The 72,089-nt window shown below is 32.7% G+C and overlaps 3 protein-coding genes and 1 pseudogene across 4 annotated transcripts; 3 read left to right on the top strand and 1 right to left on the bottom strand.

Annotated features, from left to right (window-relative positions):
* The first annotated feature begins 20,008 nt into the window (after positions 1-20,008).
* On the top strand, positions 20,009-21,507 carry LOC142533232 (AP2/ERF and B3 domain-containing transcription factor RAV1-like). The gene has a single exon (XM_075639923.1). It carries the CDS (start codon positions 20,123-20,125, stop codon positions 21,212-21,214), a length of 1,092 nt encoding a protein of 363 aa, XP_075496038.1. The 5' UTR covers positions 20,009-20,122; the 3' UTR covers positions 21,215-21,507.
* Positions 21,508-29,856: 8,349 nt separating this feature from the next.
* Positions 29,857-31,291, top strand: LOC142532395 (uncharacterized; annotated as a pseudogene).
* A 16,851-nt stretch (positions 31,292-48,142) lies between these two features.
* Positions 48,143-50,396, top strand: LOC142532941 (transcription factor HHO3-like). Its single transcript, XM_075639493.1, has 5 exons — positions 48,143-48,532; positions 48,637-48,929; positions 49,032-49,335; positions 49,424-49,500; positions 49,986-50,396. Exons 1-5 carry the CDS (start codon positions 48,430-48,432, stop codon positions 50,268-50,270), a joined length of 1,062 nt encoding a protein of 353 aa, XP_075495608.1. The 5' UTR covers positions 48,143-48,429; the 3' UTR covers positions 50,271-50,396.
* Positions 50,397-61,369: 10,973 nt separating this feature from the next.
* On the bottom strand, positions 61,370-64,544 carry LOC142533050 (uncharacterized). 2 transcript variants are annotated; one of them, XM_075639645.1, is made up of 7 exons: positions 64,285-64,543; positions 64,135-64,245; positions 63,276-63,443; positions 62,769-63,027; positions 62,346-62,506; positions 62,086-62,235; positions 61,370-61,945 (listed from the first exon to the last, which is right to left on the bottom strand). In XM_075639645.1, exons 2-7 carry the CDS (start codon positions 64,177-64,179, stop codon positions 61,598-61,600), a joined length of 1,131 nt encoding a protein of 376 aa, XP_075495760.1. In that variant the 5' UTR covers positions 64,180-64,245; positions 64,285-64,543; the 3' UTR covers positions 61,370-61,597. The 2 variants fall into 2 exon arrangements, with proteins under 2 accessions (XP_075495760.1, XP_075495761.1); XM_075639646.1 differs by having other exon boundaries at positions 63,276-63,418; positions 64,135-64,544.
* Positions 64,545-72,089: the final 7,545 nt, after the last annotated feature.

Here is a 72,089-nt window from a genome sequence, read left to right as displayed (position 1 = left end):
TTGGCACATCGACACTCCCAGACGAATTGTTTTGTGCTATCAACATGAACTCATTGAGGAGCCGACGCAGATCGAAGAATTTTCTATTCTTGATTTGATCATATGGCTTCTTCTTGATGTATACCAATCTGAAGTAGATATTTAAAGTATCAATCACTCGTTTATTAGAAAATTACAATTTTATTTATGTATTTTTTGTCTCTTTATAATTTTAGTCATCTATATAGTTAAATCTTATTTTTAGTCATTTATATTTGTTTTTATTGCAATTTCGATCATTTCTCTGACGTGGTGCTGATGTAAAATCGATATGGCGTTGAACAGAAACTAACATATGTAGAGAAAAAAAGATTAAAATTGTGAAAATTGAAAGATATGAAACTAAGACTCAATTTTGGTAATATAGATAATCAAAATTACAAAGAAACAGATACACAAGATGAAAATTGAAATTTTTCGATCGTTTATAGATATAGTGTAAAAAGGTATACAGGAGTCTCTCTGACCATGTATTCTTAATCGTTTCTCTTGAAATTTTCTCTCTTTATTTAACTAAACATCTGTATTTTACGATTACAAGCTAAAATGAAGATTCACTATGTGCATCACAAAACCAAAGCGATTGTCCATCACATTATTTGTCTATATATGTTGCTACATTATTTCTCTAGCTATTCCGTCGTTAATCTTGTTAATTTAGCAGCCCATAAATCTGAGACGGATAAACCATGGAAACTCGCAATCGCCATTTTTTATTTTTGATGTGGTGAAGACTATAATTTTAGTTAAAATTGTCTCCAGCTTAAACTAATATATATGATCATTTTATTAGAAAACAATATAAGTTTCCGTATAAATTAATAAAATTGTATGTGCTCCTTATGTGAAGACCAGAAATTTTTTTAATCCAGATACAAAGAAATTAAAAGACATTATACCAGTAATTATCACACATTATATGTCATTTACAAGTCATAAATTCAAAAATAAAGAGGAAAGAAGGATGTTTCATTAATATAAATGCTAAGAGTTGTGACATCTAAATAAAATGAATCATAATTAGACCTTTCAGCTTACCTCTTTGGAGACTATAAATAATGGCTTGAGCTTAAAGAAAATCAAACGACATTATCAAGCACAAAAGACTCCAAATTTTTTAGCCATAGCAGCGGCAATAAGGGGAAATTTTGTTTCGATTTTTCAATGTTTTAATTTCAAGCCGAATTTATGTCCAAACATCATTCAAATTCAAACGAAGTTCTAACCATTTTCGTGTCAATCCTTTTACACGTTTTTCTTATTCAAGAATGAAGGGAAATATTTATTCCTAATTTTAATTGATATATCTTATTGATTTAAATTATTTCCCTAATATTATGTTTCCTTGTTGGTTTAATTGAGTTTCATATTTAATACGATTTTGACTTTCTTAGATAATGAGATAATCATTTAAATATATTCGAAAATATGTTATTTGTGATAATGAATTGATGAGATATGGTAGTAGTGTTTAAAAAGAGTTTATTCCTAATAAAACTCTTATCTTTCCTTGTGAAATATGTTTCCTTATGGAATAAAACTCTACATCTATAAATAAGAGACCAAGACATCATTGAGCACTTCTTCCTCTCGGTCAATATTCACTCACGTGTGCACATTCAGAATTTCAGAGAAAACATTATTCAAGAGACGTGCTGTGTGTAGAAGAGTGGTGCTAAGGTGTTGCCGTGAATGTTGAGAACATCTGCGGACAACATCTGTGATGAAGTTGGCCGAAGACTGTTTCTCGTGGATCTCCTTTTAGCAACACGTTTTGCTATCTGGTTTTAGTTTTATTCTGGTTATTTGTTTTAGAAAGCGTTTGTTTTCTCAACTTGTTGAGGAAATTGATTTTAGTGCGAATCACTAGTGATTGGTTTTTGTAAATGGTTAAGTTTTCTAGTGATTAATTTTTGCTCTGAGGCACCGCACAAGTATTTATAATTGTGCAAATTTAATCTCGTCCATCTATTTATTTAAAGTCAATTTGTGTTACAAAATATAATTTTCCGCTGCATGTTGTCCGAGGTGTTGTAACATCTGGCACAACACCTAATTCTGGCAAAACACAAATTTACTATTTTACATCTTATTCTGATATTTTTATTGCTGTTTTTATATTTACTAGTATCTGTCGAACAAATAAGTTCTTACAAGTGGTATCAGAGCCAACTCTTGATATACTAAGTGCTGATTCTGGTTTGTGTTTTTGTTTGACAGGAAAGAAAACTATTCAAATGGATCTATCACTCACGAACATCGCACTTCGACCACCAGCTCCTAAATCTCATGTCCAACAACAGTTTTGACCAAGGAATGAAGAAAAACGCTGGTTGCAAGTAAAACCTTTAGGTGTTGCCACTCCTGGCCGCAACATCTGCGAAAAATCAGTTTGCTTAAAATCTACAGCTTCTGGAAATTCGAGTGTAGATGATGAATTGGAAGCTGATGATGAAGAAATTACTCTTGAAAGCGTACAGAAACTGTATGAAGAGCTGTTTGAGGATCGGACCAAAAGAAACAAGCTTAACTCAACTCTTATGAAGGAGAACACAGATCTAAAAGCTGTGGTTGCCAAACTTGAAGTAATTTTGAGCAAAAAGGACTTAGAACTTGGCAAGGCCAATGATGAGCTTCGAACAGCAACTGAGACTTTATCCAAGTTTAATTCAAGCACATCCAAGCTTGATTCCATACTTTTGATGGGAAGAGATGACAAGAAAGGCTTAGGCTTCAAAGGCAGTGTGTTTGAAATTGGTGAATGTTCCATATCAACGATCTTTGTGAAAGGGAAAGCTGATGCATCCATAAAGCCACAACCCATACCATCAATCAAAAGTTCTCCACCAAAAAGACAACTTGTTGCACTCGCTGCAAAGAAAAGAAAACGCAGGTATGTATGTCACTACAGTTTTAAACCTGGACATATCATGCCCTACTGTTTTAAACTCAAGGATGACTGCTTGAATCGAAAGTCGAGCCGGATGTTGTCCAACATTTCCCGCAACACCTCCAACCATCGACCTACAGTAAGACAAATTTGGGTACCAAAGGTAAAAAACTCACTGTAATGTTGTTTATACTCCTTTAAAAACTAACATTGCAGGTCATTGGTACTTTGATAGTGGAAGCTCTCGCCATATGACAGGATTACGAGAATATCTCACTGATTATGTTGATAAAAAAGGTGGTAGAGTAACCTATGGAAGGGGAGCTAAAGGAAAGATTGTTGGAAAGAGAACATTAAATGTTGAAGGACTACTAAAGCTCCACAATGTGCTTTATGTTAAAGGATTAAATTCGAATTTGATAAGCATAAGCCAACTGTGTGATGATAATTTGCATGTCGAGTTTGATAAACATACGTGTGAAGTGTTTGATGAAACTAACTTGTGCATTATGACATGTACAAGGTCTTCGGACAATTTGCTACCAAATAGGTGAAGAATTTTCATGCAAACATGCAGAAGTCACATCACATGTTGCCCCACTTTGGGACAACACATTGCCTCGAATTGCTACACATGGATCTTATGGGTCCTGTGGAAGTGGAAAGTTTTGGAGATAAGAAGTATTCCTTTGTTTGTGTTGATGATTTCTCATGGTTTTCATGGATAAGTTTCATTAGGGAGAAATCAGACACTTTCAATGTGTTTAAAAAATTGGTCACAAGGATTACAAACTTTCATAATTTGAAGGTGAGAAGGATAAGGACTGACCATGATTTGAAAAAAAAAAAACAGCTGAAGATGATGTGGAAGACCTACTGGAAATTCCAATCATACTGAAAAATACAGATGTTGCTCCAGATGTTGCAACACCTAGCACAACACTTGACACTGAAGTCACCGAAGTTGAGGACGAAATGAATAACGATGAAGACGTAGTAGATGATGGACAGAATATTCCAAGTAAAATTTAGAAAAATCATTCATCATCTCAAATAATTAGAAGTATGCATGAAGGTGTCCAAACTCGAAAGAAAGAAAAAGTGGATTACCGAAAGATGGCTGGACTTATTTGCATGAGCTCCTTATACTCACAGATTAAGTGAATATCTACTGGAAATTGGCTTCAAACGAGGTGAGATAGACAAAACTCTTTTTATTCAGAAATCTAAAGGTGAGATTCTTATTTGTCAAGTCTATGTTGATGATATAATCTTTGGTTCCTCATCTCAAAAGCATGCTGAAAAGTGACTTGAGTAGATTGGAAAAATTTATAAACATGCTCTGTATCAGAAGAAAAGATTGGAAAAAGCTACCTAAAAGAGTCCAATGAAAACTGTACTTTTAGTGTGGGAGCTACCTCTTCTGAATTCAATACAAAGAATCAAAATAGAAGAATTGGAAAAAGCTACCTAGAGGAGTCCAAAAGAAGACCGTTCTTCTAGTGTGGGAGCTACCTCTTCTATGATCTGAAAATGGTTAAGTCCCTAAGTGTGAGGAAAAATCAAAAACAATTTTTAGGAATTGGAAGTGTTGCCGAAGATATTGCCAACATTTGTGACAACATCTCATCTGTAAACATATCTCATACTTGTTTCATGTTCTTAATTTTGTTACATTCTGTTATTAGACATAAATAGATCATGCATAAACATATCATCGTGAATATTGTTGTGCCAAATGGACATGAGTATTTCAACAAAATAAAATCCGGTGAAAATCCAGACTTTGCGACAATCTCAAATTTATGTGAGCATTGATGTCCAGTGGGGCTAAAGGTTGATTTGGAGTTATTTCTGGATATTTTGAACAGTTTTTTTTGTATCAAATTGTCTCAGTAAATATCTTAAAAGGTGTTAAGCTCCTAAACAATGTCGTTATTTTCTTACCGTTGAAGAAATTCTGTGGAGTGAATCATTTTTACCGTTTGGGTTCATTTGATTGTTTGATTTTGTTACCGTTGCACTGATCATTCATACTTATCTCATATATTTACACCGCCTAATTCATCATTATCTGCGTAATTATCTCTCAAATTTCCGTACCATCTTCTCACAATTTCTCTCTGCAAAACTTTTCCCCCAAATTGTCGATTCTTCTCTTTGCTTGAAACTTATCTCGTGAAAATTGCAGGAAAGGGCTTTGATCCCCACGATATCCGAAGCGAAATGGGCCATACAGAGGATGTTTCCTCACCTCCCGCAACATCTGCTGCAACACCTTCTGTCCAGAACTTGCAGATCATTCCTGCTGCTCTAATGCCCGAGCCACTGGAAGTTATTGATCCCGGTGAACCTGGGAATGCTTTTGATGTTGATAATCCACCAATCATCCAGGTGTTCGATCCTCCGCGCCAGCAAGTTTGTTGGTCCAAAAGACAGGCAGGGTATAACCCTGATTTGACCACCTCAAAGCGATTCCGTCGAAAGGGTGAGGGAACGAGCCGACCTTCATTTGCTGACCCTGAGCACACCTCAGGTGATGACTCTGCTGATGGAGACTATGAATTTGTGGCCCGTACGAAGAGAATTTCTTCTTCCTCAGCCAGCAGTGATTCCTCCGGTGACTCCACTACTTCTGCTATGGACGCACCGCCTCCTCCTCCACCAATTTCCTCACCACCTCGTGGTGAGAAAATTACGTTGGCCCAATTTATGGCCAACCTCAAAAGCCAACAAGCTGCTCGACCATCTGGCCCAAATGTTTCTGAAGACTCCAATGCCTCTGCTAATACCGTACCGGTTGATGCTCCTACTCCTATGGGTGTTGCTTCAGATGACGAGACCTCCTCGGACAACTTCAACCTCAATGATTACGATTTGTCCAGCAGTTTCAACAACATGTTTTATACCGAGGAGGCGTTGTCAAACTGGTCTCTTTACGCAAACCGGGCTCTTATTGAGGAACGAAATGCTGATATGGAAGCCTTCTCTCGCAACAATCTAATCGAGTTCCTCCAATCCCGTGGACTGTTATCTACTGTCTCCTCTGCGCTTCCCTATTGTCGTAAGGTGGTTCTTGAATTCTACGTGAACCTTTCATCCAGTGTCAGAGATGCACGATCGCATAAATTTGGACGAGTTTTTGTACGGAACAGGGTGTACAACTTTGAGCCACAAATCATCGATGATTATTATGGCACACCTTTTATTGTTGAAGGTCCTCCACCGGACCTTAATGATGTGATTTCCACCCTGACTGGTGGACTGATTCGCCAGTTCCCTGCTCATCCCGACAAGGTCTCGGCTGCCAATCTTACGTATTTCTACTCCGTCCTTCAAAAGATCGTCATTCACAACTGGACACCAACCATCAACACCACGGTGGTCACTAAGTCTCAGGCACTTACTCTTTTTACCATTAGCACCTCCAGCTTGAACTTTGGGCGTCTGATATTTTATACCATCATGCAATATGCACATGGCGGCATAAAGTCATCCAAGCTCCCATTTCCATCTCTCATTTATGGGATTTTGGAGTCATAAGGGTTCATTCAAGACATCACCGAACACTCCACACATGGCGGTGAGTTACTGAAGATTGTCCCTGCTCTCTTCAAGGGAAATAGAAAGATTGACCTTCCCTGAATCAACTCTACCACAGCACCTCCAACCTCTGAGCCTCCTCCAAGTTCACCATCTCATCGACCAACAGATGGTTATGTCAAGATTCCCGTTGCTGGAGTTCAAGCTCACCTTGATCATGCTCTTAAAAAGATCTCCCAGGCTAAGGTAGACTTGGCATATTATGAGAATCTGGCTGCTGACCTCAGGCTCATCTTGGAGGTAGGTAACTTTCCCGGACAAAAAGGGGGAGATGATCAAACAATTGCTGGTCCATCTGAAACCAAGGATTATGACAGTGAAGAGGATGACAGTGATGATGAAGAAGAGGATGAGGATGATTGAATGTGTTTAGTTCTGTTTCCAGTTCTTGAAGTGTTTAGTTATTTTTATCTGTGTTTTTTTTCTCTGTGTGTTTAGGTCCTTTTTAATGTGTTACTGAGTTCCTGATGGAAATAACAAAATGTTTGTGCAGGTGTTGTTCCGAATGTTGCCAACATTTCTAACAACATTTTTGATGTCTTTAGTGTGTTCAGGGGAAGAGGAATGCTTTAAATCAGGGGGAGCTGATTTAAACTAAAACTGAGAGAAATGCTTTAACTCAGGGGGAGTTGATTCAAACTAAAAAGGGATAAATGTGTTTGATCTCATTTTGTCCAAGAAAGGCAAAAAAGGGAAGATTGAAGGGAAATATTTATTCCTAATTTTAATTGATATATCTTATTGATTTAAATTATTTCCCTAATATTATGTTTCCTTGTTGATTTAATTGAGTTTCATATTTAATACGATTTTGCCTTTCTTAGATAATGAGATAATCATTTAAATATATTCGGAGATATGTTATTTGTGATAATGAATTGATGAGATGTGGTAGTAGTGTTTAAAAAGAGTTTATTCCTCATAAAACTCTTATCTTTCCTTGTGAAATATGTTTCCTTATGGAATAAAACTCTACATCTATAAATAAGAGACCAAGACATCATTGAGCCCTTCTTCCTCTCGGTCAATATTCACTCACGTGTGCACGTTCAGAATTTCAGAGAAAACCTTATTCAAGAGACGTGCTGTGTGTAGAAGAGTGGTGAAAAGGTGTTGTCGTGAATGTTGAGAACATCTACGGACAACATCTGTGAAGAAGTTGGCCGAAGACTGTTTCTCGTGGATCTCCTTTTAGCAACACGTTTTGCTTTCTTGTTTTAGTTTTATTCTGGTTATTTGTTTTAGAAAGCATTTGTTTTCTCAACTTGTTGAGGAAATTGATTTTAGTGAGAATCACTAGTGATTGGTTTTTGTAAATGGTTAAGTTTTCTAGTGATTAATTTTTGCCCTGAGGCACTTGTGCAAATTTAATCTCGTCCATCTATTTATTTAAAGTCAATTTGTGTTACAAAATATAACTTTCCGCTGCATGTTGTCCGAGATGTTGTAACATCTGGCACAACACCTAATTCTGACAAAACACAAATTTACTATTTTACATCTTATTCTGATATTTTTATTGTTTTTTTTATATTTACTAGTATATGTCGAACAAATAAGTTCTTACAAAGAACAACCAAGTAAGTTGACTTTTTGTTTTAACTCGAAGTATACGTTTTAAAACTGACTAGCATAAATGTGAAACATTTTTGGATTATTTCGGAGTTATAAAGATATTGTTTTCTATTATTAAATAAATAGAATAAATAGACTGATTTTAAAATTCTGTACTTTTAGGACTTCTTGTTTTACAATTATATGATAATGAGACAACGCCAGACATGACACCTTATGCGAATATGTTCTATAATTTTATTTTCCATATTATATTATAATTATAAATATATATATATATATACCGTATACATGAAAATGGTATATCTCAATCTCATCGCATGACCAATTTGTTGATGTATAATTTATTTAAATTGGAGTAAACTTTTCCACCAAGTTGGCCTCTATGTTGCATGCAAAGTTGAGCCACACATGATCATGAGCCGATAAATTTTATGGTACCAACTTGCAAAAAAATCACAAAAGCTTTTAAAATTCAATGAATTAATAAAATCAATTAATATGCCAACCCGTGAAGAGAAAAAGTAGCCCATATAGTACACCAAAGCCGATAGTCGACCTTCCCATACCTTCATAAAGTCTCCTTTACTCTACTGATCACCATTAATTAACCCAAAACATACATTAATTTTGACTCACATTATTTGAGAGAGATTTGAAATTATTTAACTTTTCCACGTGGATTAGTAACTTCCACAAATATGAATTTACTTGTAAACATAATTTAATCTTGGTATAAATATTAATTATTTCCACTCGTTCATCTCATCCTCGCATTACACATCATTTATTATTTGAAAGGGGATTGTTGATCATAAGCGTACATGAAATTAATATATTGTGTGTATCAGAAGTTAGTGTTGTATTTTAATGTTGTCAACACGAGCACACAAACATGCAGCGTTGTGTGTATGTTATTAATACGAGCACACAACAAATAAAATATTCCTTTCATTATCTTTTCTCGTTGCCTAAAATTATTGTTAAATATATCGACAAAGCATAGAATGGATTGAGACTGACATGAAATTAAGATATATGCAAAATAACACACACACAATACACAAACACACACACGTATACGTGTGTGTGTGTGTGTGCATGCATGCAAGTTGCAAAAAGTCGATGTTGACTTCGTAACCCTAAGTTCATGCGTGCCATGTCGGCAACATATATAGCCAACTTTCTTCTACGTACTATATAGTTCATTATTTAATTTGTACGTTAATGAATATCAGGTTTGGACCATTAAATTAAATGTTTGGAAAAGTCTTTGCTTTAGAATCGGTCCATCCCCATTATTTATGGAACATATTTTTTGCATTCTACAGAACAAAATTAAGTCTCCGTGCTTTATCTATAATATTTATTTTAATGTATAAGTTGATTTTTCTTCCTTCCTTTCTTTTATTTGAAAATCAAAAAAATTTAACAATTGAATAATAATAGTCAGAATTTTTTTTTTGAAGTGACTTTTTATGGGAAACAGATTACACGAATAAGGAACGTGTGGCGCGTATATGTTTGAAATTTCAAAGTATTTGTTAATATTATTTTTAAGCATCAAATCGGGAGACAAATAGACTAAAGGAAGGGTTAGGAATATCTGACACGACTTCTCAACCAGTAGGAAGAGTTATGTGGCTCACAGGCAAACCGTGCATATGCATATAAATATAAATAATATTATATAGGCTATGAATGAGTCAACAAAATCAACTTGGATTTACACTCTCTCCCCACTTGCTCACCCTAGTGGCCTCAAGTAAATTCCATGATTTTGAATTGTTTCTTTGACAGATTGATTTATCTTGAAATTCATTATGTCTCAAAACTTGATCGAAGAACAATGATTTTTTTTTTTTTTTGGGCTATTTACTATCAAGAATATTTAGGCTAAAAATTTATATTAACTGATGTACTTGTGTTAAAATTTCAGATGAAAAATTTTAATATATCATTCTTGAGAAATACTATTATGGGTAATTTGCTTGGATTAAAATGAGCTGCTACTTAGGTATTTAAATAATTGGTGGTACGGTTTTATTAATTGGAACACGCTTTTGTTTACTATATCAAATGTTTTGAATTTTTGTCATAAATTGTGAGGAAATTTTGAAAAGCACCAAAAAGTTATTATTGGTGGGAGGTCATTCATGAATAAAGATTTTTCTATTGGAGGCAGCTGAATTAAATAAATTGTTACAACATTTGTCTTGCACATGAAGAGTTGAAGTTAAATGAAAATACACGACTTTTTCCAGACCAAGAAAGTCTTGAATCAATAATTGATGTAAAAAAATTTGACAAATTCTTCAATTATTATTAGCCATGAAATATATTTTCCTTAGATTTTGTGTTGGAAATTTGAGCTTAATGAATGAATTAAACAAAGAAGAATAGGAAACTAAAAAAAACGATTGAGGAAAAAATCGATGCTACAAAAGCTGTAAGTGAATTTCCGAAACGTACAACAGGAGACACGGTAGGGCACTAGAGCTGGCTGGAATTTCCAAGTACCAGGCGTCACGTCTCGAGACCGAAAGGTAAATGACATCCGATATTGTTTAATAGCAATAAGTCTCATAGCAAAAAGATAGCCAAAACAATTTTATTTTATTTATGTGAGAGATTGTTGGAAATTTGAGCTTAATGAATGAATTGCATAAAAGAATAGAAAAATCGAAACAAAAAAACGATGGAGAAAAAAATCGGTGCTCCAAACTCTGTCTGGAAGTGCCCATTTAGCAAGGGTGGCGCTCGGGTGCACTAGAGCCTCAAGAGCTACCTGGATTTTCCAAGCGGTGGGTGCCACACAGTGGTGACCTAATTTAGCCGTCTTGGGCCATCTCCAACCCATAAATCTATTTTGGTTCATCTCCAACCCATTTACTTCAATATATTCCTAAAATATTCCATTTGTTTACTATTTATTTATAAATTTAACAATATAATTATAATTAATGTTAATATTAGTTATTAAATATATAATTTTTAAATTTAGTGATATAATTATAATTACATTTTATAATTATTGATGATTTAGTTTGTTTATCCTTTATCATAATTACATATTCTCGGATCCGATTTTTCAAATTATTGATGATTTAGTTTGTTTATCCTTTATTATATTTGCATTTAAATTATCTGAATTCGAATTTGTATTTTTATTTTAACTATGTACTTGAATGTTTAAATATTATTCAATAAATTTGTGTGTTAGATGTTTAATTATAAAATTATTTAAAAATATATTTATAAATTTATATAATTAAATATTTAATTTTTATTATTAAATATCTAATTATTAAAATAATAAAAAAAATATTATTTAAATATCTCTAATTATTAAATTAATATAATAATATCATATTATTAGATAAATAATATTTATAATTCTTAAATATTTATAATTAAAAAAACAAAAAAAATGAAAAAAAAAAAAAGAAATTTCCTGCGCCAATTTGACAGAGGGAACCGGAGGTGCGCTTTCCCATTGGAGCATCTCCCAGGGTTGGAGATGCCCTTAGCACACAAAATTCTGCCTTGAAAATCCAGGCACTGCTGGCGTAGCACTGTTTCATGAACAAGTGATTGGTTTTTTCGAGTTTTCTAAGACCATTTCATTCAAATGATATCTTTTGATGTTTCCTTCAAATCTTTTGCACAAGACACACTCATATGATTGAAACAACATGTCTCTTCATTTTAACAACATTAAATATAGAAAGCCAAACATCTTTTACATGTACTTATCATATTTCCGAAGGCATCTGCATTCATCTTGTGTTTGTACTCATTATTTCTTCTTTAAGCGAGTTTGTTACATTATTTTATTGTCGAACTTGTGATATGTAGTGTTAAGTTGCTGCTGTAACAAGTTAGAAGTCGTTGTATCTTGAGAGACAATTGCATATCCCGTGAGCACCTTGTGTAGGACAAATTTGTCTTAAAGACAAAAATTCTCTCTTGCCTCGACTTCGAATTTTTTAACATAATTTTCGAGCCTTGGTATGTTCAGGTTGTAGATCTCATGAAGGTATCCTGGATAAATCCTACTAACATTTCGAACATTAAAAAACTTGACAAATTCTTCAATTATTAGCCAAGAAACCATGGCTCAAAATTCGTCAAAAAAGTTACATTTCCACGTCGAAATGTGACAGATTTCGCATCAAAATTATACAAGTGAAATGTATTCATGAACAACATATGATGGGAAAGCCTTTTACTTAATTCCGATATATTTTCGGGTTCAAGTCCAATCAAAATTCGATAGTCTTTTAGTTAGGGTTAATTTATTTTCCACCAACGACAAATCTATATATTTCTATATATTTAAGAATAAAATATAATGTGCAATATGGAAAAAAATATTTAAAGAATAATGTTTTCTATAACCTTTTGTAATCTTATTTGTTAAAAAAAGACCGAAATGTTAGTAACATGTCGATTTACTACAATAATAAATTATTGAGAAATAAACTATACTAATTGTCACGCCCCGAGACGGTGGTTGGTTGACACCGGCGTTGCTCTCAAATTCACATTCGAAAACAACAAGCCTCAGAAGTACAGAATTCAGAAACCAGTCTTTTATTCATAATACTGAATATTCAATGTCTGATACAACTCAATTAATAATGTTTTACAGCGGAAATGTAAACCAGAAATACAATGTCTGAACAGATGCAGCAGATATAAAATATAAATCAGAACTGAAAACAACGATCTTCATCACCAGCCCCAAAATTGAATCTGCTCTTCTTCTTCTAACTTTTCTTCATCGTTCTTATCTGAGATGAGTTTGATGGGTGAGTGATATGGTTGTCACTCAGTAAGTAGGGGCGGGAATAACTCCCAGTTTTCGAAATCATTTTCAACAGAAACAGTAATACAATAATATACAGAAACTCATCTTTTCAGAACAGAAATCAGAATTCAGAAATCACAGGTTTCCGAACAGAAATCAGAATTAGTAAGCACTGAGCACGTTAGTGAATTTCATGGCTAAACTGATATCAGTGCCCTATATGTTCTCTCCTCTAAGAGGTGAGACCAGAATCAGAATCAGAATTCAGAAATGTTCAGAATATATATTCCTATCATTAGTTCACTAGGGAGTTTCAGTGCTTCAAAATCATATATCAGAAATCAAACATACAAAAACTGAACTTTAAAACAGAATTATCAAACGGATTTCAAGATATTTATACATAAGCCCACTTACAGTAATTTGCTTGAATTTCGGTTGAAGTCTACTGAAATTCTGGTTGCTCTTCCTACTGGATTCTACTGCTCGAAAATAAGTACTCCTTTAACTCGAAAATTCAAGTGATAGTCTCAAGATTTGTGTAACCCAATTCAGAGGTTTGAAAGTGTTATTTATAGGCCAAATTCTGACTGTTAGCCTCCCAATTAATGATCATAATTTGCCATTAACAGCCTTTATTCCATGTTAATGCTTCAGTTACAAGTCTAAGCTGAATCAGTAACTGTCTGTTGCTTTCTCGCTCTTCTGCTGCTGGATTCTGTCTGCTGGAAAATACATGTCTGCTGGAAAAATAACAGTTTCTGAAATATGAGTTGCTGCTGGAATTTCAGGTTCTCACACTAATATCGTGAATAAACACTAACTAATTGAATAATTTAAAGTGATATAAAATATAAATTAATTTAATATCATGGTTTGACCCGTTAGGCAGGGTTTTATTTTTGTTGATATAAGAAAATCAAGCAATAGTCGAAGATTTTCTCATACTTACGTTAATTTCTTTTTTCCTGAAAGATATAAATTAAAATATAAATGAGATTAATTTACATGCTTCGATTGCGTTGAATTGGAATGAGTAAATAAGTTGGGAGAAAAATTAATATCATTTATGTAAGACCGAACGTTTGCCGCTTTACTAAATAGGGACAATTATTGCACACAACAATCTCGATCCCTCCCAATAATTACACTCATTGCGATCAATGGGAATCGAACCCGTGACCTTGGCTCTGATACAAATTGTAGAACCGACTTGCCGCTTTACCAAAAGCTATAGCTAATAGTAATGGTGCAACCCAAATATTTTAAACTGCACAGCAGCTCAAGCACCACGATTCGATCGCTCGATCAAGCAGGAACAATTATTGCACCCAACAATTTACCAAATTAAAGCAAAACTAGAGATAAAACCATAATTATTCTATTAAATTTATTATTATTTTGAGAAATTTCATTAATTATTTTGTATAATTTCTTAATATTTAAAATATATATGTTCATTGGTCGCTCTCTTAATTTGGCCATCTTAAAACATTTATTATATTGATATATAATATAAAGAGTAGGTGTTTTGTGAGACGGTGTTACGAATCTTTATCTGTGAGACGGGTCAACTCTACCGATATTCACATTAAAAAGTAATACTATTAGCATAAAAAGTAATATTTTTCATGGATGACCCAAATTAGAGATATGTCTCACAAAATACGACCCATGAGACCGTCGCACACAAATTTTTATCAAATATAAATCATAAACGGTGTATATTCGAATTCTAAGACACTAACCACTAAAAGGATATATTTATACTAAAATACTATTTTAAAAAATAATTAGTATTGTATTCAATGAAATTCTTTGAAAAAAATAGCCGAATATTGCGTGATATCTTTTGCAATCTTCAGACGTGCAAATATAAATAAAATATATTTTATTTTTCACGTAACAATAAAGTCGCATATTAGGCGGTCACAAAATTGAGGTGGCATTCCCATCTCGAAGTCAAAAGGAGAGAAATAAACAAACACTAGGGAGAGTTTGGAAAGTGCGCTTTTAGTGGCCACCTTTTGAAATATCATTCAATCCCGCATTCATACTCGACGCACCAGCCTGCCTGATCACTTGGGATTTGAATTGATATTAATACATGTGATTCGTGTGCATGTGTAAATATCGTACATATGATTTGATTATCATGTGAAATATCATACTCGTATTCCTCGATCGCATAACTAATAATTCGGGATTTTATTTGTGAACAAATTTGAAATTTTGATGTGAAATAATATATATATCGGGTGCATTTCAAATCAATATCAAATTAATAAAGTGACGTATAAATTCATCATAACAATCAAATATATTTAAAATCTAGAATAGGTCATTTGTGAGACGGTCTCACAAATATTTATATGTGAGACGGGTCAACCATACCGATATTCACAATAAAAAATAATATTTTTCATGGATGACCTAAATAAGATATCAGTCTCACAAAATACGACCCGTGAGACTGTTTCACACTAGTTTTTACCTAAAATCTAATGCATCATAAGAAGATTTCAACTTGGTTTTTTTAAAGAGTATGTATCTTGTGATACGGTCTCACGAATCTTTGTCTGTGAGACATGTCAACCATATCGATATTTACAATAAAAAGTAATAATCTAGCATAAAAAGTAATAATTTTTCATGGATGACCCAAATAAGATATTCGTCTCACAAAATACGACTCGTGAGACGGTTTCACACAAGTTTTTGTATTTTTTTAATCATTCTAGTGTTCGTTCGTTAATTTTCAAAGGATTCAAAATACTTAAATCACTTCTCAAATGAAATTCTTTAATTATATATAAGTTAGAATATTGCATGCTTGATCTTTAAATGCACAAAAATCTTTCAGTTCAATATTATAGATGACATAGATAAGATCAAATATGATGAAGCAAAATTTTATCCAAAAGAACAAATTTTTCCTACCAAAATATCTAATATTTGTTTTTCCTTCCCACTCTCGTACTATATGGGAATCCGAGAATTTTCTATTTTTGTTAGAAAATCTTATAATAAAATACCTTACTGTGAATAATAAAATTAAAAGTTTTTGCTATAATTAAAAATAAAATATATCCAATATTTGGTTTAGATTAATCAAACAAAAGAAACTCCTATTCGAGATAAACAAGCAATCTTAGAAGATAACTTAAAATAATGGCATTTCTATTATTATAATATATTATGTTGCATTATAATAAAATTAATACACGGACAGCCGTTATGACACATCACTCCAATTTGTTGCTGGTCAATATAAAAACGTGTTGTCCAATAATAGAGGATAATTGTACGAGAATGACACGATTTAATTTAGATTATCTTTCATTATATGATTATTATTATTATTTGTGAGAAGTGTCACGATTCTTTATATATAAAACAGGTCAATCCTACCGATATTCACAATAAAAAATAATATTTTTTCATGGATTATCCAAGTGAGAGCGTCTCACACAAGTTTTTCCCTATTTACGATATCATTTATGTAAACACTTGTTTCATAAAGGATATAAATAATATTTTAAAGTAATTTTTTAATACCAAACATATTTTTTTTTCATAATAAAAAATTAAATATATGTACAAAAAATCTAAAAACCTTATTAAAAGTCGAAAAAAAATTATATTTTATATTAATTTGTCAAAGAGTACTAATAAAAAAAAATAAACTGAACATGTATATTATTAAGTGCGAGATCTTTAGTTGTATATCTTATTATATATATATTATTAAGTGTGAGATCTTTAGAGTAACTATATTAGAAGACACAAAAATATTTAATTTCATAATTACCTTTCTTACCCTACTAAAAACCTCATCAAGTCACTACATATTTTACATAAAAAAAATATAAACAAAACTTTCCTTTTAAATCGAACAACTTTTCTAAATTGAAATTAATTTTGTGTTAATTGTTTAATATTATTTGATCCAATTAAAAATAATAATAACATATGTAATACGTGTGTATCTTTTACTAATATATATATCATCGTGTATAATATCATGTGATCACAAACGTGTTCTCAGCTTTAAGTGGTATAATGAGACAACTCATATAAATAATAATGCACCCGCATAAATCAGTACAATTTTTTTCATATATTATTTTTTATAAAATTCAAATATAAATGAAATGTTTTTTAAATCATATTATAATGAAGATTTTGAAGAAACCAAGTTCGAATTATCATTTTTTTCTCTTAATTTTTTTATCAAGTTAAAAAAATCTTTCTGTCAAGGAAAAACTTGAGACAACGAGAGTGTGTAGTTAAAAAAAAACGTAAATTTGATTCAAATAACAATTCTCGATTTTTCATCGTTAAATAAAATTTATTATCTATATATAAGTAAAACCATATAATAGTTGCTGTAAAAAAAAACCATATAATAATTAATTGAAATTGGAATGACTAATTAAAGCTTCGATGCGGGGTCCTAAGATGAGGGGATAGGACTGTCCGTACAGAATCCCCGTAATCTTGCCCCTTTCATGTTAACTCACTATTGTTTTTATGAGAAAGGATAGAAATAGTCTCACGAATATTTATAATGTAAATCGAATTAAATTATATATGTAGTTAAAATTGGTAGTTTTGATATAAATAATAATAATTTTTATGAGTTAGATAGTTGAAGACTGTCTCAGAAAGTTTATCTGATTAGGGATGGCAATTTCCTCCGAACCCGTTGGAGGATCCGATATCCGACCCGAATAGAAGAGGATATGAAGGCATTTTTAGACCCGATTAAATAATTGGGTAATCGGATATGAGGATTTTCGGGTTTGGGTATGGAGGCGGGTTTGATATAATCCGACCCACACCCGACCCGAATACCCGTTTAAATTAATATATATAAATATATATATAGATATATATGTATGTATATATGTATATATATACTAATTATATTTATTTATATTAAAGATTCATCTTCTCAAATCCAAGTAAATCGATACTTTTTCTTTTATCTTCTCTTTCACTTTCACTTTTACGTTTCAAGGTTTTACCACTCTTTTATTTTGCATTAAATTTCTCATCTTCTCCACTGGTAAGTTTTTTCCATGTTTGACTTCAAAAATTGAAAAATATTTTATTTCTTGATTATGGTTCATTGTATTCCTTTTTTGTTTGCATATTTCCCAATTCATTTTAGGGTTTTTCTAACCAATTAATTTTGGGAGTTTGGAATGTACGTGACTTTGTTTTTTTATTGGTTTTGGTTTTGGTTTTTTTTTTTTTTTTAACTTGGGTTATTTTTAATGTTTTGTTATTTTTTCTACAAAGTTTATTTTGCAAATTTTTATCATTAATAATTTTTCTTATTTTTCATTTAAATAATTTTTTAAATATTCATAACTTCATTGAAACAATTTAAATTTGAAAAAATTCAATTGTATATGATAATAGGATATTTGGGTAGGGTATGTGTATCCGATAATCCGATGGGTATGGGGATGAGGATGAAATTCAATACCCGATGGGTACGGGGATGTATATGGGGATGAATTTAATAAATAGGTATGGGGATGGATGTATGAAATCAGACCCATACCCTACCCATTGCCATCCCTATATCTGATAGACTATTTTCCAAATATAATATATATATATATATATATATATATATATATATATATTAAATTGAACCTGGCCAGTAAGACAAAATAAATATGGAGAATACCAATCAAATCATGCCAGCTTGAAATAAAATATCATGGGCCTAAATTCTTAATATATAATCATAACATCCTATACTATTTTTTGTTATTCTCTTATTTATTTACTATTGTTATTATTCATTTATTTGTATCCATCCACGGTCCACCCCCAGTTAAAAATAGATCCAATATTATTATTTGTTATTCTCTCTTATTTATTTATTATTGTTATTGTTTTTATTCATGTATATGTATCCATCCACCCCAGGTTAAAAATGGCCCATATGTATCATCCTCGCTATAACTTTAAATACTAATTAGTGTCACTTACCCAAAAAAAAAGAATTATTTAATTTTTCTTCTTTTAAATTCTCTTATTTTGCTCATGATATTTCATCAAAATATCCACTATTATCATATATTTCTTCCATTCGTAATTCCACGTAATTAATTTTCAATCATTCTTAGTTAATGATCATGCAACCCAACAATCCCTCCTAATTCACCTGGTCTTTCATCAAAAACAAAGTAATCCAACACTATTTTAGTTATTTTCAGCGTCAGCGTAACGAGTTGGTGTAGGAATTGCACTCTAACTAAGTTTTGTATTTGACGTAGAATTATCTTGAAGTTAGTGTTATACCAAGAAGTGCGATATGTTAGAGATGGTATAATTATCAATACTAATGATTCGTGCATACATGTATAAACTTGTAGCAATGCATTTCGAAACCTAAGACTGATATTGTCTCAAATCTCGGTTTCGGATAAACTTAAGTCATCGACGTATTTGTAACTATAATAATAGAATTATATAAAAGCAAAACACGCTAGAAGCTAGTGATCAGTAGGAGCAGCAGATTTCATGGGGGGATGAACTTGCTTAAACAAAAGGTCCACACAGCTCATGTGAATCCACAATCAACTTGCTATATATATATATATATATAAATTCAACATCTTTATACGCTACCCCACAACATACGCATACACATGTTAGTATATAAATTCAACATCTTTATACGCTACCCCACAACATACGCATACACATCTTGTATTAACTATTATTGTATATAATATGATTATTATTCACCTCCATACCATAAATAAATTTTTATAAAATCTAAAAATATAATAATAAATGTGGATTATCACCCCATCAACCCATGCCATCCTATAGCTTGCTAATGAATTTCAGGATCCCCGAATCTTCCAAGTTCCTTCCTTGGGTTGACTCACCTCACCCATATCTTATTTCATATCTTCAAATTATACTATAGTATAAAATTTTCGAGATTAATTAATATGCATGACATATAATATGAAACTACTTTATAATAATATCTTATTTTATATATATATATATATATATATATATACGAATTTGCCTACCTTCTATTTCTATATATTCACACCTCTTCCCAACAAAAACATAATTCACTTGTCTTTCTTTTTATCTTTCTGCCCAAAAGCGTAGTTTATCTCAATTTCCCTTACCATTTTTTTTCTACAAAACATAAAATGGATGGAAGCTCTCTTGATGATCAAAGCATAACAAGTGACACCGCGTCAACCACGCCGCCGATACCGCCCTCCTCCGCCTCACCGGAGACTTTGACCAAGTCTCCCGCGTCTCTCTGCCGCGTTGGCAGCGGATCTAGCGTTGTTATCGACCCTGAAAACGGCATCGAAGCGGAGTCGAGGAAGCTGCCTTCATCAAGATTCAAAGGCGTTGTCCCTCAACCTAATGGAAGGTGGGGTGCGCAAATCTACGAGAAGCATCAGAGGGTTTGGTTAGGTACTTTCAATGAAGAGGAAGAGGCTGCCAGAGCTTACGACACGGCGGCGCAGAGGTTCCGCGGCCGTGATGCTGTAACGAATTTCAAGCCATTTTCGGAGAGTGAAGAAGACGAGGTGGAAACAGCTTTCTTGAACTCTCATTCGAAAGCTGAGATTGTGGACATGCTCAGAAAACACACGTACAATGATGAACTGGAACAAGGCCGGAAAATCTACATAGGCGGGAAGAGGGCCGTGACCAATGGGATCTTCAGCTTCACCTGCGGCGGCGGGAGGGTGGCTAAGTCCCGCGACCAGCTGTTCGAAAAGGCAGTGACACCTAGCGACGTGGGTAAACTCAACAGGCTTGTTATACCTAAACAGCACGCCGAAAAACACTTCCCTTTACAAAGCAACAACAATTCAAAAGGAGTTCTGTTGAATTTCGAAGACATGGGAGGCAAAGTGTGGAGGTTCCGCTATTCCTACTGGAATAGCAGCCAAAGCTACGTGTTGACCAAGGGCTGGAGCAGATTTGTTAAGGAGAAGAATCTCCGGGCCGGTGACATTGTTAGCTTTCAACGATCCACAGGCCCCGATAAGCAGCTTTATATAGATTGGTCATCTCGAAGGAACACATTAAATCCAGAAGTCGACGAAGCATCAGGCCGGGATCTGCCAGTTCAGAATATCAGGTTGTTTGGAGTGAACATATTTGAAACACCAAGTAAGAATCATGCTGCAGCTGCAGCCATTGATTATAGAAGGATTACAGAAATGGAAATTGTCGGGTTACAATGTAGGAAGAAACAAAAGGTTATTGATGCTTTGTAACAATTAATTGTTTAGTTTTTAATTAGTTGATTGAGTGTGTACTTTTTGGGTTGCACTTTTTGGTTCTTTTAATTTAATTCATTGGGAGAGAAGGGTGGAAATGGTGGAGCAGCTAGATGGCATCGTTGCAAGTTGCAGAAAAGTTCCAGTTGTCAAGACGAAATGGAAAGCTACTTAGGGCTCAAGATAATTTAGGTGTAGAATTTTCCAACACAAGAAATTGTCATATTTTCCTTTCAAAGTTTTTACAGTGGTATATATGATGATTATATTATAACTTTTTCTTTGAGAAATATTTTTTATCTACTGATACAATATACACTACAACAAAAATAGCTTTTCGCAGCGCGCAAATTCGCTTTCCGCGGCACACATTGCACGCTGCGAAGTTCCAAACTGTTGAAAGTTCAAGATTATCCGCAGCGTATATGTGCACGCTGTTAATACTATTATCAACGGCGTGCATATGTACGCCGTTAATACTACTATCCGCAGCGTGCAATGTACGCCGTTAATAGGGAAAAAACATCTAAATATTAGCGACGATTTTTGACAAAACCGTCGCTAATTGGCGTCGGTTTAGGCCATCTCCAATCCACTGCACTACATTCTGCCCTACATTGGTGTTACACTAAAATCATCTCCAACCACATTGCACTACATTTTACACTACAATAGAATATTCCAAGAATATTCTTTTTTTTCAATATTAATATTTCTGTTTTATGTTAATTATTTATAATTTGATAATATAATGATAATTAAATATTAAAATTTATATATTTAAATATTTTAATTTATATATTAAAATTTGAATTAATTTATATACTAAAATTTGAAAAAATTGCAGGAGACAAAATCCATCCAACCAAGAAATCGAAGACGCGTGCTACTTATCTAAACACATCACAATCTGATACTCCACTAGAAGAATCGCCTCAATCAGGTTCACCTTTGTTCTCTACATTTCCTATAAATTTGAGTGATGACAATATCGGTGACAGTTCTGAAAGACCAATTGGAGTGAAAAAAACCAAATCAAAAAAGAAAAGAGATGAAGACATATCTCAAATTCAACGTACAATGGAAGAACAACATCGCGAGTTATTGAATGTTTTGAAACAAGGAACTGCCGAAAGACAACAAAACTACGATCTTCAAAAGATTAGACTTGAACAAGAAGAAAGAAAAATGGATGAAAGAATTTTATACAAAGATTGAGCAAAATTACTGATCCAACTCTGCGTGAGTACACTAAAGCTCAGCAACAAAAAATATTGCAAAAAAGACTTGAAAATGAACGTCGAGAAATTGACAACTTCGGATCTTATTTTGGAGATATTGGAGGATCGGGGTTTGGTTTACCGCATTACTAAAAATCTTTTTTTGACGTAATTTTTTTTATGTTTCGTAATTTTATGGTTTGTTGGTTGTCGTAGTTTGTTTATTGTTTCGTAATTTTTGTTGTTTTTTGTTTATAATTTGTACCATTTTAACGCATTATTAATTTAATCTGTGTTTTTTTTATTTTTTATTTTTACACTTAATTAATTTCTAATCAGAATATTAAAAATTTTATAATTAAAATTTCAAAAAAATATTAATTAATTAAATATTAAACATTTATATTAAATTAATCAAATTAAAAACTAAAAAAAATAAAAAAAAATTGTGGCGCAGCACATGTGGAGCAACTTGTAGAGCTGCTCCAATCCAGCGCCACTTTTGGTGCTGGATTGGAGTGAAAAATCATGTCACCACAATGGTGTGGCACCAATCTGGTGCCATGATTGGAGATGGTCTTAAACCAAATACATCCGTCGCTAAACTAGAGACGGTGTATAAATTAACGACGTTGTTTAAACTTAGCGACGGTTCCAAACTCGTCGCTACATGTCGCGACAGTTTAAAAACCGTCGCTAAAGTTTGCATAAAAATAAAAAAAATTTATTTTTATAATTTAATAAATTTTAAAAAAACTACAATACAACTACGATAAATTGACCGATGATTTTAACTAACAATTTAAAAATTAACCAAAAATTGAAACAAAAAAATTATCTAAATAAAAATTAAAATCGTATAAGAAAGAAAAAATTTAAGTGTTAGTGAAGTTGTGTGGAAGAAAGTGGAACGAAAATCGGATATTTATAGACAATTTGCGACGGTTCTCTGTCAAACCGTCGCTATTTGCGACGGTTTGGGTATAATCGTCGCTGATTTAATGCTCTTAGCGACGGGTTTTATTAAACCGTCGCGTTTTTCTTAAACGGTCGCCGATTTAAATCGGCGACGGTTTATCGTATACCGTCCTTAAATGTTGGGACAGTTTTATAAACCGTCGCAAATTTTAAATTAGCGACGATTTATTTAAAACCGTCGCTAATTTAAACATTTGCAACCTTTTTCCGCAGGAATGCATGGTGTATTAACAGCGCACATTATTGCACGCTGCGGAAAGTAATATTAATTACTTTCCGCAGCGTGCTTTTCATGCACGCTGTGAATACATAGGGTATTAACAACGCACATTATTGCACACTGCGGATAGTATATAATATTACTTTCCGCAGCGTGCTTTTAATGCGCGCCATTAACGTATATGTTATTAACGGCGCGCATAAAAAGCACGCTGCGGAAAGTATATAATATTTACAGCACACATAAATACACGCTGCGGATATTACTTTCCGCAGCGTGCTTTAAATGCACGCCGTTAAAAGTACTATTCGCAGCGTGCTTTTAATGCACGCTGTTGATGATGTGCTGCGGAAAACCATTTTTCTTGTAGTGATATGACTAAATATTGGTCAGTTAACAAATAATTCCTTGGGTACTTGCTATTCTTTGTTTTCTTAGGAGAAAAAGACTTAATCAATAGATAAATCTAAAGAAGTTACATCCATCAACCACGATGGGGTACTTGCTATTCTTATCCAGTGTCTGATGTAACATTTAATTTCTACGCTATTTTTTGTTACGATAATTTCGGGGGTTTTATTGGTGTGGCAGTTTTTTAAATATGTTGAATTCGACATGATAATGCCGAGTTTTATTGGTGTGACGATTTCTTTAAATATGTTGAATTCGACATGTGACAATCAATGGTTAATTTTGAGTTGACATATATTAGAAAGACTTGTATCAAGTACATCTAATATTTGGATACAAGTTATCCAATCTATGCAATTTCTGAATGCCTATGCTTAATATATGACTTTCCTTCAAGTTTCTATATTTTTCAGAAAACAAATTACATTAATTTATTAGCTTAATTCAATTTTGTCCCATTATTAGAGGGCTTACGTTTCCTAGCGCAGGTTTTCTTGAATTAAATACAAATGAGAATCCCAATGGATGTATATTTATATTTTCTAATTTGAATTAACACGATGTTTCATGCTCATGAAGTACACTATTTTAATATCAGCCAACTACTTGCAATATAATGTCAAAATAATTTATATAAATGAATCACATGAATTTAAAATAATGCAAATAGAGTCAAAGATATATATATATATATATATATATATATGAATTATCCCCTCAATTTGACTAAGCTATACTCCATGTACAATTTTTCTCATGGGATAGGGTTGACCCCATCGTAAGATGTCGAATTGTGTTGCATTTATCATTTAGATTGCATGCATTTTGTATTATTTTAGCTTAATTCATGTTTTATTGTGTTCAAGCGTTTAGTTGGTGAAAATGCATGTGAGTCGTGCATAAATTGAAAATTAGAGGAAAAAAGTTGAAAGCCATCCGCCCGGGCGCAAATTCATGTCCGCCCGGGTGCCTCCAAGGCGTGAGAGAAGGAGTTTTTGCGAAGGTCATCCGCCCAGGCGAAAACTTAGGTCCGCCCGGGCGCGTCAGAGAGGAAGTGAAAAAAAATCTGCGAAAGACATCCGCCCGGGCACGCCTGTATTTTTGGAAAAATTTTTGGACGATTCCTTTCCTTAGTTTCTGGATATAGGCAATATGGTGGGGATTGGGACGTTTTTGGAAGAATATTCAGACTTGATTGGAGAGCCGCCACGAAGCTTGGAGAGGAATTCGCGCTTGGATTGCAGATTCGACAATTTTCCGGGCATCGTCTTTGCATTTTCGTCAAATCTAATATTTCTAATTTAGTTTTTATCTTTTAAACATTGTTGCGTTTATTTCTAATATGAATTCGAGTAGCAAAACTAAAACATTTGTTGGGATTTAAGGGGATACTACCCCGAACTCTGATTTAGTTAATTTAATATTTCGATTTGTGATTTATTCTTGATTTTACAATTGTTTTATCGTGTTGTTAGAGCGTAGCTAACTTTAACAATGTTTTTATATTGTGAGTGAGTTCGAGAGAATAACTTGTGATAGGAACGAGTAGTATAATCCGTGGATCTACAATTTACATAGATATATGAAATTGGATACGCGCCGATAGTTATAGTCCTAAGGGTCGAAAACTAGGGGATTTCATACACCGACATGAAATTTGCTCTTGATAAATAATTAAATACATTTAATTACTTCATTGAGTAGAATTAGTTTGGCATAGCTCGAGAGAGTGTGTTCAATTGAATAGAAAATCATGTCGGAAGCATACAATCACTATCGAGCGAATTAATTAATTAACGAGGGGTAGGTGAACCGAAATTTCCAACAAATTCATTTCTTATCGAATTTTAATCAATCATTTTAGATATTATTTTTCATTATTTAATTATTGAATCTTTTTATTTTCATGTTTATTCGAGCATAGTAGTACTAAAACAACCAATCAAATTTCGTTGCTAACGATTGAATAACTGAAAATAATAATTGTCAAATACAGTCTCCAGTGGAACGATACTCGTACTCACGTACATTATACTATTACTTGACATCGTGCACTTGCGATTAATTTTGAGCATACAAAATCATTTTTTTTATTAAAGATTCCACAGTGCAAGTTTTGCTCGATCAATCCCACCGGAAACTTATGGGATCCATCGATATTAATATTTCGAGTATACCACACATCTATTCTAATCACTTCATCAAAAGTTAGAGGTGTGAACGATTCAAATTACTCGTAAATAGCTCGATCAAAACTCGAGTTGAGTTCGCGCTCGAGCTCGATCGAGTTCTACTAAACACAATTTAAACATAAAATTATGCTATAAAGATTTTAGAGTTTTTAGAGCACGAGCTCAACTTGTCTCATGTGTACCCTGTCCAAGACTATTCACAATCATTAAAATATTCAAGACATATTTATATAGACTTGTTTATTTGATAAAATTTATAGATGAATATAAATCGAGAAATAAATTAAGCTAAGAAATGAAAATCAAGAAAAATATTTTGATGATGATCTGATCAGAACTTTTAGCAAGTATATGTATATTGTTTTGAACTTCGATTTATATTATATATTTCGAAGAATACTATTTAGTAGTGAATTTATAAATTTAAAACAAAAGACACAAATATTGTTCTCTCTGTTTAATTATAGAAAAATGTCTTTTTTTTTTTTTTTTTGAAAGATAGAAAAATGTCTTCTTTCATATATGTTCATGAAAGGCATTTTAGGCGATTCATTTGCAGTGGCCAACAATTATCTAACAGTCGTTGTCTTAGGGTCCGTTTACATGGATAGATGAGATCGAATTTCATTAAAAAAAAAACCGTGTAATTATTAAAATGTTTGAGATAAATGTGTGAATAGTAATAATTAAATGGTAATAATAATTTTACCATTTTAATAATTAATGAAATTAAATAAAAATATTATTAATAAAACAGTAAAGTATTTTTGAAAAATAAAATAGAATCGAAATTATAAAAATGAAAGCGTCGACAAACGCGTGGCTTAATTTATGCCATGCAAATAATAAATATAAAATTATGTAAATGGATTTTCAAGGACAAGTACATTTTAGTGCATTTTCTTGGCAATTATCCACCACCTTAATTCACTTATTTTGTAGCCACGTCGATTTAATCCAATTATAATATGTCACTGCTGCCGTCATGCAGACCTTAATTAGCCTGATATATAGGCCTTTTTAGGAAATGATTAATAAATTCCACTAACATATTTTTATTTGATTCAGTAATTAAAAAAAAAAAATTGTGTGTGCACCCTATCAAAAAAAAAAAAACATTTTTACATTCTTTCGATCAACATTTTTGTTTACGATGAAAATCGATACAAAATATTGAAAAATGATATTAATATATAATTACAAATTATTTCAGATATGATATTAATAAATGATTTTTGAATACTCGAATATATATAATAAGTATTGATATTAATGAACCATGTCTTTTCTCCGATGAAAATCTGTATAAAATATTAAAAATGTGATACTAATATATTATATTTGAGTACTAAATGTTTCAGATCTAATATTATTATACGGTTTTTGAGTGTAAAAAATATATCACAATTATTGTTGTTTTTTCTCTGATGAAAATCGATACAAAAAAACATTGAAAATGTGGTATTGATATATGATATTTGAGTATCATCTCTTTCGTATATGATATTAATATATGATATTTGAGTACACAACCAAGTATAGGAAGTGTTAATGTTAACATAGTTGTTCCAATTTTATACTCAAAATCTTATCTTCTGAATCAGATCTAAAAAAATTGGTTATCATATATTAATATCATTTTTTTAATGTTTTGTATCGAGTTTCATTGGTGAAAAGATATATGGTGCCACATAATCCATAAAATTTTGTGTGCGAATTAGAGAGTGCAAAAAATAAAAAAAAAATCTCTAAAGAGACTGAACATACAGTTTGAATTTAAGGATTTAAAAGCAAGTCTCTGGGCTTTTTTCTCTTTTATTTATTTGTTTATTTTCTTCCAATATTTCAAAGTAATCTATCGATAGGGGCTTCGCAGCTGCAGTACGATTTTCATAATCCTTTTTTTTATTGGAGAAATAATTAAAATGTGACCAACATAATTAATAGGTGGGAACAGAGATGTTGATTTAATAATAATAATAATTTATGTTTAATAAACCTTTCAAACTATGCATTGTGCCAATTTTTTTAGGACATGTATATCCGATGGTCATATATTTACTTTTTTGCTGCACAAGAATAAATAAAGGGAATCATATGTTTGCAACTTGATTCATGTGAATATGACTAAGTTCTAATGGGGTTGTTTTGTGATGGATTTTTCTTAGTGTTTTTTTTTACACATCGAACACCCTTTTCTCTTCCTAAAAAAGGCAAAATTTGTGTGAGACGGTGTCACGGGTCGTATTTTGTGAGATAATCTCTTATTTGGGTCATCCATGAAAAAGTATTACTTTTTATGCAAAGAGTTATTTTTTATTGTGAATATCAGTAGGGTTGACCAGTCTCGGAGATAAAAATTCGTGAGGCCGTCTCACAAAAGACCTACTCAAAAAAAAGAGAGTAGATTTCTTATGAATTATAAAATGATTTCACAAATTTATATTAGTGAGATTACGAATCAATATGAGCAACATGTATATTGAAAAAATAATGTTTTTAATATAAAACCTAATATATTTCTATTAGTTGGGTTGAGTTGGATATTTGTTTAACAAAATTAACGAGTGAGACGGTCTCATACAAATATTTACGACTTCTCTTTATGAACATCTCTCCCAAAAATATTTTTCACTTGAGTGGTTACAATAACCTTGTCAAATTTACTAATCAATCTTCAAATATATGTGTATAAACTACCGAGATACCAAATGAATGTAAAGGTTTGCATGGATCAAGAGTATGTAAATTATTAATTAAGAATTATGTATATTGAAATATTTTTTTTTGACGAATATTTAGATTACAGTAACGATATAATTATATTTTACATCGTAATTAATATTGATAGAAATTTAAATTTTCAGTTTTTACATTTTGAAATGTTTGATTACTCAATTGTTATTACTTATAATCTTCCTTATAAAGTTCACGTCGTCTAAATCTATCTATATGATTAATTAAAATTAAACATATAAAATAACTAATTTTTGGTATATTCTAAAATTATCTTTTTTATTTCCAAAAAGCTAAATCGCCGTATAGTTTATCTTTGTCGTTTCAACTTCAAAAAAATTGTAACTTTTATTTTAAAAATAAGAAAAACTGACTACCTTATCGATTTTTCTACGGCCGACACACCTCCCACAAAACCATGAGTTGGGGTTAAATTCCTTGCGATTTTTGAAGAAAATAATAAAATGTTCTTTCAGCTACAGCAATATATAGCACATAATTACGACTTCTCTGTAACAAAAAAGCTAGTTTTCTCCTGTCCAAGTTCAAGTTTTAATTTTTAACATGATATCATAGCTTATGTTTCATTGTGTTGGATTGTCCGTATAATTGGATCACTCGTTTTGTTTTTGTTTTAAGACATTTGTAAATTTCACGTTCTAAAGTTAGCTGTCTCACGTCGAACACCTTACAATTAGGTATATGGATTTGAGCAATTCTAAACTAATTTTAAGATATCCAATCTTAACAGTTTGAAATAGGTCTCATGAATCCTTGCTGTTGGTCTAGCCATGTTTTTTCTGTTCCGCAGTGTCACAAGATGTCGCTATGATGCTGCTTGTAGAACATCTGTACCGAATTCTTCATATTATGTTTTTTTGAGGGACGGTTTTCATTTGGGCAACTCATTTTTTCTTTGTTTGTCGATACCCCTTTTCTACAACTCCAGATTTTAGTAGATTTGATGGACTGTTCGATAGAGGAACGATAAAGAAAATTGTGAGTGAAGGGAGATGGGATGATTGTAGGTCAGTTGGATTCTTTGAGTCGGCTTTAGCTCCCAATTGGGTGTCGAAAATCTTGGTTGAACTGAAGCAAGATCCTTTATTAGCTTTGAAATGGTTTAAGTGGGCTCAATCACAAAATGGGTTTTTGCATACGGTGGGGAATTACTACGTAGCTGCTCCCATTTTGTTCTGTTCGAGAATGTACCATAGTGCCCACGATATTCTTATACAATTGGTTAGGGTGAAGAAACTTGGTGAAAATGGTATCAAACAATCTACTTGCAGTAGTATATTGGATGTTTATTTAGTGTACTTGTTGAGTTGGGATTGCTAGAGGAAGCTAGGGAGTGTTTCTTGAGGATGAGAAAGTTAAAGCGAGGTCTTGTAATATTCTTTTGCATAAGTGTTCAAAGGTGACAGATTGAGTTTTGGTGAAGAAGTTTTTTGCTGATAATGGTTGGGGCTGGAATAGCACAATCCTTCTATACCTATAACATAGTTATCGGTTATTTTTGTAAAGAAGGGAACTTGCTAGCTGCCAAAAGCTTGTTTGACAAAAATGAAGGTCATGGATATTTTTCCTGATGTTGTCACTTACAACTCTTACATATAAGCTCATGGAAAACTCGGCGAGCCGGATCATATGATTAGTTTTTCCGAGGTGATGAAAGAAGCAGGTTGTAATCCTGACATAATTACATATAATACACTGATTCATTGTTTTTGTAAATTTGAGAACGTGCCTCTGGCGTGCAACTACCTTAAGGAGATGAAGGAAATATTTCTCAAACCTAATGTTATAACATATAGCACATTCATAGATTCTTTTTGTAAGGAAGGAATGTTGTTGGAACATGCAATAAAATTTTTTGTAGACATGAGACAAGTTGATCTCACACCTAATGAATAATACCTATACTTCTTTAATTGATGCTAATTTTAAAGTGGGAAATATTGACAATGCATTGAAGGTTGTAAAAGAGATGTTAGAAGCCACTGTCAAGTTAAATACTGTCACCTATACAGCATTGGTTGATGGCCTGTGTGAAGAAGGGAGGTTAAAAGAAGCTGAACAAGTATTTGGAGCAATGCTAGAAAATGAGGTGGTACCTAACGAGAGAATCTATACAGCTTTTATTCATGGGTATCTAAAAGCAAACAGGATGGATGACGCAAATGGAGCATTGTGGGAAAAATGAAAGAGAACAATATCCTAGCTGATTTTATTACAGTATGGAACTCTAATCTGGGGACTTTGCAACCAGGCCAGGTTTGACGATGTGAATGTCTGTTGGATCATACTTAAGTGAGAATTTAAGTATCCAATATTTTTTTTTTTGTGGCAGTAAAGATGGAGGGATTGACTTAAATGTTTTACATAAAATTCAAGCAGGATAATGTTTGGTTTTGAAACTGTAAAATAAAATTATTAAATATTTAGATTTTTCATTACAATAGAGCAGTAATCAAAGAGATTTATAATTTTTTGGCAATCTTAGAATGGACTCCTTCCAATTAAATTAGTAGTACAAAAATTACTCATAATATTCACATCAGTGTAAAGTACATAGTTCAAGTAAAAAAAAAATTTAACTAATCAAGAAATTTCAATAATAAGGTGATACATAATTTGTTATAATCCAAGTAAACTATCAAAATCAGTCAAAACTTTGGAGGAGGAAAAAAAATCATTGATAAAGAATAATTATAATAAACTGTAACATAAATTATCAAACAAGAAAACAAAAGCACATTTTTTTTTGAATAAAAAAGCACAAATATTTTATTTCTACACAAACCAGCAAATATCAATAAATAATATTTTTAAAAAAAACATCATACCCGGCGATTATAATATGTTATTGTGCGATTATGTATTGGAATTTTGGAATTGTGAACTGTAATTGCGAGGAGTTAAAACGATTGTTCTTTTTCTTTTGACAAATGTCTAGCGGTGATTTTGATTTGCAAATTTTACAATTTGGATTATTGGGCTTTTTTTTTTTTTTACCCATTTTCATTAAAAAAAAATCTGTTATATTAGAGTTGGCCTAAGAAAAACTGATGGGTTATGCATATATAAAGGGATAGACCAACAAAAAAAATAGTGAGCTACAACCCACCTTTGCGCCTAATACCGTTAGATTTCATTTTAATTTTTTGAATTTTTTTCTAAAAATACCCTCCCACCCCCTTCATTTTTTTCATATAATTATCTCTCAACTCTTATTCTCAATTCTTTCTTAATTTTCAAAATATCAAATCTTGATTGTTGATTTATTGTCGGTTGTTCATTTATTATCATAATTACTTTAATTTTATATTTATACAAATATCTTGATCTAGTTGTAGGGGTGGTAGGGGAAAGGGAAGAGCAACATGCCTGAGTTCGATGATCGTAATTTTCCTTCGTTCAATGTCGACAGCTGTGGTATTGATTTTTCTGGTGATGAACAACATTAGAGTAATAGGTTCAAGCCGATGTTGTCGCTCAACAAACACATTATCATCATAGTCAAGAAGGAGTCACGCCCTGATACCGGAGTTAGTCGACACCGACGTTGTTCAACAATCACATAATCGCCAAACAACAAGTTATGTAGTACAATATAAACCAAAACTATTTTAATTCATGAATACAATCAAATAGAATCGTTTTTACAACGTAAACTCTGAAAATGATAAAAATCCACGGAAACGTTTACAATTTGAATTAAAAACTCAAAAGAACATACACTTATCAAACTTCTTTATGCGTCCACGGCTAGCCCCAAAACTAGTGTATGATTCTTCTTTTTCTATTTTTTCTTCTGATTTATCTGGGAAATGTAGAGTAAAGGATGAATGATATGGTCGTCACTCAGTAAGCAGAGGCCGTTCGAGCACATACATAACAAATACACATGAAGTTCGAAAACCACATAACATATCATGCATAACATGATTCTCATAACATGTCATCATCATAACCATAAGTATAATTTTGGCCAAGGGACTGAGATTCCTTTACTTTCCATGATTTACTGATATCACTCCCTAATTTTCTCTTCTAAGGGGATGAGGCCGTATGAAGGTTACAATTCCACCGTATAAGAGTCATAAACATATCATGCATATTGGGAGTCTCACTCATATTCAGTTGAATCCTCACAGTGCAAAAACATAAAACATACGATAATCGTATCAGGAAGGGGTAGAAGAAGAATTGCACTCGACCGTAATTTTCGAAAAATGAAATAATTCATAAATGAAATTTTATTTTTAAAACATGTCCACTTACTTTAGACCTGGAAAAAAACGTGAAAAATTCGAAAACCATAGAAAAATCATACAACCAGCACTTCAAAAATGCAACAACACATCGACTGAAAAATCAGCCGTCTTGCAAAATCCTTTGCGCCTTATTAAATCGCTGGACCGGGCTTAAACTTTCACAGTACGTTCAAAAGTACAACAAATAAACTATGAATGGTGAAGATCGGGTTGAGGGTCGTTTTAACCTGTTTATGGACGAAAACCCGTAGGTATGCTGTTCCCGCGTAGAATCTGAGCAGTTTTCTTGCGAAAGCTTAAAACGAAAAACTAACTGTTGGATTTAGCGTAATTTTGGATATGTTTTTCAAAACATATGGAGATATATTCTGAACGGTGGAGATCGTATTATGAGCACCCAAGAAAGATAAATAATTTCCGAACTTGAACAAAATTTTGATGAGTGTTGCAGAATTTTGGAGAGAAATTTCGAAAATTTGGAGAGGAAAACTCGAAAATTTGAGTTTAATATGAGTTGTAAACTTTGAATGAGAGTCTTTCCTATTTATAAAAAGGTGGTTGTTATTCATATCGTATATTATTTTCTCGTTTAAACTTTTGAATTAAATCTTGAATCTAGGATATATTATAATCTATTATCTATCATTATCCTTATATATCCCAAAAATCAAAATATAGACATATTATATTCTTAATTTGAACTCTTTGGGTATTTTTTACACAAAAATTTAATTATCCCACACCATATTATATAATCTTGATAATCTTAAAAACAGACTTGATAACTTATTATGAATTTCGAGTACAAAAATAATACATCGAGTTTGAAATTTGCGAGTTTTACAGAAGGTATGAGCAATCCGAAGGTACCTAAAACACGAGCCGTGTCTTGACATCATTCAATATTTTCACTAAACATTTCGGCAATGTAACACTTCCCTCCAATGATTTGCAAGCCAAATGCAAATATTGTTTGAAAAGTTACAAATATCAACAAGGAGCTGGTTATGGAGGTATTGATCGTTCTCAAACTCAAATGTAGGCATTCTCATCTCCTATGAACAACGATTCTCAACTATTTAAAATTTTCGAATCTAAAATTAAAGAAGATGCGGCTAAGTATTGTGTGCTCGAACAGATCTAGTTTAGTTTTAGTGATAAATTATCTTTTGAAAATTATCTTTTAATGATTAGAAATCTTTCTATTAGATGTATCTCACAAAATACACTCAACGACAAATTTAAAAATTAGTTTTTGAACAAAAAAATAATTAATTAGATAATTTGCTTGTTTAAATAATAAAGTTTATTTGTGTTTTGATATATGGAGTGATCATTGATACAATTGTTCATATATGAGTATTACATGTCATTGGATTGATAGTTTTTGGAATATTCAAAAAAAATTACTTGCATATAGATGTTTTAACAAATAACACACGACACAAAATATTTATCAACTTTTTTTGTTATTTTAGAAAATATGGTTTAAATTGTCAATTATTTTCAATTTCGTTTGATAATGCTAGTGCAAATACTTCTAGTATTAGTGATCTTTTAAAATATGTAAATCGTTTCTAGGTAGTAAATTTTTTTTTATCTTAGGTGTACATGTTATATTTTGAATTATGTGTTCAAGATTAAATGAAAAATTTAAAATCACATAATAAATCAATTAGGACCGCAATTCTATATCCCCAAGTTATAAAACAATGGGACAAAATTTGCAAAATAAATGGTATGAGACCTAATGGGTTTGCAAGAGACGTTCCAACTCGTTGGAATTCAACATATAAACTGATATTATTGTCTTTTGAATATAAACATTTATTATATATACATATATATTTGTTCATCAACATTTTAAGTTCTTTATATTTATTTTTTCAAATCAATAGAACATATATATTAGTATTTGTAAAATTTTAAATTTGTTTAATAATGTGAGTGACAAATTATCCGATTTTCTTATCATACTTCTTATTTATTTTTAACATGCCATATTGCATATGTTTTTAATGAATGTTTTAAATCTTGTGATGATGATTTAGTTCAATGTTAACTATGTCATGAAGAAAAATGAAAAAAAAAAAAATTTAGAAATTCCTGAAATTTTTTATGTGATTTTGTTTTAGATTATATGCTTAAATTATATGGTTTACAAGAAATTTTAACATTATCTTATGATTTTTTAGACCCTACTACGGAAACGATTCCTTCTATCTCATTTATTTTGTTTAATATTAGAATTTATTCATATGATATTTATAATTAATATAACACCAAATATGATGGACAATTTATTGTACATGTAGCATAATCCTCTATCACTAGTAATATCACTTTTAAACTTACAAGGCACAACTTTTATTAAGGGAGCGGATGAAACGTCCACAAGGATCCTCAAGTTTCAGTCAAAAACTTGATAATTATTTTATCACTAATTTAGTGATGCAGATGAGGAAACTGTCAATATATTGTGATGAAAAAAATCACAAAAAACATAAATATATACAATATTGTCTATAATGACAAAAGAAATTCTAGTTTGTCCAGTTTCAATGGTTGCAATACTGGAGCAAGATTTTTGTATCAGAGAAAATATATTGGATGTGATATATTCTAGCTTAAGGCCCAAAAATTTGGAAGCTCAATATTTGTTAAATGATTGGTCAAAAACCGCTAGGTGAACACATGATATTAAAAGTATTGAAAAAACCAAGACGAAACTGAGAGAACATCCGGAACAACGTAAGAAAATGTGATTGATTGAGCAACGCTAATCCTAAAGGTAAGTATGTAAATGTAAGCGAACTACGTGCTCTTTGATTTATCTATATCAAAAGAGGATGAAAGCAACTTATATAGTCATAACTATATAAGTGCAAACCCTTTTTATATTTTTTCGTATTTTAAATATTTATTTAATAATTGAATTTTAAAAGAAATGGTTAACGGGCCCGGACCACCGGGTCCATAGCCCTACCCCTAACCTGACACAAGCTGTCGATTAAGGGTTGGGGAAGCATGAACGTGAGTTCCAAGGAACATGTCATTAAAAAAAGGAAAAGCATGAAGACATGAGTTCCAAAATACCAACTCAACAAAAAATTCACAAGAATTAGAAAAATTAAAATATTTTCCTTTGTTTTCCCTTTGCGAACTCTAACATTTAGAGTCAGTATAATGAGAGAATCAATGTCAATAAGTATGTTCCATTCTTCCAAGGGAAAAACATGGTAAATAGGTTCCATGTATGCCATTTGTCCATACGTTCCTGGTATAATAATGTAATATGTCCATGCCAATGTGACCAACAACCATAATAACATGTACACACAGAGGTTTATCAATGTCAAAAACTCAACAACAACATGTTTTTCAATTTAATTCCACAATTGCATCATGACCAACTCCATTTACATGCTATTCAAAAATATTCATCTGAAAAACTTGCATTTTCTGATACTCAATAAATCTTGATCATAAGATCGTCTTGTCCCATTTGGTAAGATGTTGCGTTGAAGCATCAACAACTTTTCCATGGTAATTAAACCACAACGAGAAAAGGTTTTGAATAGCATCCAACAAAGTAATCATTGTTAGCTCGCATGCAAACACCAACTTTGAATTGATTGATTCTAATCTATTTGTCTTCATAATATTATATTGAGAACCAGGAAAGTATACTCTTGCCCATTTTTCTCAATCAATGCTACCCTCGAGATATTTTGTGATACCTAGATAGCTGTTTTTTAACTCTTCGTACAATTCATAAAACTCAACATGCCTATAAGCTTTAGCAGCTCACATATACAAAACAATTCCATCTACCTTGGATTTTAAACAAGATACGAACAAATTCTTCATCATTACTATTTCGAGCAGGTCGTTTGGTACAACAGTACACAGTTGAGTACAATTATTTAAAGATTGAACACACAGACTTACATGGATACATACAATTCATAATAACGTTCAGTCTGACCTTTATCAAGGGCTAGAAGATTGTTTGGCGGTGAAAACAATTAAGGCGTAATAAATTAATTTTACACTAAAATTGTACAATATATATATTGAGATTTATTTGTTTCCTATGTTCTAACAATTACACTATATAGGAAATGTTGCTCATAGAATAGTACTTCCATGGAGTTTCTATGGAAGCCTATGTAATATGTACTAAATATATCAAGATGATATGACTTTGGAACAAAAATATGGGAATTCGGATTTGAAGATTAAAAGGACATGCAATTCTAATTGGAAATGAGATAAAAGAACAACTAGTTCCTATACAATCTCCTCAACGTCGACCAGATTTGATAATAGGGATCTTCAAATTAAAATGTGAAGAATTTGAGAAATAAGTTGTGGATAGAGAAGTTCTATGAAGGGTTCGATGTTACTCATATGTTAATGAATATCAAAAGAGAGGACTGCCTCATGTACACATGTTGGTTATATTTGACAATACTGATAATGTACTTACTCCAAACGAGTTTGACTCAATTGTGGTTGCAAAAATACCTTTACAATCAGAAAAACCCAATTTATACAAATCAGTTATGCACCGTATGATATATGGAACATGTGGAATAATCAATCTTCATAGCCCGTGTTTGAAAGATGGTAAAGGTAAAAAGAACTTTCCAAAATCATTAGTCACATGTACTTCTCGATGAAATGACTCATATCCTTTGTATAAAAGACATGAAAGTGCACGAGTATTAGCTAACAATAATGGTCAAGATATCACTGATAATGGTTGGTTGTCCCTTATAATACGTGGCTTATGTTGAAATATGTAAAGTCATTTAAATGTTGAAGTACGTGGGAGGATTAAATATGTCAAGTAATATACAAATACATTCATAAAGGATTCATGTATTTCGGTGTTTACATAGTTAATTAGTTATATATTGTTATTATATTCGCATGATATGTTTGTATACAACACTTTATATATATATATATATATATATATAAAAGATTAAGTCCAACAAATTAAATATTTGACAAATACTATGATTTAGATTTTAGAGGCATAAAGTGACGTATAATTTTATTTCTTAACAAAATTTTAGCTAATCGTATGTAACCGACCGTCTAAACCGAACCGTATTACGAAAAAACCGAACCGAACCGTAATAAAATGATTTTGTTTTGGACTATAGATATTCAAAATCGAAAAAGCGAACCGTTATAGAGAAAAACCGGACCGAACCGACCGACGCCCACCCCTAATGTCATCGCTTAATCTTTCGATGCACTTTAGTTCCGAAAAAACAAATGATATTCATGTTGTACAAGTGGATGTTATTGCGAAATATCAACGAAATGAATTGTGGTTCAATTCCGGATTTCGGAAACTCAAGAGGCATGCGTAAGGAAGTTCATTACACATTCCATTTTTTTTATTCAGCGATGAAAATTATAAGAACATTTTGTTAATTTTTTTTAACAGTGAAAAAAAATTTTGATTAGATTGAAAGTATGCGATATATCGGAGATATGACAACATATACTTTTGAAATTTTCTAATTGCATCATGTGCAATATCTGTTAGGTAAGATTTATTTAATGAGGTGAGGACCACATTAAATATAATAATAAAGAAACTTGTTATCCCACATCGAAAGAATCTGAAAACTGAACGAGGGAATTAATTATAAATTGAGCTCAATTCCTTTACTTATTGTATCTCAAAATCAAAAGCTTTTCATCTTTGATAAAAAGAGAGTGCATAGAAAAAAAGAGTGTATTTTTTTCTTGAGTGCGGGAATTCTCTTGTGTGAGTTAGAGAAATTATTTTCTCGGTATACTCGGGTTTGGGAGTGTGAGAAATATTGAGTGTATTGGTGTATACACTTGTTGTAATATTTCTTCCAGTTATAAAAGTTGCAGTGCTCTGTGGACGTAGCCTATATTAGGTGAACCACGTAAATCTTTGTGTTCTTGTTGGTTATTTTATTCCGCATTTTTGGGTATTATTATCATCTTGGTTGACATCGCTTCGGTGTAATTTTCCAACAACTGGTATCAGAGCCTCGTTGTGAAAATTCTTAAGAATTCTGAGTATGCTCTGTGGTTGCAGCTTTGTCTGATCTTCCACATCAGAAAAGATTTTTTAGATTTTTTGCAAAGGATAGAGAAGTGATGGCCGGAGATGATGGATTAGGACCGGGAATCAACAAGTTCGACGGTTCAGATTTTACGTTCTGGCGACTACAGATTATTGATTATTTGTATAGCAGGAAGTTGCATCAACCTCTATCTGGAAAGAAGTCGGAAAAGATGGAGAATGATGACTGGAAGCTTCTTGACCGACAAGTGTTAGGGGTAATACGATAGACCCTAACGAAGAACGTGACACATAACGTGGCGGAGGCAAAAACAACGGAGGAAATGATGTCCATTTTGTCAGACATGTACGAAAAGCCATCGGCAAATAATAAAGTACATCTAATGAAGAAGTTATTTAACTTGAGATGAGAGAAGATGCATCGGTGGCTAAACACATCAATGAATTCAACACGATTGTTTCACAGCTAATATCTGTTGAAATTAAATTTGATGATGAGATTCGGGCACTTATTCTTTTGAAGTCTTTACCAGACAATTGGGAACCAATGCGGGCAGCGGTTAGCAACTCTGTTGGAAAGAGAAAGCTACAATTCAATGATGTCAGAGATCAAATTCTTGCCGAAGAAGTTCGCAAGATGGATTCTGGTGAAGGAACATCATCAAGTTCTGCTCTAAATCTCGAGAATATAGGAAGGGGCAGTATTGGCGAAAAGAATTTTAACCAATGGCATGGTAGATCTAAGTCAAGAAATGGAAAAGACAATAACACATTTGAAAAGAATGTGAAGTGCTGGAGCTGTGGTGAGACTGGTCACATGAAAAAGAATTGCAAATCAACAAAGAACGACGTCAAAGTTGTTACTGAGGAGGTACATGATGCTCTATTACTATCCATGGAAAGCCCGGTTGATTCTTGGGTTATAGACTCGGGAGCTTCGTTTCATACCACTGGTAATCGTGATGTATTCGATAATTACATTGCGGGAGATTACGGAAAAGTTTTCCTGGCTGATGGAAAACCTTTGAAAATAATTGGTATGGGTGATATCCGGATGAAGATGACAAATGGATCTGTCTGAAAAATCAACAGTAAGGCATGTACCAAAGTTGACACACAATCTGATTTCAGTGGGACAGGTTGACGACGAAGGTCATAATGTGACCTTTGGTGATGGTTCTTGGAAAGTGAAAAAGGGAGCCATGATTGTTGCTCGAGAAAAGAAAACTGGAACACTTTATATGACTTCCAGTTTGAGAAATAAAATAGCGACTGTGGATGGTGGAGCTAATTCAAGTCTATGGCATAGTAGGCTTGGGGATACGAGTGAGAAGGGAATGAAGATGCTTGTTTCAAACAGAAAGCTACCGAAATTAAAGATCGTTGAACACAAGCTGTGTGAATTTTTATTTTTTGGAAAGCAGAAAAAGGTGAGCTTTTCAAAAGAGGTTAGAGAACCGAAATCGACGGATTTGGAGCTGGTACATACTGATGTATGTGGACCATCTCCTGTGATATCCCTTGGAGATCACTCAAGATATTATGGCACTATTGTTGACGATTCGAGCAGGAAATTTTGGGTTTATTTTGTGAAAAATAAATCGGATGTTTATGAGACCTTTAAACAGTGGGAGTTAGCCATGGAAGATGTGATGGATTCATTGTCATCCAATCGCATGTGGGAATTGTCAGAACTTCCTGAAGGTAAAAAGGTTTTACATAGCAAGTGGGAGTACCGGTTAGAACATGACGGTAGCAAGCGGTACAAAGAAATACTTGTTGAAAAAGGTGAAATGGAAGTCATTGGTTACACTGATATTTTCTCTCTGGTGGTAAAGTTAACTACTATCAGGACTGTACTTGGATTGATGGTAAAAGAAGATTTACATCTGGAATAGTTAGATGTAAAGACGACGTTTCTTCATGGTAAGCTAGATGAAGAAATGAATCAATCTCAGGGATTTGAAGTACGAGGGAAAGAGAAAATGATGTGCAAATTTCAGAAGAGCTTGTATGATCTCAAACAAGCTCGAAGACAGTGGTACAAGAAGTTTGATGGTGTAATGAATAATGATGGTTTTCGGAGGTATCAGGCTGATCACTATTGTTATGTGAAGCTTGATGGTTATTATATCATACTACTGATATATGTAGATGATATGTTGATAGCAGGAGCTTGTCTGGAGGAGATTGATAAACTCGAGAAAGAGTTATCAAAGAAATTTGTTTTAAAGGATTTGGGTGCTGCAAAACAAATCATTGGAATGTGGATCCTTAGAGATCGGGTGAATGGAGTCTTGAAGCTTGAGAAGATTCCTGGAAGCAAGAATCCAGCTGACATGCTCACGAAAGTTGTTATCATTAAAAAACTGAAGTTGTGTTTGACTTCAATTGGTCTCCTAGACTAACAAAGGAGGTATGAGCTGCTGCACTGATTGTATGAAGATATGATTGAAATCAAGTCTTCAAGTGGGAGAATTGTTAGGTAAGATTTATTTAATGGGGTAGGGCCCACATTAAACATAATAATAAAGAAACTTGTTATCCCACATCGAAAGAATCTGAAAACTGAACGAGGGAATTAGTTATAAATAGAGCTCAATTCCTTTAGTTATTGTATCCCAAAATCAAAAGCTTTTCAGCTTTGATAAAAAGAGAGTGCATAGAAAAAAAGAGTTTATTTTTTTTTGAATGCGGGAATTCTCTTGTGTGGGTTAGAGAAATTATTTTCTCGGTATACTCGGGTTTGAGAGTGTGGGAAATATTGAGTGTATTGGTGTATACACTTGTTGTAATATTTCTTCCAATTATAAAAATTGCAGTGCTCCGTGGACGTAGCCTATATTGGGTGAACCACGTAAATCTTTGTGTTCTTGTTGGTTATTTTATTTCGCATTTTTGGGTACTATTATCATCTTGGTCGGCATCGTTTCGGTGTAATTTTCCAACAATATCTACTTTAATTTTATTATACTAATTCTCTAGGTAATTTTGTAGAAAAGCATATCAGTAAGAAAAGAAATAGAAGAAAAAACATTTTTCAATTATATGTCTAGACTTATTTGTTTTCTTATGTTAACAGAAAAAATAAGACATCAATGATATCAATATAAAAACGGTACTACACAAATCACATATCATATATTTTCATGATTTAATGTAATAGAAGAAATTTTCACAGTATATAATTATTATTCTTGCAGCTCTACATGCATAGCTTGGATCAAGCAAAAACAAATTTTAGTTTGATTTTGGTTTGGCACAAAGTGAGTATGTCACATAAATTATTGAACAGTTGACTCAAATAACTGAAAGTGAGAGGAAGAAAACATGATTCAATGTGATTTTGAATATTTAATTATTTAATTATTTTATTTTTTTGCATTAGGTGTTTAATTTCAACCATTGGTCAATTTTCTAAGTTTTACACCTTAACATTCATCTAGAATATCCAAAATTCATTTTATGAATTGGTCTAAAGACTAAAACTTCATTATATAATTTATATCATATTATAATAATATTCATATCAAATTATAAAGAGTAGGTCTCTTGTGAGACGGTCTCATGAATCTTTATATGTGAAACGTGTCAACCCTATTGATATTTACAATAAAAAGTAATATTTTTTCATGGATGACCCAAATAAGAGATCTGTCACACAAAATATAACCCGTGAGACCGTCTCATACAAGTTTTTGTCAATTATAAATATCCAATATTCATTCTATAAATTGGTCGTGTAACATATCAAATATCATATATTATGTTACCATACAAACATGTCGTGACTCGGTCGCCAGTGAACTAATATCCGAAGTTTACCTTATATACATTTCAAATCACAATAACCACATATTTTTCGTCATAAAAAATGATATTATTTCAATGTCTCAAACGAATGAAAGAACATATTGTCAACTATTAAAAAAAGGGTCTAAAATCAACTACTAACTTATTATTCCACAGTTTTTATAGCAAAAGAGAACTATTCCATGGAACAAAACCTAATTACCTAACCATTGATTAAATAAACTAGCTTGTTAGATCATACTCCACAGCAAGATTTTCCATTGAATTGTAAGGGCACGAAAATATTTAATAAAAGAAAAACACTGTATTTTTTTATTTATATATAAAACTTGACGTACATTTGGAGAAAAAATATACCCATGAAATCCAAAAAAAAATTGAAAAAAGATCGATAATATCCAGTAGTACTTTATATCATGAACTTGTCATCAAAGCCACAGGATGAGAATTTTTAGGTTTTTTAAAAGTATTATAGAAATGGGTAAATTTGGGAAGGGAAATTGAGAAATTCTGGTGGTATAATAAAAATAATTAGTGTTATCATTATAGATATATTTTATTTTTGATTTCATATGAATCTGGCCAGCCAATCAGCTTATTAATTTTATTATTATTATTTGTAAAGAACATTTTCATTATTTATATGGTTAAATTATGTTATTTTTACTCGATGATTAATTTGTTACAGCTGCATCTCGAGTTAAAAATTAGTTAAAAGTAAACTATATAAGTGCATGTACAATGATGTAATGAAACTTATAACTTAATCTCATGCTGATGTTAGCGTTAATAATAACTTCATCTTTGGTTTTGAGATGATTTATTATTAAAATATTAATTTTTATTATATTTAATTTAAAAATACAAAATATTCCAGTTTTTGTATTTAATATGGATGGACTTTCGCACACTGATCCAACCTTCCAGCTACTGCCACGAACCAAGGAATATTCCAATTTTTATCTTAATATTTTCGGGTTTATTTCATCCTATCCATATGGGCAATACACACATTTGTAAGGAACTTGAAATGACATATTTGGCCCTTCGAATTGATTTTTTTTTTCCCGAAAATTAAATTACATTTTCGTCCAGGAATTTATATCTTTTTTTATTTTTTTAAATAATTTATGGAATTTATATAATTTATGAACAAATCTTGTTGAAATAGGTGTCAACAAGTCAAATTGTGACTTGGTCTTTATTGACACTCGTATAAAAACAATCTTTATTTTAATCATATTTTATGATTTTAACGAATTATAATATTTACTTTATTTGTATACTCATGCAGTCTTTGAATATACAGTAGGTACTATAAGGTCTATCTTTCAACATAACATCATGAAACTCATCATGAAGCGTATTGTATATTGTAAACTGGTTTCTAGTCGAATCAGCTGCTTAAAATAAGAATAAAAGTCGCTCGAGGTTGAAACTAGTATATGTGATGTAAACGTCATTTCTTATTGATAAGGGCGCGAAGATGTCCATTCATATAAATGTATAATCATTTAATGATGCACTGAACAAAATTCCCTTAAACATTTCCAAGTGGTTATCATTTATCGAGTAGAAAAAGTTTGTGGTTATGGTTGTATGTCATTAGTCTTTGACTCAAGACAACGTGGAGACTATGCATACTAGCATGTACTCTGATCCGTTTACAGACTTTTATTGATGATAATCAATTGGCGAGGATGTGTGTAGTTTCAAAATACGTATGAGTCAATGTATTGTAGTCGTGAATTCACCGCTCACTCAATGGTGAAGATAGCCCGTGTGATCGATTGAGTTAACAGTGCAATGAATATCTGACCAAAGTAAGACACGTGCAATTTGGAAAGGGGTTTCCTCAGATTGCACATATTTGTTATTACTCAAAGATACATGACATCATTATCGAATTCGTTTGTAACTTTCGATACTTCAATAGTTGCAGATTCGATCGGGATATATGAGTTGAATGTATCGTACTGTATGCTAATCATAACTTAAGGTTTTGCAGGCACAATCAATGATACCTAGGGGATCATGTGGCGATGCTACTAGAAGTTCTTACCATAATCTGATGGATGCAATCAGACTTCAGTTTTGACGTTCTTGATCAAGGAGTTGATGAAAAAATTATGCTAATTAGGGTAAGCTCGAATAAGAACAAATGTTGTTCTGAATTACATGAATTTGTGAACCCACGGTTATTTGTATCTATGAACCATTGAGGGTCACAATAGTATTCGATTATGTGTTCATGTTGAAATAATCAAATTTAATGAGTTGAATTTGACGACCGTAGTTTGATGGAGATCAAACAAATTGCTTATAAATGAATATTAATGGAAAAATAATATCCTGATTAAAAAAAATAGTTATGATTAGATCAGAAATAGACTTTTAATATATGTGTAATCAATATTTGAATTATATCCATGACTTTTACGCACAAATTATTGTCCACCAATTTTTTGTTCTCTCTCCCCCTCAGACAAAAAATCAGTCACCTCTTTCTGGGAAGAACACTTATTCGAAGGATCTCAAATTCGAAGGGTCTCATATCATGTCCCCCTCATATATCTTAATTTGATTATTATGCCAGCGAGAATAAATTTTAAATTATATAATAAAAATTAGGTCTTACAAATATAATAAATCACGTACACGATTCATGCAGTGTTTGTGCCAAGTTGACATTTTTTTAGGTTTATTCTGCTTTCAATTAAAACCACAAAGAAATTTTCAAAGCTACACTATCTTGAAACATATAACAATTTTCATCATAGTCCATGGATCTCACATAAATATGCTTTCTTACGAGTTAATTGGAAAGTATATGCCAAATGATTATTTTTAACATAAATAAATATTTTGAAAATTTTAAATATAAATGGTCAATTAATGACAAAAGATTGATAGTATATTTTGTCTAACACTACAAAAATTCAGGTGTTATCGACGGTTTAGGAACAACTATCGCAAAATTTTGCGACGGTTTATGAAATTATAAAAAAAACATTTTTTTTATAAAAATGAAACAATTAGCGACGGAATATGAAATCAACCGTCGCTAATTAGCGATGGTTTTTGAGAAAACTATCGCTAATTAGCAACGGGTTTTAACAAAGCAGTCGCTGATTAGCGACAATTTATTTGTACACCGTTACCAAAATCGTCGCTAAATTTGCGAATTTAGCGACGGTTTAAGTCAAAATCGTCGCTAATTTAGCGACGGTTTAGCGACGCGTTTTGAGAAACCATCGCAATATGTTTGCGACATTAACTTTAGCGACGATGTTAATTTCCGTCGCAAAAAACCGTCGCTAAGCATTTTTTTTGTAGTGTAATATTTCAACAATGTTGATAAACTCTTAATTTTACACCTATTAGTGTCATTGTGCAAAAATTGCATTTTTATACACTTGGCTCTTTATAGATAATCACATAATCGTTTTTGAAATTTAGTTACATTTTTTATGTATAAAACAACGAATAAGTATGGTGAAAATATTTATGATTCTTTTTTTTATAATTTATGATGATTGTTTGTATAATATGCTATATTTTTATGAAAATAATAATAATGTTACAATATTAAATATAAATGTAATTTGTATGAATAACATTATATGCTTATTAAATAGGTTTTATAATATTTTTTTTATTAAATAAAACGATTGTGTAAGACCGAACATTTATCGTTTCACCAAAATTTATAATTGTGATAATTATACAACTATAATATTTTGAACCGTACAATACTATGTGTAACTATTCGATCACTCTCTAAACGAAAATAATTATTACACTCAAACATGTTACTTTTCAAAACTTATATTGGTATTTCTATAAAATTGAATTTGTGAAATCGTACTAGTGCGTGGACATAAACACAAAATATGGGGTGCAAAGTATGAATACCTTCACACTTTTTCTCTCTAAAAATCTCAAAATAAAATATTCATCGGTACGCGACGGCCCGACCTCGACGTCTCCAGACTCTCCACGCCAACAACACCACCTCAATTAAATATCGCAGTTTATTTATTTTGTTCCCGAAAATAATGATTTTCCTTTTTATTTTTTTAATATATATTATATAACAACATATTTAATATTTAAAGAGTAGAATTTATTATATGGTTTGGTCCTTTGAAAATTAAATTTTTCCCGAGATAATAATTTTTTGTTTTTTTTTTACCTGTGTAGATAGGTCATAGACATGCTCATTAATAAACTTTACTTGGCTATTTTCATTATGGAATTAAATTTTGGTATTCAAATACATATATTTTATATTTTGTTTTGGAAGAAGGCAATAGAACCCCAATCTACTCTCTAAATTTTAGAATAATTAGTTTTAAAAAAGTACAATAATTTTATTCAATAAATATAACATGAACTAATATATATATGAGTAGGTCTCACATGAGACAATATCACATATCTTTTTTCGTGAGACGAATAAATCCTACTCATGTTTAATTAATATTTTTGGTACGAAAAATATTTTTTTTTATAAGTGGCCCAAACAGAAGACTCGTCTCATTGAACTGACCAGTGAAATCGTCTCATGAGAGTTTAAAGGAAATTAAAACTCCTTACATTATTAGTTTTTATGTGTTATTATTAATTTTTATATATAAAAATTCATATAATATCGTCTTATAATCAATTTTTTAACACGAATTTTTGACTCGAGCCATGAATATTTTTTAATATCAGTAATGTTATTTTAATTGTAAATATAAATCAGATCGACTTATCTCGTAAATATAAATATATCTAAACATTTGGTAAGACATCTATTCTTTTTCAATATAGATTAAATATGTCAATAAAAAATTAAATAAAACATATCCCAATTCAAATTTTCTCACATCTGAATGATTAAAATTGAATTATCGCGTTACTCTACATTCTTGCACTACTAATCTGTAACAACTGGCGGTGGTTATACATATACATATATGCATGTTGTTATATATATATATTTTGCAAACCAAGATTATTCCTTTTCGTGATTCCGCTCTAGATCCCTTTATTCTAGTCTCCTCATTCGGATCTCTGACAGAAAAAGGAAAAAGAAACAAGAAGTCCGTATCTTCCCCCTACATAATCTCTCCTTGTCTTGGCTCAGATTCTAACCGATTTCTTGTAATGATTTCACTTAGCCAAAAAAAGCGAGGGGTGAAAATAAAGAATTTGACAAGGTACAGTGAAGGAAATCAGAAAGAAAGATAATCCACGGTCTGAATTAATCACAGTGATTTTTCAGATAAAATGGAGAGATTTCAAGATTACATACAAGCTTTAGAGGAAGAGCATCACAAAATTCAAGTTTTCCGACGTGAAATTCCTCTCTGTTTTGAGCTTGTTACACATGGTATCAATCATACTGTTTATGATTTTAAAACAAATTTGTTATTCTTCAATTTTTGTTTACTTTTTCTTATGGTTCTGGGCTTATTTTATATCGGTATTCTGCAGCAATTGAGTCATGCAAACAGCAGTTATCATGGGCGACAACAGAGTGTAATTTACGTGGGCAATCTGAGTGTTCTGAGCAGACATCGTGTCCGGTTTTTGAAGAGTTCATTCCGCTGAAAAGGGCCTCGTCCCAATCTGATGGTGAAGAACAAGAATCCCAGAAACCAAATAAAAATTTAGCTGATATGAGTAATACAGATGGGAAGAATGGTAATGAGAAGAATTCCAAGAAATCAGACTGGCTTAGATCTGCTCAGCTTTGGAATCACACCCGAGATCCATCTTCCAAAGAGGTGATTTTCCGGAAGATTATTGTATTTTTAGTTTTTTTATTAAAAAAATGTTTTAAGCATGTGGGATTTTTCTAATTTTGAATTTTAATTTTTGGAGTATAGCATTCACCAAGAAAGGTAGTAGTTACGGAGGTGACGAGAAATGGCGGTGGCCGATGTGATGGTGCATTTCAGCCATTCAAGAAGAAGAAAAGTTTAGGCACTAGCGGAACTTCAACTGCTCCTAGGCAAGTACCAAAGAATAAGTCACCGTCACCGGCATCCACCAGTTCCACTGCCGGCACTGGCGGCGGAGATAAGAAGGAAGAGAAAGAAGGGGAGTCTCTAAGAAAAGCAAGGAGGTGTTGGTCGCCGGATCTACACAGAAGATTTGTGCAATCCCTTCATCAACTTGGTGGTTCCCATGGTATATATATTAGCTATAAAATCATGTTAAGTATATGATATTGATCCACGATTGTCTGATAAATCTTGTTGTTGATTGGATTATGCAGTTGCTACACCTAAACAGATAAGGGAATTGATGAAGGTTGATGGACTCACAAATGATGAGGTTAAAAGTCATTTACAGGTTTGTGAACTCATACTTTTCCCCATTAAAGTTGAGCATTCGTGACCCTTTTCTTAATGGATTTTTCTTTTAGTTTCATGATATTTCACAATAATACAAATATCTTGATGTATCTTGACAAATTAAGGGATGCGATGAAAGTTTATTTCGGTTACTTTGTATTATCGAGCCAATGGGAATAGCATCTTTGATTGTTATTAAATGGTTTAGGTGAAGAATCTCATGGGAGAAACTTTCATTTGAAGCAAGGACTTTTGTGGTGATGTGAACAAGAATAATGCGAAAGGATTAACCATGTAAAATCCTTTAGATTTAGTCTTGAGAAAGATTATTGTCTTAGCTTTAATTTATTCCGACTTTTAGACCATATTCTAACATGCTTTCTGGGAAAATTTTCCTCCTTGGCATGTTTATAGAAAGATCAAGTCAATCCCTTAATTTCTTTCTCTAATATATTGAATTACTTTCGTCCGATCATTTTTCAGAAGTATCGATTACACAAGAGATCGAGAGTATGTGTGCCACCAGAACATGCCATCATGGCTACAACCACCACATCCGGGGATGCCACTCCATCCGCCAGAATATATGCCCCAATTGCTTCGGTGGCACGACCCTTTCGAGTAGCATTGGCATCAGCAGCCCCGCAACGAAGGCAACCACACTCTGATGCCGGAGGCAGCCATAGTGGTGAAGGTGGGGTTGATGGATCCCATTCCCCGGCCACGTCGTCCTCCACGCATACGACCACCACCTCACCATCTTACTGATTGTTGTGAAAATGTAGTAACATTTGCAATGAGAACGCAGTCAATATAATCTTTTTTTGTTTAACCATAGAGTTACAAAGGCTGGTTTTTTCCGTTCATTTTGTTGCATTAGTGTGCTTGTTGTTTGCATTAGTGTAGAAAACGAAAGGATGGGGCCATACAAATATTTTATGCTAAATATTTTGTGACAAAAGATATTGAATCATAATTGATGAAATATATGTTATGTATTGGTGATATGATATGTTCACAAAATGATAAAATCACATGTAATCAAAATAGTTATAATTATAAGATTATTACAGAATATCATAAATTTTAAAAATAACAGAGTATGGCACATAAATAATTATTTGAATGAATGTACTGAAAAATCTTGTAAATAGTCATCCTTGAAATTCTCTATTTTGATATACTTTTTGACTTTTTTTTATACGAAAATTACTCGCCATCAAAAAAATATTTTACATACAAAATTAATATACCATAAATTTTATTAAAAAAAATAAAAATATGAATGATCGAAAAAACTTATCAAAACCATCTCCAAAATTTTATTTTAAAGTGATCTCTGTGCTTTTTAAAACAAAAATACTTGAATACCCAAAAATATTATACACAAATTATTTTCACACACAATATGTGAATAGAATTATTAGAGGGAAATTGTCTCAGCATCCTGTAAAAAAGTAGAAAAGCGAAAAATCCCATGTAAATTTAATTTCATTTAAAACTTTTGTTTGTAAAAATCAGCTTAAAACTTGTTGGGTTGTGGAAACGGTGACAATCTTGATTTTTATGATAATAAAATTTGTTATTGTATTTTTAACATATTTAGTCAAGTTGAAAATCTGGTGTGCTAAAGTATTTCAATGATATCTCATATCTCGTTGATGCAAATGACCAGCGATCAAAACGGTTGAATAGAAGACTCAAATTACTACGTTATATCTCTGATCAACTAGGCTCATTCAGATGTTATCTAGGCAAGCTAGTGGTTTCAAGATAAAGCTGATGTAATTGAAGCATGAATCAGCTTGACATAATCAATTCTAGTATTTTGGTCATCCAGACTAGATCAATTATCAAAATGGAACGATTTAGAATGTGTTACGAAGTTAAGACGATGATATACAAATCATCTTCTCAAATAGAAGCCTGAATCATAGCTTAAAAAGGAGAAAAACTGCGATAAAATTGTTGGTTTTGCATTGAATGAAGATCAAGTTACAACTTTGTAGGACCGAAAGCTATAGCTAGTAGTAATGGTGCACCTCAAATCTTTTAAACCGCACAGCAGCTCAAGCACCACGATTCGATCGCTCTACCAAGCAGGGACAATTATTGCACCAAATAATCTCCCTCCCAATAATTGCACTCATTGCGATCAATGAGAATCGAACCCGTAACCTTGGCTCTGATACCAATTGTAAGACCGAGTGCTTGCCGCTTTACCAAAAGCTATAGCTAGTAGTAATGGTGTAACTCAAATCTTTTAAACCGCACAGCAGTTCAAGCACCACGATTCGATCGCTCTACCAAGCAGGGACAATTATTGCACCCAACAATCTCCCTCCCAATAATTGCACTAATTGCGATCAATGAGAATCAAACCTGTGACCTTGACTCTGATACCAATTGTAGGACCGAGTGCTTGCCGCTTTACCAAAAGTTATAGCTAGTAAAAGGAATATTTTATTCATTTATTATTTTTTATTATTTTGCTAAATTGATATTATCAATTTAAGATTTTGCCTTTCTAGATTATCAAATCTTGCTTGATTTAATTCTAAATGATAATATTTTGGTTTACTTATTTCTAGATTACGAGATCTTTCTTGATTTATTTCTAGATGATAAGAACTTGATTGATTTATATCTAGATATTATAGGATTTGTTTTTAATATTATTTTTATCTCAAATATATTTTATCTTTGTATGAAAGTGTTTTATATCTAATGAAAATCTTGTTTCCATATTTTGTAGGACTCTTTATGGAATAACTTTTAGGTCAAGCCATGGATATAAGTATGAATAGTCTTGTAGCCGTACAGAAGAGTTCTTAGAGAAAGAATGGGCTTTTGATAGAAAAAAAGTTTTGAGAGAGAAAAGATTTTCATGGGGTTGCAGGAAGAGTGTTCTTTTGTGTCTTCGTGAGCTTTCTCGTGTGTGATCTCTGCGTGGTTTTCGTGGACTTAGTGCATAGTCCTTTTACAGAGATTACTGAAGAATATTTTTAATGTTGAAGACTTTGTGTGATTGAGTCACAGACTTTTCCGTGTTGCCGATTGGTGTTGCCAACACTCGAGAACAACACTGACGCAGAATGTTGATCGAAGAGTGTCTTCGTTTGGTTTTAAGCAACACGCTTTTTGTTTTATGAATCTAGTCTTTATGTGGTTTATTTTGATGCATTTTTAATTCCTTGGAGTGTCAAGGAATTTGGTTTTGTTTTCTCACTAGTAGTGTTTTGGTGTAAACGATTTACATAATTTTTCTAGTGAATTTTTTGCCATGAGGCATTGCACAAGTATTCGTACTTGTGCATAATTTAAATCTGATGTTAATTTATTAAAGTTATATTTGTGTGTTAAATACTTAATTTCCGCTGCATGTTGTGTGCTCGTGTTAACAACACCAGAGCACAACACTAACTTCTGATACACATATTATAATAGTTTAATTAATTTTCTGTACTTTTATGCGCAACAATTCCTTTCAAGTGGTATCAGAGCCAACGCTTGATACACTAAGTGATTGATTCTGGTTTATTGTTGTTTTTGTTTGCAGAAAATTTTACAGAATCCCAATGGACGTACTGTCTACAAACACTGCTGTTTTGAAGGAAAAATGCTGGCTGTAAGTCAACCCGCACGGTGTTGCCTCTGGTGTTCCAACATCGGGCCGCAACACCACTTCAAAATCCTTGTGTCTCATTGCTAAATCTCACAATGACTCAGGTAATCAAGAAATCCAAGATACTGATTCTGATGAACTCACATTTGAATGTGTGCAGGCTATGTATGAAGAGTTATACGAAGATTGGATCAAAAGAAATGAAACAAATTCTATGCTCTCAAACGAAAATACTGAGTTAAAGAGTAGCATGTCTCGACTGGAAGTCTTGTTGAGTAAGAAGGACCTCGAACTGTGCAAAGTCAAGGATGATCTTGAGAAGGCCTCAAAGCCTATTGCTAAATTCAGCTCAAGTTCATCAAAACTTGACTCAATGCTTACTATGGGAAAGGACAACAAAAATGGTCTTGGATATGTTGAAAGCACATATGAACATGGTGAAACTTCCAACTCTAAATCAAAATCAACCGTGTTTGTAAAGGCAAGTGAAGACTGCTATGTCCCCTTAATAGTGAAACCTTCCATGAAGACTCTGTCAATCTCAAAGGAAGCCTCGGAACGATTGCTGAAACAAAACAGAGCTTCCTCTTCTCATTTGAAAGTTGACCCGCCAGTGAAGATGCCACAAACCAAGAAGCCAGTGTCAAATTCTAAATCAAAGCAAAGAAAGCGACATTTTATTTGCCACTACTGTCATAAGCCAGGTGCATGGTACTTTGACAGTGGGTGCTCACACCACATGACCGGATCTAAAGAACACCTCACGGATTATGTTGAAGTAAAAAGTGGGCGTGTAACCTATGGTGGTGGTGCCAAAGGAAGAATTGTAGGCAAAGGAACCATGAATGTTGACGGACTTCCTGAGCTTCATAATGTTTTACACGTTGAAGGACTTAACTCAAACTTAATAAGCATAAGTCAACTTTGTGACAATGATTTACATGTTAAGTTCAATAAAAATAATTGTGAAGTTTTTAATGATGTCAATGTTTGTGTAATGTCAGGTACTCGTTCTGCTGACAATCGCTATCAATTGGGAGAAGGTGATGGTTGCCTAAGTGCCAAGGTGAGTGATTTAGACCTATGACATCAAAAACTGGGACATGTGAGCTTCAAGACTTTGAAGAATCTGTGTAAGTTTGATGATGTGAGAGGTATGCCAAATTTAAGTTCAGATAACTCATATGTCTGTGGACCGTGTCAGAAAGGTAAACAAACTCGTGTTGCGAACCCGGTGTTGCAACACTTTGGGACAACACGGTGCCTTGAACTCTTGCATATGGATCTAATGGGTCCGATGGAAGTTGAGAGCTTGGGTGGTAAGAAATATTCGTTTGTTTGTGTTGATGATTTTTCGCATTTTACTTGGGTAAGTTTTCTTAAAGAAAAATCTGATACATTTGATGCTTTTAAGAAGTTGCATGCTAGGATAACAAATCTGTATGATATGAGGGTGGTTAAAATAAGAACCGATCATTGTGAGGAGTTCGAAAATTCTCATTTTATTTCTTTGTGCCATAAGAAAGGTATCACTCATGAATATTCATCTCCGAAGACCCCTCAAAAAATTGGCATAGCTGAAAGGAAAAATCGAACCCTCCTAGAAATGGCTCGGATCATGCTTAGTTCTAAGAATATGTCAAAATGTTTTTGGGCCGAATCTTTAAATAGGGCATGTCACATTTCCAACCGTGTTAATTTAAGGAATAGTTCTACAATGACCTCATATGAGATTATCATGGGAAGAAGACCAAACCTTAAATATTTTCATATCTTTGGTTGTGTAGGTTATGTGTTGAATAATAGAGATCAAGCTAAATTTGATTCCAAAAGTGATAAATGTTTGTTTCTTGGATACTCTACTAATAACCGTGCTTATCGTGTATTTAATCTAAGAACTAGGACTATAATGGAATCAATTAACGTTGTGTTTGATGATCTTGCAGATCTGGCAGTTAAAAAACCGGAGGATGATGTAGAAGAATTGCTGGATATAAGTGAGCCACTGACCAGAAAAAATGTTGAGTCTGGTGTTGAGACCAGTGAAGCAACACCAAGCACAACACCGCCTCTGAACCAAACAGAAATTGTGGATAATGATAATGATGATAATGATGATGTGGTGATCAATTGTGAAAGAGAAATTCCCAACAAGATTCAAAAGAATCATCCATCATCACAAATCATTGGTGAATTACATGATGGTATGCAAACAAGAAACAAAGAAAAGGTTGACTACCGGAAAATGATTGGTTTAATCTGCATGAGCTCTACGTTTTCCCAGATAAGTCACTCGTGTTTTGTGTCTCAAATTGAACCCAAGAATAATAATAATGACATTGTGAATGAGGAAGCCTATGTCAGTCAACCTAAGGGATTTGAACATCCTCACCACGTGGACCATGTCTACAAATTGAAGAAGGCCATGTATGGACTGAAACAGGCTCCACGTGCATGGTACGGTAGGTTAGCTAACAATCTGATAAACTTGGGCTTCAAACGAGGTGAGGTTGACAAAACTCTTTTCATTCAAAAACTGAAATCTGATATTTTGATCTGTCAAGTATATGTAGATGATATTATTTTCGATTCTTCATCTCAAATACTTGTAAATAACTTTGTGGATTGCATGTCATCACAATTCAAAATGAGCATGGTAGGAGAACTAAATTTCTTTCTTGGATTACAAGTTAAGCAATTACATGATGGTATATTGTGACAACTCAAGTGTTATAGACATTTCGAAGAATCATGTTCAACATTCTCGAACAAAACACATAGACATAAGACGTCACTTTATAGAGATTTGGTTGAAAAAGGCATAATTCGACTGGAATTTGTTAGGACTGAGAATCAACTGGCTGATATATTCACGAAACCTTTGGACTTTGAGAGATTTTTCAATCTTCGGAAGTCTCTCAGCATGTGCGTACAATAATCACACACACATGTTGTCATTGGTGTTGCCAACACCGGTGACAACACCATTTTTGCATGTCTATTTTTAGGATGTTAGGCATACTGCATAATCATAATCATCCTATTTATTTGTGTAATGTCTGAACAGTGAAGGCAATTTCTGAAAGGTACTCTCTGAGTGTTCATACTTTCAATCAAATGTTGAGGAATAAATTATGCTCAATCCAAGGCATCGAGTAGTTGAGGATATCATGGAAATCATGATCTTGTCTAATATGAAAAAGTGACTTGGAAAATGCGAGCATAAGGAGAAAACCAGAAAAGAGGTAAATAAAAAAAAATTGTTTAGAAGAAAATGGAAAAAGCTACCTAGAGGAGTCCATTGAAGACCGTTCTTCTAGTGTGGGAGCTACCATTTCTAAGTAAAAATAGTAATAAAAAAAGCTACCTAGGGGAGACCATTGAAGACCGTTCTTCTAGTGTGGGAGCTACCATTTCTGAATCAAAATAAAATTTTATGGAAGTTTAAATAAAACTCAGTGGTGTTGCCAGGAGGTGTTGCCAACACCAAGTTCTGACACAGCACAGTTTATACACTGCCTGACATCTTGATAATTCATTACATTGGAGGCATATTTAGGACATGCATATTGATTTTTTGTTTCGTGAATCCATCATGTGCAGTGACATATCAGTGTTGACCTATGAGAGTTGATAAAAACCTTGATTACCTAGATTTTGAATTTATGTGTATACTTATGTCAGTGAGTTATAATCGACGTGAGTTTTACTGGATATTCTTTTGAAATCGTCGAAACACGAGTTTGAATAAATTTTACTGTTTAATTTTGGGATAGAACCATTATTAGTGTTTTGGGTAAATTTCGGAAATATTATCTTTACCATGCGGATTTTTTTTTTGGAGATGAAGAATTGAATCATTGTATTTTTTGTTAGAGTAAGAGCATATATGTTTTGTTACAGTTGAATACCTGATAATTACTCTTGCTTGTTTTCATTTACCGTTGTAATCTTTCCTTATTCTCGTGATTTCTTTGTGCATTTTTGTGCGTAACTCCTGATATACCTCTATAATTTTCTCTCATATTCTACAAGTGGCTGAGTAGATGGTGCTTTTGGAAGTTGGCTTACATTCTGGCCAAAAAGGGGGAGTAGGAGAACAAAAAATGACACATAAGAAGATAAAGGATGAATACTTATGTTCTGTATGTAATATTGTTTTTGGGTCGCTCTTATATCTGTTTGCGTGATTATTGAATTTTTCTTTCGTATATCTCCTTATGTTTTCAGGTGTTCTAACGATGGTGTTGACAACACTGTCAACAACACCAGTGCTCTAACATGTTTAATTCAGGGGGAGATGAACTTTGACTCAGGAGGAGACACACTCTAATGCAGAGGGAGCTTAACTGACTGCGATGCTTACCAAAATTATCATTTTTGAATGTTTTGTCCAGAAAGACAAAAAGAGGGAGATTGAAATGAATATTTTATTCTTTTATTATTTTGCTAAATTGATATTATCAATTTAAGATTTTGCCTTTCTAGATTATCAAATCTTGTTTGATTTAATTCTAAATGATAATATCTTGGTTTACTTATTTCTAGATTATGAGATCTTTCTTGATTTATTTCTAGATTATAAGAACTTGATTGATTTATATCTAGATATTATAGGATTTGTTTTTAATATTATTTTTATCTCCAATATATTTTATCTTTGTTTGAAAGTGTTTTATATCTAATGAAAATCTTTTTTCCATATTTTGTAGGACTCTTTATGAAATAACTTTTAGGTCAAGCCATGGATATAAGTATGAATAGCCTTGCAGCCGTATAGAAGAGTTCTTAGAGAAAGAATGGGCTTTTGAGAGAAAAGAAGTTTTGAGAGAGGAAAGATTTTCGTGGGGTTGCAGGAAGAATGTTCTTTTGTGTCTTCGTGAGCTTTCTCGTGTGTGATCTCTGCGTGGTTTTTCGTGGACTTAGTGCATAGTCCTTTTACAGAGATTACTGAAGAATATTTTTAATGTTGAAGACTTTGTGTGATTGAGTCACAGACTTTGCCGTGTTGCCGATTGGTGTTGCCAACACTCAAGAACAACACTGATGCAGAGTGTTGATCGAAGAGTGTCTTCGTTTGGTTTTAAGCAACATGCTTTTTGTTTTATGCATCTAGTCTTTATGTGGTTTATTTTGATGCATTTTTAATTCCTTGGAGTGTCAAGGAATTTGGTTTTGTTTTCTCACTAGTATTGTTTTGGTGTAAACGATTTACATAATTTTTCTAGTGAATTTTTTGCCATGAGGCATTGCACAAGTATTCGTACTTGTGCATAATTTAAATCTGATGTTAATTTATTAAAGTTATATTTGTGTGTTAAATACTTAATTTCCGCTGCATGTTCTTAAATACTTAATTTCCGCTGCATGTTGTGTGCTCGTGTTAACAACACCAGAGTATAACACTAACTTCTGATACACACATTATAATAGTTTAATTAATTTCCTGTACGTTTATGCGCAACAATTCCTTTCAGCTAGTAGTAATGGTGCAACTCAAATCTTTTAAACCGCACAGCAGCTCAAGCACCACGATTTGATCGCTCTACCAAGCAGAGACAATTATTGCACCCAACAAACTTATATATAGTCTTGTATTTCAAGCATATCTATCTCATAAAAACTCAAAATCAAGTTATTCTTGATTATGTGGAAAGCTAAGAGAAATGACTATAATTTTCATGTTTATTATTTTGCCATGAAATCAGCAAATCAACATATATAATCAAGAAATATAAAATTAGTAGAGCTGAATTCAGCAAAACAACATAGCTGAATTTACCAGACCCAAATCAGCAGAGCTCGAGAAAAGTGGCCAACAACGGGAATATGACATTTTCAATATCAGAAACTGCATAAAACTTTTACAAACCATCATATTCTTGTATCTAACGTTCGTATCATTCTTGGATACCGTATATACAACATTTTGAAGATAAATGAAAAAGATTTTGATGTGGATTAAAAAGTATGGGCATACTAAATTGAAGAAAACTAGCTGAAATGGGAGAAAGTCTCAAGAAGAGAGAATGATATTACAATTGATAGAATTGCACTGTAATGAATTAAATCGTCACCCACAAATCACTCAAACAAAAGAGATTTGAGTTTAATAGAATAGTTGAGTGGTTGTCTTTACACTAAGATGTTAACGTGAGAATGTGACACCACCACTTGTCGACCCCAGGAGTGAACCTTATTAATTCAATTTGATGTAAAATTTATTATCAAATCCTTTGTTTTTTTTCCTGTTTTCAACTTTATTTCATCGAAAAATTGACATGATATCATAAAAGTTACTTGGTTGTCAAGGAAATATGACTAAAAACCAACTGTAATTAGAATAATATTAAATTTATTCATAAAATCAAATATGAGATTTTTAATATAAAATAGAATTTCAAATAATTAACCTACGATTAACGAGAATTATAAGGAGAAAAAATCAATGAGAGACGAATGTTAGAAGTTCGATTTCACTTTACTATCCATTATGATTAATTTCTGTAAATACTTATATCATAAATTCTTCTAGTTTATTACCTAATAATTTTTAATCTTTCCTACTTCATTTCCCAAGTGATAAGTAGAAATTAATTATCTAATATCGATGTAAATATCCCTATTAGAGTTCAAGTATCAAATAATATAATAAGCACTAGAATTCTTTCAATGCTTCCATGGAGTTATATATCTCCCGAACTCTATAAACACCAACAACGTGGTTTCCAACGTTCCTTAGTCAAAATCTTCTCTCTCTAGAGTGATAGATTCAAAATAAATATGACGATTCAATTAATAATCAATTAATTGAACGCTTTTGATTCAAGAAAACACAAATAAACCAACCGAAGAATTATAATATGTAAATTAAAAGATCAAACCATAATTTTCAGTAAAGCTACGTCATCCTTCTAGAAAAAAAAATTAGTTCATAACGAATTTAAAATCAAAACAAAACATGTTCTTGAGCATATTCAAAGATCGAGGGGCGAAGAAAATAGAACGAAGATCGATGGCGCTTCTCTGTCCCTAGATGATGCGTCTTATCTCTTCGTGCAGTTGTTCTTCGATCCTTGTCCTCTCGAGTCGACTCCTCCATATTTTCTCCTCTTTAGTGTGTGGGTTCTCCTCTCATGAGCCTTCGATTATGATGATATATCAATTTAAAATTGCTCTTGACAATGTTTTTTGCAGCCTAAAACTCTAGTCATTTTCGCATAGGACTCTTAGCGCCTCATGTTCATCGTAATTTCGGTGGCTTCAGACGCTAAGGTGCCGCATGTATGACGCAAAGGCGTGAAATTTCTTCTTGTGTTCTTCATGACAGACACTTAGGCGCTTGTTCCGCGTCGTTTCTTCAATATTCTGCGTCGAGGCGCCACTTAGACAACGCTAAGGCGCCTCTCTCACGATTTCACCTACTTTTGGTTTGTTCAAATTCTATCAAGTCTTTCAATTCTTATCTGCTTAGTATTTTTCTCCTCCTAAACATCTCAACCTCTTTTAATTTATTTTATCCTTCAAACACAAAATCCTTCAAACACAAAACAAACCACAAAAACACATAATACTACACCAAACTAGCATAATTCAATCAAATTTTCATCACAAATTACGTGCGAAAATCGCATTTATCACTTACCACAAGTTGGAGTAATTTACATGCTTTGAGAAGATAGATATAACTGAGAAATTGTGAATTTGAATTTAAATCATGTGCATGGTTCCTTATTTTGATTTAACACCAAATTTTAAACCATATATACATGCGAAAGTCGACGATAATAGACTTACTTCAGAAATTGAGAATCTTGTTTTTTCTTTTCTTTGCTCGGAAAAGATTTATATGAGAATCATCGAATAACAGGACAATGTTTTATCTTTTCTTTTCTTGGAATGGATTGATGGAAAACTTGCGTTATTATTTTTCTTTTTTCACATGGTGACCTGAGTCGACCAGTTTACAGATTTTATATGACTATTTGCTTGATCAGAATCTTAAATTATTACCCTTTTTTTTTTCTTGTTTTGTCATTCAATTATCTATCATTTTCCTTTTTTATATATATATAGATATAATGGAACTCAGGTGTAAATTTGAGTTAATTACCATTCAATCCATTCGGAATCTGAAACCAAATTCGATCCACATCAAAATATCCGTACTGGAATACCTGAATTAAGAAAAAAAGAATATTGGTTGTGTTAGTTGCCTGTTTTTAGAAATGATTAATATATATTAAAAACAAGAACAAAAAAGTCTTGAACCATTTTACATTCATACTGAAGCGACTATCCTGGGACCAATCAGAAATACAGATTAATAATAATAAAAAAACACAATCCATTCCTGTAAATGATCATCAAAAGCTGCAGAAAAAAAAAAGGTACTGAAACGTCGATTTATATGAATAAAATGTTTGGCGCCCAAGAACAAAGGGCACTGTACAGATTATGTATTCACACTTCACAATTTGAAAACAAGTGTTCGTTCCCATTTCTGGGGTTGATAAGGGATCGGACTAACGATTTTTACAGCTTGAGGTGAAGGCAGTTCACTGTGATGAGGGACTTTCTCGTGCCACACAAACTCATTTTCGTGCTCGTATTTTTTAAGCGACTCAGTCATGTCATCAAATACTCGCTTGTAAACTTGTTTCCAAGAATCTTCTCTTGGTTGGTATTTCTGTAAATTTGACAATGCCCTGTGAAGAACTCCTATCGCGGTGCCAATTTTACCTTCGTTTTTAAGGATTTCCGCGAGGTGTTTGTAACTCTTTAACTCGTGCAAAGTTTTGCAACTCAAGACAAAATCCTGCACAGAATTCAAATGAATTTCCATTATTTCTTCCCATCACGACTGGCATTTATATGTTTTAAGACTTAAGACCGCCCTTTAAAAATATTTTGGAAATTTAGGTTGTATCATATGCTTGAAGTAAAGTGCATACATACCATAAAGCGAGGGGAAATATCCTTGCATTCTTTGGTGGTGATTTGCAGGTTATCAATAGCTTTAGCCACGAGATCTGTCACACCATAATGCAACTTCGCTAAAAGGCCACCAGTATTGCCGTTCTCTTCGGCCTTCCTAGCAGCTACAGACTAAATAATTTCAACCGAGCATTGTATTTAGCCATCACAAGGGAAACACAAAAGCTTTATAAGCATAAATGATCAAATAAACATAAGTATAAGACTATATTTGAGCAAACCTGGGCTTCTGCCAAGCAAATAAGACTCATCACAGAAGACACGTGAGACATGGCTTCAGGAGGCTTTTCTTGTGTACCAACTATGTGGTTAAGAACTTCTTCATCTAAATAGGAATAAACTCCAGCAGCTTTTCGGAAAAGGGTAGTAGAATGCACTAGGTCTACAACAACAAATGAGAAAATAAGAAAAGCATTACCACCAAGGAGTGAGTACAGGAATTTGGGAGATAGTTGGGAGATGGGACGAGGAGAGGAAGGTGAGTGGTATGGATTTTGGCATCCAAAACTTGCAGTTTTTCTATAAAAAAAAAATTTGAACTTTAAAATAAAGTTTGTTCAAAGGGGCGATTCCCCCTGCAGGTTCCACCCCCGATCACCACTTATCCTTTTGGAATCCCAGTATAATGGAAAAGTTAATCTTGCCTGATGGTAGAACTTCCAAAGCTTGCTCACGAAGCATTGCACCGTATACAAATAATGTCATTCCAAGCTCAAAGTAAACATTATCAAACTGGTAAAATTTTGGACCAAGGTTGAAGATGGATGGTGAAGTGAGAACACTGCTCCATCTAATTTTAAGATCTGAAATCCATGAACTCATTCGGCGATTGTTGTCTATCAAATTGACATGGTGAACGAGGTTCTCTAATAGAGGCAAATAATATTCCATCTTCTGAATGTCCTGAAACGATAAACTTCATAAACATTATACTATACTACTATGCAAAGTCACAACTAGATAATGATAGTTTGTGCACATGTCGCAACTATAACTACTCGATGATCTTACGATCAAGCGTATGCCCTGTATCAAAAGCTATTATTGGTGATACTGGTCTAATTCAAAATTTTCATTTTATTCGGCAGCCTAAGTACCACATCTTATTGTTGCCCATAAAATTACAATACATGATACCAAAAGTAGTTTACCTGTTGACAACGGGAGGTAAGACCTCCGGACATTTCCCTCGCAATAGCCGCAGTAACAAGGCTTTTCTCATTGATGGACTCCTCCATTGCTCTACGCTTGGAGCTCATCTCCTTAAGTTGTTCGAGTGTGACAGAATCACTTGCTAAAAAGACATTTTCATACTCAATCTGGTAATCATCAACATGATATGTATAAACATCAAATACAGCCAGTTAGAATATAGAAATAGTACAAAAAAAGCTTTCTAAGTACCTTTCATTAACAAAATAGAAACAGTTTTCATGTTTGGATCCTAAGGGGAAAAAGATCAGTACTTTTTTTATTTCTAAAGGAGAAACTCACTTAGAAGTCTAGATAACAAATTGTTTCGTGAGCACTGTATGCAAATATCACTCTAGGGAAAAAATTACTTTCGGTATGACAGCATCTCAATACAGCCTCACTTCACCTACCACATGCAACTTTAGAAACAATTCTTTCTCATAATACCCAAAGTTTTGAAAATTTAAAGTGACTAAAAGGTTTGTTTAGAGTGACTAAAAGGTTATAAACCGTTTAGAAGTTAAATAAAAATTGCACAGCCATTATTACACTGCACTCATTGCTTCACATTTGTTTCGGCTGATCTACCAAATCCCACGACTTCTCACAATATAACACACAACATTTGGCAGCAAACATTCGATTTTTGAGGAAATATGAGAATTAAAACTGATCGCGCACACGCCACCGCCATTGAAAACGAAGAATGCGAACATTCAAATTACCAAGTATTAATTGAATCCCATCTATTCTATTCTAAACAAAATCAATAATATTGATTGGAAAGAAACATAAATTTAAGTGGAACAGCCATACCAGCTTGGTTCTCAACTTTGAAAGGCCTGGATAACTTATCATCATCTTCACACCTCAATACCCCCCAAAGACCCACCAAGAAAATTCACTATTTTCGAACCCAAATTCTTGCTTTTGATCAAAATCTAACCTTTCACCAAGAATCGTCACAAAACCCTTTCGTTTCGGAATCTCCCAAAACCCCACCTCGTACAAGATACTTTTTTTTTTTGCGCAAAGTAGTACAAAAATTCAACGCATCCTCGTCTGCAAATAGATACACACATTAACAATGCGTAAATATACTAAAAAAATTTATCCAAACGTTGGCAGATTCGAGCCATCAACCAAATGGCTTCTTTTGCGGGCCGTGTTCCTTCTTGATTAAGAACTGTGATTGATTGTTTGTTTTTTTTTTTTGTTGAACAAGTGATCGTGATGATATCAGTTAATGGCTGAAGTTAACCGGTCGACTCCCGCGGGTCCACGTTTTTCTTGGGATTTTATATTTTTGGCCCATTTACTCCGTTTTTTTTATTATTTATTTATTTTCAGTCAACTTTAAATTATTTTGGGAGATGAGTCAACGGTAAATTAATTATTTATTTAGGCTCGATTTTATAATAAATAATTAGACCAATCGATTGTTTGATCTTTCTTTTCCTCTGTTTCTTTTATAAAACTAAAAATAACATTTATTTCCTTTACTTTGCTTACTCTTTTTCTTCGAAGAGTTCGAGAAATTTCATGAAAATTATTTGAGTCTATGTTGGTCATACGTACGGAATTTGAGATAATAAAATCAAAAAATAAAGAATAAACTGGACACCGAGATTTACGTGGAAAACCCCTAAAAATTATTATGGTAAAAACCACGAGCAAGATGAAAATATTTTCACTATAATATTTTATGGTGTACAACTCACTCACTGTGTTTCCAAAGAGAAAACAACATCTCTTAATACAGGAGAACAAAACATCTCACAAAGTGAAATTGGACTCCAATGTATTTAATCCTGGAATGAAAGGCTGGATTCCTTGCGATGTGCAAGGCACTCTGACTATCACAAAACAAAGGAACATTCTCTTGTTTGTGCCCGATCTCCTCCAATAACCTTTTAATTCATATTGCCTCATTGCAAGCTTGAGTAGCTGCCATGTATTCTGCCTTTGTTGGGGCCTGATACCAACATGTCGTCTACATACAACAGCAAAATGATATAATCATCTCCAGACCTCTTGAAATACGTACAAGGGTTTGCACTCAGTCTGTTGTATCCAAGGCTCATGATATAGGAATCAAATCTCTTGTACCAACACCTCGGCGCAAGTTTGAGACCGTATATAGATTTCTTCAACCTGCAAACCAAGTTCTCTTTGCCTTTTTCTGCAAAACCTTCTGGCTGGAGCATATAGATTTCTTCTTCAAGATCTCCATGAAGAAACGCCGTTTTCACATCTAGCTGTTCTAGATGTAGGTCAAACACCACACACAATGCCAATACTACTCTGACTGTTGTAAGCCGAACCACAGGAGAAAATATCTCATTGAAGTCATGCATTCTTTCTGAGCATAGCTTTTTACCACCAATCTAGCACGATACCGCTCCACTTGGTTATTTCCATCATGCTTAATCTTATAGACCCATCTGTTTTCAATGGCTTTCCTCCCTCGTGGTAGTGTAACAAGATCACAAGTTTTATTTTTGTCTAATGCCTCCAACTCTTCTTGCATTGCAATCATCCACAAAGATACATCCGAGCTTTGAGTAACCTCCTGGGAATTCGATGGCTCACCATTCTCTGATAATAGATAATATGCAATATTGCTTTCAGTGACATAATCTGAAAGCCAACCTGGTGGTCTTCTGTTTTGAGTTGACTGCCTCACATTGGAAACTTCAGACTCAACATGTTCTTGTTCTTCGTGCTCAGATACTGCTTCACAAGAAACTTGACCTTCGTCCGTCTTATTTTCCACCTGAAATATAGTAGTTTCTGAATTCAGTGTGCCTTTTTCTCCCTTTACTTTATCTTTCTCGAAGATAACATCTCTGCTGATGACAAGCTTGTGAACAGTATGATCCCACAAGCGAAACCCCTTTACTCCATCAGCATATCCCAAGAAGATACATTTTCTGGATTTCGAATCCAACTTTGATCTTTCTTGCTCATTGTACAGAACGTACATCGGACTTTCAAATGTATGCAAATGAGAATAATATGTCGGCTTTCCAGTCCACATCTACATCGGAGTCTTCAGATCAATCGCCACTAAAGGAGAACGATTGATAATATAACAAGCAGTTTTGACTGCTTCCATCCAAAATGACTTTTCTAGACCTGCAGTCCTCAACATAGCTCTTGTTCTGTCCAACAAGGTTCTGTTCATCCGCTCTGCCACTCCATTCTGTTGAGGTGTGTAAGCCGTCGTGACTTGTCTTTTGATGCCCTCATGTTGACACAATGCATCAAACTCGTCACTGGTATATTCTCCTCCATTGTCAGTCCTCAGACACTTGATTTTCTTTTCAGAATCAAGTTCAACCCGCGCTTTGAAATCTTTGAAGATCTGGAAAACATCTAATTTCTTCTTGATTGGATACACCCAACATCATCTAGAGAAATCATCAATGAACGAGACAAAGTATCTCGCTCCTCCTAGGGATACAACCGGTGCTTGCCAAACATCCGAATGAATCAGCTCCAATATGATTTTGCTCCTGGCAGTAGAAGTGGCAAATTTTAATCTGTGTTGTTTACTGGTAACACAGTGCTCACAAAAGGGTAGTGACACTTTTGTAAGCCCCGGCAGCATCTTCCGTTCTGAGAGAATTTTCAACCTCCGTTCTGACATATGCCCGAGCTTTCTATGCCATAACACTGTTAATTCTTCTCCTGAATCAATTGATGCAACAGCTAGTTCTGCCTCTTTGTGTGTTTCTCCCAAACGTATATACATATTTGCAGCAACCTTTTCCGCCTTCATAATCACAAGTGCACCCTCCACAATTTTCATGATCCCGTTCTTGATACGAGTTTTGCACCCGATGTCATCCAATTTCCCCAAGGACAAAAGATTCTTCGTCAGTCCTTTCACATGTCGTACTTCCTGAATGGTACAAATGGTGCCATCAAACATTTTAATTTTGATAGTACCGACCCCAGCGATTTTCAAGACATGATCATTTCCCATGAATACAGATCCTCCTGAGACTGGTTCATAATGATCAGACCATTCTCTCCGAGACGTTATGTGCCACATCGCTCCTGAATCCATAATCCATGTGTCACAAAATTTGTGCCTCCCTTCTGCAACTGTTGCTGCTTCGCTGAATAATATTTCACCACTGCCTGAAGTACTGGCCACATTTCCTTGAGAACTTTTATCGATACTCTCTTTCTTTAAGTGTCCTTTACCGCCACATTTAATGCAGTAAATATTTTTCTTCTTACTTCTTGACTTTGATCTACCTCGCCTTTGGCTTCCACTGGAGTCACGGTCCATGAATCTTCCTCTTATTATCGGTAAAGCCTCTGCCTGCTTCGAGGTTACCAACCTATATTCCTTATTCTTGCGCCAGCTTTCTTCTCCGAGAACCGCAATTAAGACATCGTCGAATCTTAGAAAGCCCATAAGAATATTGTTGGTAATGTTGATGATAAGTTTATCATATGAATCTGATAGACTTTGAAATAGAAGCTCCGCACGTTCATTTTCTCCTATTTTATGCCCCATGAAAGTGAGTTGGGCAAATATAGTATTTAGTGTATTGATATGGTCGGTCATCGATGAGGATTCCGCCATCCGAAGAGTATAAAGCCTTCTCTTTATGAAAATCATGTTGTGTAGCGACTTGACCTCGTACATCTTTGTCAGAGTATCCCATATAACTTTTGCTGTTTTTATCTTAGAGATACTTGACAATACTTCGTCTGCTATAGCCAAGTGTAAATTGGCAACAACATTATCATTCATCTCATTCCACTTTCCATCATCCTTAATTTCCACCGATCTATCTCCAATAGCTGCCAAGCAATTCTCCTTTCTTAAAACTGCTTGTATCTTTATTTTCCACAGCATAATATTGCTTCCGTTGAACTTTGCTATCTCGTACCTGCTCGCCATTATGTCTACAACAATTTTAATAGACTGAACAAAATAATCCCGCCTAAAATAAAAAACCTCAAAAAAATCTTTACTGATGTGGAAGATCAGTCTAGGCTGCAACCACAAAGCATACACAAAATTTTAAGAAATTTTAAACCAAGGCTCTGATACAACTTGTTGGTCCCACGTGCGGAATTTGAGATAATAAAACCCGAAAATATAGAATAAATTGGACACCGAGATTTACGTGGAAAACCCCTAAAAATTATTAGGGTAAAAACCACGGGCAAGATGAAAAGATTTTCACTATAATATTTTATGGTGTACAACTCACTCACTGTATTTCCAAAGAGAACACAACCTCTCTTAATACAGGAGAACAAAACACCTCACAAATATTATAGAACTAAGCACTCAAATGCTTATAAGATGAGAGAAAACTCAAAGAAGGGATGATTTCAGAATGAATGGGTGAGCTCTATTTATAGAGTCCCTTGTCCGTGTGAAGACACGTTTTATACGCGTCTTCTGTTTTCTGAATTATTTAAACATAACCCACGTTTTATTTGGCCACCAATGTTATTAAATAGCCTACCACATTTGACTATTCCTCTTCTTTGACTATTCCTCTGCCAACAGTCTAAAATATAAAAGATTGATATTTGTTCTTGATGAGAAAATAATTGATAGATGATATAAATTAATTGAAGTTGTCTATATGATTTAAGTTGGAATAAATGATTTGATTTGATTAGGATTTGGAAATTGAAATTACATCTATTTTGAATGTATTTTAAATAAATTATAATTATAGTTTTACATATATGGATTAGCAAAATATGATTTGAAATTCATCAAATATAAATTCATTTAAACAATAAAATAAATTAAAATTTATAGCTTAAAGTTCTTATACCCGAGTTTCTATTTTTTCCCTAAAATATTGATGTCTCTATTCATGAAGTTTTGGAGGTCAAATTGCTCATGACTCCAATTTTATTAAAATATTTAGTCTAAATTTAAATAAAGTTGCAAAACGGTATCATTATGAAATTGTTAAGGATAAAATGACAATTATCAAAATGAATAGAGGTAATATGAGCAAATAAAAAACATACATCATACCATTACCATGCTCTAGATTAATATATATACTAGTGTTTTTTCACATGTTATACAGTCGAAATGTTTATCTAAAAAAAAAAATTGGTGGAACTATCTCACAGATCAATTATGTGAGATGAATTTCTTATACCACTCAATTCATGAAAAATGTTACTTTTATTTCAAAAGTATTATTTTTCATGATAATTATAGATCTGGTCAACACGTGTCACATATAAAAATCTATGACAATGTATCACAAGAGACCTATTCGTATCTAAATGTGGTAATTTTTGTTATTTGGAGATTAATTATGTTGTGATTCAATTATAGTTTAGAGGAAGATGAATAAAATTTTGTATAATTTTCTAAACTTTGAATTGTTCTTAACAGTTTTTGGTTGTATTTTGAACAACTAGTTTTGCTGGACCACTGAAAAATGAGTTAATGCAAAAACTATCTGGCTTCACTAATGATGAACTATATAAATCAATTTGGTTGTTTAACTAGAAAAATCTTGAAAATTTATTTGCAATCATGTAAAGTGCGCAATGAAATAATACAAATATTTTTATGAATGTTCGGAGATAAAACTTAATGTCACCCCTTCTTCGACTTAGGAAATTTCACTAAAATATTTTGGTTTTACAACGTCTTGTAACAACCTACTTCAGCTATAACTTATCACTGCCTAAGGTGAAACTTTTAGTGTTCACTTTACAAATCTGGATGTCTAAGAACCTTTGATTTACCAGAAAACGATACAATAACCCAACGGTCGGTCTTGACAGCTTAAGTTGTTGATATAGAACAAAATAATCCTTGATGATATGATATAAACTAATAAGAGCTTGCTAAGCGAACAAATTGAGATTGAAAGCTTGAGTGTGATCGAAGTTCTTAGAAAATATGTAGGCTTCAGATAAATTTGATGATTTAATAGTTTCAGTGGTCTTATTCTCCTTGAAATATGTATATATATAGCTGAAAATCTCCAACGACCAGATTTTCTTTTCAATAATCATTTGTATTATCACCCGACAAAACAGACATGTCGTTTTCAATCGTCATACATTATGCATATCGATAAATGCTCATTTAATCTTCCTTGTGCTTTTGTAATTTTAAGATCTTGCTTTCCATAAAGCTGACATATCATGTCCGAAATAAGTAGCTTTCTGTCATTCTGGAATTGGTAGGATACCGTATAATCATTCTGAATGGAGAAAACGTTGAACGGATTGACTCGCAGTATTCTTTTTGAACTTACTCATTTTGGACCGGTGGCAGTGCGGTTGGACTTTCAACGGTTTGAACATGTGTACTGCTGGCCAGTTTGACAGATAATTTCTTGTAGCTAAAGTTCAGACATTCTGGGGCTTGATTTCTTTCCAAAACGGTTTCTTTCCAAAATGGCTTGATCGTTTGATGCTCTTGTTTGAACGACTTGAACTGATCCAACTGTCCGAAAACCTAAAAATACAATTAAAGAGCGACTAGATTTGAAACAGTTGGATATTATTATTTTGTCAATAATCAAAACTTGGAGTGATAAAATATTCTAACAAATTATTTTTTATTTTTGTGTTAAGAGTAATATAGTATTTACATTTTTTAAAATATAGATGAACATACAATTGAATTTAAAATATACATAAAGATATGATTGTATATTTAAAACCAAAAATCTATTTTAAGAAAATTTTAAAATATAATAATAAAGTTATATAATATATTTATAATTTAAATAAAATGTCACCAAATTAATTAAACATTAAATATATATATATATATATATATATATTTCTTATAAATTTTTAATCATATATAATTGATATAATTTTAATGAAAAAATGTTATAACTTAATCATATATAATTGATATAATTTTAATGAAAAAAATGTTATAACAAAATACTTATAAGTCTTTTAATTATTAAATAATTTGTATATGAGGGATTGAAGAGAGAAAATAATAAAATTTACTCAGCCTTTTCTTCTCTCTAAAGCTTCATTTGGATAAGTATTTTAAAAATATTTTTAGTGTTTTATAAGTGAAAACAAATTAAAGTATATGTTTGATAAGATTTTTATAATTTTTTTTTAAAAAAATTGTCTTCAAGTAGAGTTTTTAAAGAACAATTGAAAGATATTATTTGATATTTTTAGAAATGAAGACAATGATGAAAATCAAAACATATCATTTTTAAATAATAATAATATTTGATTTTTTTTTAGAAATGAAGACAATGATGAAAATCAAAACATATAATTTTTAAATTATAATAAATAATTAGACCAAATGACTATTTGCTCTTTCTTTTCCTCTAAGTTTTTTTTAACTAAAAATAAAGTTTTTTTTCCATTTACTTTGCGTACTCTTTTTCTTCGTAGAGTTGAAGAAATTTCATGAAAATTTGAATTTAAAATATTAAAATATTGATATTTGTTCGTGATTATCATAAAATATATAATTTAGAAAATAGGATCGATTAAGTTTTGGTTAATTAATAAGGCTAATGATTTAAAGGAAATATGTAGAGCTTAGCCGAATTGAACTAATGAAAGAACAGATCATTTATGCGTAAATGGTTTCCCGAAAATAAAATTGATATTCGGAGCCTAATCGTTGTCTAAGCACAACTAATGAAAGTTAACCGATAAAAGGTCACTGATAAAATATTAGTGATCAGTATGCATTACAGAATCAGTCAGACTGTTTGAAGGACATTCTTTGAAGATTTCCAGACATTCTTTGAAGA

This window comes from Primulina tabacum, chromosome 18 (genome assembly GCF_025594145.1).
Source record: "Primulina tabacum isolate GXHZ01 chromosome 18, ASM2559414v2, whole genome shotgun sequence".
NCBI classification, from domain to species: Eukaryota; Viridiplantae; Streptophyta; class Magnoliopsida; order Lamiales; family Gesneriaceae; genus Primulina; species Primulina tabacum.
This window is presented reverse-complemented; position numbering and strand designations above follow the sequence as displayed.

Excerpts from the sequence above, each read along its gene's own strand:
- LOC142533232 (XM_075639923.1), top strand. The coding sequence starts at position 20,123 with ATGGATGGAAGCTCTCTTGATGATCAAAGCATAACAAGTGACACCGCG.
- LOC142532941 (XM_075639493.1), top strand. The coding sequence starts at position 48,430 with ATGGAGAGATTTCAAGATTACATACAAGCTTTAGAGGAAGAGCATCAC. Across the intron at positions 48,533-48,636 it reads TTTTGAGCTTGTTACACATG|CAATTGAGTCATGCAAACAG; the intron begins GTATCAATCATA and ends GGTATTCTGCAG. Across the intron at positions 49,336-49,423 it reads TCAACTTGGTGGTTCCCATG|TTGCTACACCTAAACAGATA; the intron begins GTATATATATTA and ends TGGATTATGCAG.
- LOC142533050 (XM_075639645.1), bottom strand. The coding sequence starts at position 64,179 with ATGATGATAAGTTATCCAGGCCTTTCAAAGTTGAGAACCAAGCTG. Across the intron at positions 63,444-64,134 it reads CAAAGTTGAGAACCAAGCTG|ATTGAGTATGAAAATGTCTT; the intron begins GTATGGCTGTTC and ends GATGATTACCAG. Across the intron at positions 62,236-62,345 it reads TTTGCTTGGCAGAAGCCCAG|TCTGTAGCTGCTAGGAAGGC; the intron begins GTTTGCTCAAAT and ends GAAATTATTTAG.